The sequence below is a fragment of the Vigna radiata genome, chromosome 5 (assembly GCF_000741045.1).
Source record: "Vigna radiata var. radiata cultivar VC1973A chromosome 5, Vradiata_ver6, whole genome shotgun sequence".
NCBI lineage: Eukaryota > Viridiplantae > Streptophyta > Magnoliopsida > Fabales > Fabaceae > Vigna > Vigna radiata.
In genome coordinates this window covers 10,068,754-10,140,842 of record NC_028355.1, presented here as the reverse complement: position 1 = coordinate 10,140,842, position 72,089 = coordinate 10,068,754, and the positions used below count along the sequence as shown (strand labels likewise).

General features: G+C 33.5%; 3 protein-coding genes across 4 annotated transcripts; 1 reads left to right on the top strand and 2 right to left on the bottom strand.

Annotated features, from left to right (window-relative positions):
- Positions 1–1,263: 1,263 nt before the first annotated feature.
- Positions 1,264–1,761, bottom strand: LOC106760304. Its single transcript, XM_014643757.1, has one exon. The coding sequence runs from the start codon at positions 1,759–1,761 to the stop codon at positions 1,264–1,266; it is 498 nt and encodes a 165-aa protein (XP_014499243.1).
- A 967-nt stretch (positions 1,762–2,728) lies between these two features.
- LOC106760303 lies at positions 2,729–4,930 on the bottom strand. Its single transcript, XM_014643755.2, has 2 exons — positions 4,088–4,930; positions 2,729–2,959 (listed from the first exon to the last, which is right to left on the bottom strand). Exons 1-2 carry the CDS (start codon positions 4,928–4,930, stop codon positions 2,729–2,731), a joined length of 1,074 nt encoding a protein of 357 aa, XP_014499241.2.
- Positions 4,931–40,695: 35,765 nt separating this feature from the next.
- LOC106761162 (heavy metal-associated isoprenylated plant protein 7-like) lies at positions 40,696–42,705 on the top strand. Of its 2 annotated transcripts, none has more exons than XM_014644680.2 (5): positions 40,696–40,845; positions 40,969–41,209; positions 41,292–41,497; positions 41,629–41,713; positions 42,073–42,536. In XM_014644680.2, exons 1-5 carry the CDS (start codon positions 40,837–40,839, stop codon positions 42,534–42,536), a joined length of 1,005 nt encoding a protein of 334 aa, XP_014500166.1. In that variant the 5' UTR covers positions 40,696–40,836. The 2 variants fall into 2 exon arrangements, with proteins under 2 accessions (XP_014500166.1, XP_014500165.1); XM_014644679.2 differs by having other exon boundaries at positions 40,700–40,851; positions 42,073–42,705.
- The last annotated feature ends 29,384 nt before the right edge of the window (positions 42,706–72,089 follow it).

The following is a 72,089-nucleotide window of genomic DNA, read 5'->3' as shown; positions in this document are numbered from 1 at the left end:
AAGCTCTACAATAATCGATTAACACGGAGGTTTTAAAAGTTTTCTAAAAACTCATTTTGCCTCTGGAATAATCGATTACCAACTTAGGATAATCAATTATCCCTAATTGATTATGACTTATCATAATCGATTATCACGCGCAATTATTGGATCTTTCAAGCATGTTTTATATCGTTGTGCATACAATAAATGCATAATCGATTACCTCGTTTAGATAATCGTTTATCATGCGTTAAATAACAACAAACTCAGGGTTTCTTTGTTGGCCAAGCTAGGGACGAAATTCTAAAAACAACCATTGAAATGCCCGAACACCCAAGACGTGTGCTTGGGATAGGAGGGGCGATTGATTTTTGTGAGTACTTTGGCCCCACACAAAGAAGCAGTGAATCTATGAGTCAGGAGGCACTAAGGAAGATGGACCTTTAGTAGGAGGAAAGGCTCAACCAAAGCATGAGATCTATGGAGCATCTACAAGAACAAAAACAAATCCAAATAGTGCTTCAAGAAAAGTTGCATTCGATGACCCAGGGCACCATTGGATTGCCCACTGAAGCTCCAACAACACCTCAGGTAAGCATAAGAGGATCATATTTTGCAGTAAATCCTACTAACTACAGTGGTCAGTATGAGTTGTTGGTTGATGGGGATCCCCCACACATAGTGGTTGTTGTACGAGTACTTGAAGGAGGGCATACTATTCATGGTGCTCTCTTATTACCTTACTACGTGCGTGTGATGATTCATGAAGTTCGTGATGCCCACGCTCAGGTTCCTGTACCGACTTTAGAAACTCATTTTATGGGCGAGGCCATAGGCACATCTGTAGCATGACCTAAAGCATTAATCATACCACACATTGCTACACCACAAGTCTTATATTTCTATTATTAGTATTTCTATGTTAAAGATATGAATATTGATTGATTACTTTCAAATTTTTTATTTCAATTCATACGTCTTGAGAAGCACCTGTCTTACCAATTGGGATTCATCAATTATAGCATATCATGCATCATCTCAACCTCAATCAAACAATAAAATCTCATAAAGCAAAATCCATCACACAAAACAGGCACAGTTGAATCAAAGCAGTTTAGTTCATTCAAGCAGAGCACAAAAAAAATAAAAATAAAATAAAATAAAATAAATGGAATAGAACAAAAATTAAAACCAAAAATAAAAATTAAAAGTAAAAATTCAAAGAACTGGGTTGCCTCCCAGCAAGCGCTTCTTTAACGTCACTAGCTTGACCCAATAGGCTCATGTCACACTAACCAGCTGCATGACTATAGAGAGGCCTTCAACCTCACTACCCAAGTAATGCTTGAGGCATTGTCCACTGACTACCCAGCTTCTTTGTGGGTCTTCAGTGGTTGGGTCTGTCAACTCAATTGCTCCATGGGGGAGGACATTCTTGATCAAGAACGGGCCAGACCACTTGGACTTCAACTTTCCGGGGAAAAGTTTTAGTCGAGAATTGAACAGCAGCACTTGTTGTCCTGGAGTAAAGACCCTTTTTACCAGCTTCCTGTCATGATAGTACGTCACCTTTTCTTTGTAACTTTTAGAAGAATCATAGGCGTGCAACCTCATCTCCTCAAGGTCAATAAGTTGCCTCCTTCTCTTTTCTGTAGTGCCACCAGGATCAAAATTCAAGAATTTTAATGCCCATAGTGCTCTATGTTCCATCTCCACTGGTAGGTGATAGGTCTTTCCATAGATCATTTGGAAAGGAGATAATCCAATGGTTGTCTTCATTGTAGTTCGACACGCCTAAATGGCATCATCTAACTTTTAAGACCAATCCTTCCTTGATGTGGTGACTATCTTTTCCAGGATCTTTTTTTTTTCCTGTTAGAAACTTCGGGCTTGCTCGTTTGTCCGAGGATGATAAGGTGTAGCCACTTTATGTGTCACACCATAATGGTTGAGTACTTTCGCAAGCTGGTGGTTGCAAAAATGAGATCCTCCATCACTAATGAGTACTCTGGGCATTCCAAACTGGCGAAAGATTTGCCTTTTCAGAAATTTAATGACAGTACTAGTGTCATTTTTAGGGCAAGCCAGTGCCTCTACCCATTTGCTTACATAGTCAACTGCCACCAATATATTCATTGTTGAAGGACAGTAGGAAAGGTCCAACAACATCTATGCCCCAACAGTCGAAAACTTCGACTTCCAGAATTCCTTGCAGTGCAATTTCATGATGCCTGAAGATGGTTCCTGTCCTTTGACACTTGTCACAGTTCATGGCATGATTATGAGCATCTTTAAAGAGGGTGGGCCAATAGAATCCTGACTGAAGTACCTTTGCGGTTGTCCTTTCTCCACTAAAATGTCCTCCATAAGGAGAATCATGACAGTGTCATAGAATTCCTTCCAATTCTTCCTTAGTCACACAATGTCTCAGGAGATTATCTGCTCCAATTTTGAAGAGGTAAGGGTCATCCCAGACAAACTGTTTAGCATCATGCAAAAATTTCTTTCTTTGTTGCCAATTGAGATCTTCCGGGATGACACCTGCAGCTTTGATATTGGCCATGTCAACAAACCACGACCTTTGTTGAATGTACATGAGTGTTTCATCTGAGAAAGATTCCCAAATCTTTATTTCCTTGCTTGTGACTTCATTATTCACCAGTCGGGATAAGTGATCATCAATTACATTTTCACTCCCTTTCTTGTCACGGATTTCCACATCAAATTCTTGCATTATGAGTACCCATCAGTTCAATCGTGGTTTGGAGTCTGGCTTGGCTAGCAAATATTTAATAGCCGCATGGTCAGTGTAGATAATTACCTTAGACCCAATGAGATATGGTCTAAATTTCTCCAAAGCATACACAATAGCAAGAAACTCTTTTTCTGTGGTGGCATAATTCAGCTGGGCTTCATTGAGGACTTGCATAATAAATCGTGTGAAAAACCTTTCCTCTTCTCTGGCCAAGAACTGCTCCTATGGCATAATTACTGGCATCACACATCAGCTCAAAGTTTTGATTCCAATCAGGAGCTACAATTACAGAATCATAAATCAATCTTTTCTTTAAAATATCAAAAGCTTTAAGGCACTCTTCATCCATCACAAAAGGAACGTCCTTCACAAGGAGGATGCTTAGTGGTTTTGCAATTTTTGAAAAGTCCTTGATGAATCTTCCATAAAAGCCAGGATGTCCCAAAAAGCTTCTGATTCCTTTCACATTGGTTGGTGGTGGAATTTTTCAATGACTTCTACTTTGGCTCTATCCACTTAAGTTCCTCTGGAAGAAATTTTATGACCCAAAACAATACCTTCTATTACCATAAAGTGACATTTTTCCCAATTGAGAACAAGATTTGATTGGGTGCACCTTTTGAGTACTACATCCAAGTTAGACAAACACTGCTGAAAGGAACTACCAAATACTGAAAAATCATCCATGAAGACCTCAATGCATTTTTCTATCAAATCTGCAAAAATTGCCTGCATGCATCTTTGGAAAGTGGCTAGGGCATTACATAGTCCGAATGACATTTTTCTGTAGGCAAAAGTTCCAAATGGAAAGGTAAAGGCTGTTTTTTCTTGGTCTTTAGGATCCACCACAATTTGATTATACCCTTAATATCCATCCAGAAAACAATAGAAAGCCTGTCCTGCCAATCTTTCTAACATTTGGTCCATGAAAGGAAGAGGAAAGTGATCCTTCCTTGTAGCATTGTTTAGCTTTCTGTAATCAATACACATCCTCCATCCAGTAACAGTTCTTGTGGGTATGAGTTCATTCTTTTCATTGTAAATAATTGTCATCCCACCTTTTTTTTGGTACCACCTGTACTGGGCTTACCCATGCACTGTTAGAGATAGGATAAATAATACTGACTTCAAGTAGCTTCAGTACTTCTTTTCTCACTTCCTCTTTCATTATTGGATTCAATCTCCTTTGTGGTTGAGCAACTGGTTTGTAGTCATCATCCATGAATATTTTGTGCATGCAATAAGTTGGGCTTATGCCTTTGAGATCTGAGATTGACCATCCAATAGCTCCTTTGTTGGCCTTGAGCACTTCTATTAATCTTTCTTCCTCTATGGGAGAGAGAGAATTACCCCTTCTTCTAAAAACGCATATTTCAAGTGTGGTGGTAACATTTTCAGCTCTGGCTTTCTTTCCTTGACTTTTTCCTCAGAGTTCAACAAAGGGGCCTCTTTTAATTCTTCAAAATTATTCATGCCTTCCTCAGTCAATTTTTCATAATTGTCATCAAATGCTTCTTCCAGAGAAGGATCATCGCATACCTCCTTTTCTTGAATCATGCATATTTTTTCAAGAGTATCAAGATGAAAACAACCCTTATCATCTTTTGGGTGAGACATGGCTTGAAAGACATCAAAATTTACTTCTTCATCTTGCACTCTCACCTTCAGTTTGCCATTTTCCACATCAATTAGAACTCTTGCAGTCTTCATAAAAGATCTCCCAAGAATAAGAGGAACATTCACATCTTCTTCCATCTCCATGATAACAAAATCAACAGGAAACAAGAACTTGTCCACTTTTACCAACACGTCTTCAGCTACCCCATAAGGATATTTTAGAGATCTATCTGCTAGTTGGAGAGTCATTCGGGTAGGCTTAAGTTCCAAGCCTTCAATCTTTTCAAACATGGAGAGTGGCATGAGATTGATATTGGCCCCCAAATCAATTAGTGCCTTCCCAACAGAGATATTCCCTATAATGCAAGGGATAGTGAAACTTCCTGGATCTTTCAACTTGGGAGGTAATGACTTTTGTATGATGGCGCTGCAGTTTCCCTGTACCTCAATTGTTTCCTCTTCAATGTACTTTCTTTTTCTAGAGAGGAGTTCCTTCAGAAATTTTGCATATGAAGGTATTTGTTGCAAGGCTTCTGAGAAGGGTAAGTTTATCTCCAGTTTCTTCAAGATCTCCATGAAGCGCTCAAATTGCTTTTCTTTTTCCTTCCTAGAATAATTCCTTGGGTAAGGAAGGGATTTTTCAAAAACTTCTTTCTTTTTTTTTTTCATTCTCCTCCTCACTTATTTTTTCTTTTTCTCTCTCTCTCTTTCTTTTTGTTCATTTTTTTCCTTTTTCTCTCCTCTCACTCTCTTGTTTTTCTCTCTCTTTTTCATATTTTTCTTTTTCTCTCAACCTCTCTCTTTCTTTTCTCTCATTTAAAATTCTGCCACTTCTAGTGACAACTACCTTGCATTCCCTTCTAGGCTTCATGTTATTCTTGATATAATCCAGTTTCTGAATTATGAACTTACAATGTGCCTCCATGTTTTTAGATGATGCCTGAATGCTTTCCTGAATTGAAAGAGATTCCTTCAAAAACTGTTGGAGAGTCTCCTCAAGCTTTGTAGTACTGTTAGCTTGTGGTGGTCTAGTGAATAGCCCACCTACTTGCCCAAATTGATTTTGATTAATGCTTAAGCGAGATCCCTACCAATGGTTGAAATTTCCTAGAACACCCTGCATCTTGCACAAAAATTCTAGAGAGAGATTGTTAGTACAAAAATAAAAATAAAAATTAGGAATTGAAAAATAAAAATAAAAAATAAAAATGGAAAAATAACAAATAAAATAAAAATAAAATAAAGTCAAAATTAATCAAGGATCACACAAATAGAATAGTTAAAACCCTGAGTCCCCGGCAACGGCGCCAAAAACTTGTTGGTGCAAATCAACAAGTGTACCGAGTCACACAAGTAATATAAAATGGTAAGACCAAGTACCATATCCCAGAGGACTCTCGGTGTTGAACAGTTGCGTGAAAACAAGATTAATTAAGACTTAAAATAAAGAGATCATGGGTTTGGGATGCAAAAATAATAAAGAAAATAAAATTGCAATTGATCAATGGCCAAAGAGCACAAATATGAACGGAGGTTGATTTATATGAGATGGATATGTTGTTGGGGTTAAATTTCACCAAGTTTCCTCTCATGTATATAAGAATTATTCTTTATGCATTAATGCCAACGTCCCTCACTGAATCACTTCATGTCCCTAATTACCAGTTCATACAATTCCTAGCATTCCTGGTAAAAAGATGTGAAGATCAAGAGGTTAAGACGACTACGAGTCGTACCCTCATCCTTGAGCAATATAACCCTTAGGAGTAATTCAACAAGAACCTGAATTGAAAGGAACCTCCCGGCACTCATGCAATTCATAAATAATGTTATTGTATAAGCAAGAATAGAAACAAATGAATTACTCTAACAATTAATGAAAAAGCATATGGAATTAAGAACCAGTTAAAATACATGAGAGTTTACAAGGTTACATCATTCCCCAACAACAAATAGAAATTAGTTCCCAATACACATGGGGGAACTCTATGAACAATGGCAGAAAGAACGAGAATGGAAGATTAAGAGTAGGCTAAAAGTGTATTGCTATGTTCTTCTCTGTCAGGGATGCAAAACCTAGAGCCCCAGGATCCTTTAAATAGTTTCAGAAGTGCTCCAAAGTGAGGCCCGGTCCAAAAGAATCAAAACAAAGTAGAAACAGGGCCTGATCCACATGAAATCACGCTCAGGCGTCGTAGGGAGGTCGCCCAGGTGTGAATTGAGAGTCATGTTGGGCTTGGGCATCAGATTTGGACGCCATGGCTACGAACCAGAACCGCCCGAGCGTCGAGATCCACCGCCCGGGCGGCGGACGTCGATTTTTCTCGCTTCAGCTACGCTCCTGGTCGCCCGGGCTGCATGTTTTCCCTCCTTCTGGTGCCTTTTTGACCGATTCTAAGCTTGCTCCTCTTGGTCTTTCGTCTCTTCTTTCAGTATTACGTCAATCTCTGTCAAAATAAGGGGAATTAGTCATAAAATCATTGAAATTAACCTCAACTCTCTTGTTCACACAATTTATTCAAAAAGGACGAGTCCAAGCAAGTTTCTAAGTGAAAAACGATTCTTTTAGTATCAAAATCCTATCACAAATAACGGTGTTTTAAACCGTTATCAATCACCCTAAACAAGAATCATTAGCATATCGATGTGGATCCAAAAGGTACATCAAGGGCATCCAAAATCAATGAGAAAATTTCTAGAAAAAAGGAAAAGAAAAAGGAAAGGCTAAAAAAGGGCTACAGCAAGGGCAACAAAACAAATGACCTAATGGGAAGTAAAGAAAAAAAATGAACAAAAATGAACAAAAAACAAAAAAATAATAAAAGGATGTCTGTAGTTTCAAACTCCTGGAAACCTGTTGACTTGACACCTTGCAGATGATTCTTTTTAAAATAATTTAACTGTTAAACACATATTTGGGCCTTCATTATCCACTTCTTTCATAACCCTTTGCCTTTTAGCCATGATATAAGCCAATTAAAGTCCACGCTGACTGAAGAATGTTTGCCCTGATCTTTCTCACGAACTTAACTTCAGAATGAAATTATGTGGTGAATGACACAATCACTAGCAGAAAAGAAAAAGGCATCGAAAATGAAAAATGAAAAAATATAATGTAAAGTCTACCCATCAATCGTCATGTCAAGAGAGAATCATCAAACTGGGGCAACCCTTCCTACTCAAACCATTCCACCTCTTCAAATGGTATTTACTGTGTGCAACAAAATTGGGGCAGCCTTGTGAGCTCTACATGTTTCTATGTTTAAATATTAATGGCATCTCCCTAGATAAGGCTAACACAAATGTTAATGTTGCCCACAAATAATCATTCAACCATCTACTTTTTATTTTAACACCCATTTCCCACATCTTCCCAGGTTCAAGCCAACATGGATTGTGAGAAGCGTTAAAAGGAGTTCGAACTCATGGTTACATTTTTTTTCCTGCTCATTAGAGGACTCACTACCTCTTCACATTATTTTCAATGAATGCCTTTTGAATGTACATCGAGTTTGACGATGATGTTGACAACGGATTCCAAACATGGGCACATTCCAAATAAGGGGGAGAAACACATTGAAAAAAAAAAAGAAAACAAAGAAAAAGAAAGAGAGCAAAAGAAAAGAACGAAACAAAGGTCTCATGTTTTTATACATTCATGCACCCTCACAACATTACATCATACGTTTCATAAGGAGCGAGGAAAATTGTTTGAAAAATCCTTAAGGAGAAAGAGAAGTTGTGAAAAAGCAGCCTTCTATAAGACAATGGTCGAACCCAAAGATAACGTTCATTTTATTCATCCATAGGGTTAATATACCATTTTCACGAGGTTAGTACACCTCTGTCGCAACCGGAATCGTGACGGGATGGCGAACCGAAAACAAACGGGTTTAAGAAAATATTTTGGGAGTCGCCACCATAATTTATTATGGAAAAACTATGGAAAACCATAAAATAAGATTTGGTCTATGAAAAACAGATTTTCAAGTTCAGAAATCGGTTACATGTAAGGAAGGTGTTAGCACCTTACCGCGCCTACCCAAATGCAGTAACTTTAATTAAATATATAAAATTAACGTGGTTTTCCAAAATATTTAATTTTTCCCAAAAATAAAAGTAAAATAAAATAAAAGAAATTTTTATGAAACAAACATATTTTTTTGTTTGTGAACCCCGACAAGGATTGATCTTATGCCTATGTATATCAATTTATAATGGATAATTAGGGATCGCGTAGTCCTTTATCTAGAAAAAGGTTTATGAGTTCATTTAAAAATTATTATAAATTGTTTGATATTTCTGAAAAGTGAACCCAACAAGGATTGACCTTGCTCCTACATATCTTCATTCATAATGGAAAATCAGGGATCCCGTAGTTCTGGTAAAAAGGTTTGATTTAAAAAAAATGACACTTTTTTGGTCTTAAATATTTTGTATTTTTATATTTTAAGAATGGTGAAAAAAAGAAAGAAATTGGTCATAGGCCGATGCGTACCCTTTAATTTATTATTTAAAAAAACATTATTTGTGTATATTAAAAAAACCATTCAGAAAAAAAAATTCAGAGCACAATAAAAAGAAAAAAAGAATGGTGCAGAGATGACATACCCTTTTAGCTTTCATTACTCCCTTGTTTCTTCTTTGGTGATATTGGTTGACTGAACCCTTATGTGTGAGAACCTATTTTCTCTATACCCTCTTTCTTTCTTTCTCTATTGTTTCTGCAAGTCTCTCTCTTTTTTTTCGTCCCTTTTTCCTTTCACAGAGTGTGTATTTATGTACACTCATTGTAATATTATGACAATCTTGTCTTAATTGAGAATTAATCGACAATGGACAAAATATGGAAAGAAATGGTCTTGATTGCAAGAAAAATAAATCAAATAAAATTCAAGACATTGATTATAATAATTGTCAGAAAATTTTTCCATTTTAAAATATAAATCATATTTTTGTTTTTAGGAAGAAATTGATGCAACAATCAATATATTATTTTTAATTATTGCTTATAATTATTGCTATAATATTGACTCAAATTATTATCATATTAAACTAATATTTCAAAAACATTCTAAAGTGATGTGTCCTGCATTAAGGAAGATCATTTTACTATTTTCTTTTTCATTTTTTGCTTTACCCACCATTAATTATTATTCTCTTATTCTTTAATTTTGATTATTTACTTTTCCAAACGAAATTGGGTGTTAATAGTTACCCCTCTTTATTTAAATTTTGCTAGATAACATGAACTCTAGAGTTTTTGTGTTATCACAATAAAAGCCACATAACGATAAAGACACTAATTTCGTTCATGTCTAAAAAGAATGAAAAAGATTACCTCGACTCACACCTGGTAGAGAATGTAGCAACCTTGTGGATTTTGCAGAAGAGTTGTGACACTTGTGGAGGGTGTGTCATACCATATGAACTTCTGGAGAGGTGTATGAACCTCATAATATTTTGGGAAATCTTCGGTGCTAAGATGAAAACTGGGCTTCAATGCCAGGATGAAAACTAGGCTTTTTTATTCTTTGGAGCCAGGATGAAAACTGGAAATTTTTTTTAATTGGTGCTAGGATGAAAACTGGGCTTTTTCTTCTTTGGGGGTACCACCTTTGATTTCTCTTTAAGAGGTGTACTTCGCTGTGGAGGGCATCACCTTTTATTTCGCTTAAGAGGTGTACTTCGCTGTGGAAGGGTATCACCTTTGATTTCGCTTAAGAGGTGTACTTCGCTGTCGAGGGGTATCACCTATGATTTCGCTTAAGAGGTGTACTTTGCTGTGGAAGGGTATCACCTTTGATTTCGCTTAAGAGGTGTACTTCGCTGTCGAGGGGTATCACCTATGATTTCGCTTAAGAGGTGTACTTCGTTGTGGAGGGGTATCACCTTTGATTTCGCTTAAGAGGTGTACTTCGCTATGAAGGGGTATCACCTTTTATTTCGCTTAAGAGGTGTACTTCGCTATGGAGGGGTATCACCTTTTATTTCGCTTAAGAGGTGTACTTCCCTATGGAGGGGTATCACCTTTGATTTCGCTTAAGAGGTGTACTTCGCTGTGAAGGGGTATCACCTTTGATTTCGCTTAAGAGGTGTGCTTCGTTGTGGAGGGGTATCACTTTTGATTTCACTTTGATTTCACTTAAGAGGTGTACTTCCCTGTGGAGGGGTATCACCTTTGATTTTTCGCTTATGAGGTGTACTTCGCTGTGGAGGGGTATCACCTTTGATTTCGCTTAAGAGGTGTGCTTCGCTATGGAGGGGTATCACCTTTCCCTTTGTTTTTCGAATTGATCTTCTTATAGCTTTGGACTTTCTTCTTTGAACTTAATTTAGAGTCATCTATGCTATGGAAATGCGTGCTTTGCGGAACTCATGTGAGACCCTTATTCATATCTTTTTTTTTTAACTTTCTCACCGATGTATCATTCGAACTCCCTCCAACAAAATCGTGAATCCCTTCTGGACGTCGGCGATGCATGGTGTGCCCTGCTTTTGAGCCTTTACGATGATGCAAGCATGATGATGTATGATGAATATATGAGTGAAAAATTCGTGTGAGACCCATATATTTTATTACCCTTTTTTTGAATAATTCCACGACATCCCTTAAGAACAAACTCGCACCCAATGAATCTGCCTGTGATGCTTAGTATTTTCGGGAGGCATTTTGAAAATTAAGAGCGACCTTATAAAAGAGATGAAAACGATTTATTGAATAAAACAAAATACAATATTATCAATTCCACTTTAAGAGCATTCCATATCATGGAATCATTATGCACATAATTTTTTTGACTGCATCACAATTAACTAGCAAAGGTAACTCCTCTTCATTCGTTCTTATGAGAATAAGTGCCCCACAACCAAATGCCTTTTTTACCACATATGGGCCTTCATAATTTGGAGTCCATTTGCCCCTATGATCCTTCTATATTGGCAAAATCTTTTTTAGGACCAATTCGCCTTCTTGGAATTCTTTAGAGTTTACCTTCTTGTCGAATGCCCTCTTCATTCTTTGTTGGCATGTTGTGGTCAAACTTTTTTCCTCAATGAGATTAGGTTGATCGAACCGGGTTTGAACCCAATCTGCTTCTTCTAACTGGGTTTCCCTTAATACTCGTAGGGATGGGATTTCTACCTCAAAGGGTAGTACTGCTTCCAAAGAAAAAGGTGTTGCCCCAGTCAATCTGTGTATCGTTGTGTAGTAATCGTGTAAAGTGAAGGTACAATCCTCTTGATATTTTTTATTAGCAGCCTTGACTGCCCGACTCATCTTTGGATGATGATGTGAAGTTTGATTATTCAGGTTTGTGGCAATGAGAAATCATGATTGTGAACATGCATATCTCGCATCGAATTGCTTTTGTACTTCATCTTTGATCCAAAGACATTCTGCCTTGAGTGGTAACTTATGTTGAACTTTTTTTTTTCGTGTTGGTGCCGACTTTTACCTCTTCTCTCTTGCTCTCCTATATTAAAGACTTCAACCTTTTCTTGATGGGGTTTCATCTCATTAAATCTGGAGAGGGTTCCGGGTCAATCATAATCATTTTCCATGTTGTTGATAGGGCGCTCAAAATTAGGAAAATCAACATTATTGTTTTCAAAACATTTATTGTCATATAAGTATTATTTGAGTTAAGAAAATTAAGACACGAGATGATTGAAAAAACAAAACAAACATCTTTTAATGTTAAACCAAAAGCAAAAGAAAGTGTCAACCCGTAACGTACGAACCTCAAGGCTCCGGGAAAAGCAGTAAGGGTGATAAAAAAAGCGATTACAAATTTAATAAGCATCACAGGAAAACTCTTTATCTTCCCATTCTTGGGTTTGCAAATACTTCTTCTTTATCCTTGAGGTATATTTGTAGGAAACCTCTATCAATCAGATCTTGTTTGTTGAGGTACTTCCATGCTCGGCAAGGGGATTGACTTCAACACTAGGTTTTTCCTCTTGAAACTTCAACCATCCTACATCAATTAGAGATTGTACTTTGAATTTAAGGGATGTGCACATTTTCGTTGAATGGCCGACAGCTCCCCCGTGAAAATTGCATCTCGCATTTGCATCAAAACCTTTAACGTATGGAGGTTGTAAGGGTTTCATTGGGCGAATAGCGCCAGACCCTTCTTAAGGAGATGAGGTAACAGTTTCGTATATGTCATAGGAATGGGAGTGAAATTTTTCTCTCGGTTCCTCCTAGAATGAGAGCTTTAACCAACGTTCTTATCAGGACCTAAGCCGACTCTAGTGCCCCAGGCATTATTCGAGGCCTCTTGTGGTTGATAATACCCTGGCAGTCGAGGTCTTATTTGGGGACCAGACATTGTATTGTTCACATAAGGATGGTAACTCAGGATTGGTTGATAGCCACGAGTGGGTGCATGACCTCCCCACATGGGTATTGTTGATGTTGCATGAACTCCCCCTTCTTTCTCTCTCCCCGAATTAAAAATATATTTCTTCAGGGTGGTGGCCTAAGACGTAATTTTCCCACTTTTCAGTCCGATCTCAATCCTTTCGCCTATGATGATGATATCAGCAATATTGGAAGACACATTTCCAATCATATGCTCATAAAATGGTGGTTGTAGCATGCTCACAAACATTGCAACCATCTCCTTGTCATATAAAGGTGGCTCAACCTGCGCTGCCAACTCTCTCCATCGTTGCCCATATTCTTTAAAAGACTTTTCTTCTTTCTTTGCCATGTGGTGTAATTGTAACCTGTCTAGCGCATGCATGTTGTATTTGTATTGCCTTACAAAGGCATCTTCCAGATCTAACCAGGAACGGATATGAGAGGAATTCAAATGCGTGTACCAACTTAACGCCGCATCAGCCAAACTATCTTCGAAGAGATGAATATGTAATTTGTCGTCATGAACGTAGGCAGCCATTTTTCGACAGTACATGGTTAAATGATTCTTCGGGCATGTGTTACCCTTGTACTTCTCGAATTCTGACACCTTGAACTTGTGTGGAATTGTCACTCCTGGAGCCAGACTCAACCTTGACACGTCACCTTGAACTGTTTGATGAAATGCCACAATGAGCTGCAAAATTTGTATTTTCAGATTTTGGAGTTGTAAAACTGGATTGTAGGGGTTTTAATTGCTTTTTTTGGATTGGTTTACACCTGTATATGGATTTAAATGTGTTTGGAACAAGATCCCCAACTTTTGTCAATCCAATTTATAATTTGAAACAGAAATGGTGGATAACAGCGTATGATACCAGCTGCAGCGTGAAAAAGTGGCTGAAAGAGTGAAACAACAATGGTGATTTTGAATAGCAGTGAGTTAAATGGTTCAATGACACTTCAAGCAACTTTGTATTATCATAAAACATCCATCTTCATAATAAATGAAAAGTGGCGTGAGATAATCGGATGACGGTGCCCCTCTCATGGGATGCCCAAACTGTCTTTGAACCAAAGTAGAATTGTAATTGATACAGTACCGAGCTCCAATGAGTGGAATGTTGGGGAAATTACCATAATAATGGATGAAGCACCTGCCCCTAAGCCAAGAAGGACGCCACTTTATCTTCCCTCCATTTAGACTTGCGAAGAAGTGAGCCCATTCCTCTACCCCCATGGTCTTGTCAACCATCCCCTTGAACACACGAGAAGTCAACCACTGATATAAAGCCGACAAACAACAGATGATCTTTTGTCCTTTCCTTTAATGACAGAAACTCATTGTCCCATAAACATTACCAAAAATTGCAGTGACAGGATTCTTCGCTCTCGTCTTCTTTGCCACAAAGACATTCATCGCTCCGTAATCGATAAAATCCTCAATCTTAGGAAACAACACGATGTCGTATAAAGTAAGGGCCAACACTTCCATGAAGGTTTTGCATTCTTCGCTGTCAGCCAAATGATGAAGGTATTGCTCCAAATACTCTAGAGTGAGTCCTCTCACATGGTTTCTGGCTACCAACCTGTCTTCTAACTCTCTCGGGTGCAATTTCATAATAGCAACAATAGTAGTAATGGAAGCATGGTGCTTTAGGTGCTGGTACGGAGTTGTACCTTCCTATGCTAAACCCAAGATGTACTTGAATTCTTCTACAGTTGGTGCCAACTAGAAGTCTTGAAACGTAAAGCACCTCAGTGGAGAATCATGATATTGAGACAAGGTAGTGATAGCGAGTGATGGTACCTCCACCTCCATCAGACTGAGTAGATTTCCATACTTCTTTCTGAACGCTTCTCTCTTCATAATCTTCAATTGCTTTCCTAATCTTATCAATCCCGTCAGAATAGTCTCCTTCTTAATATGGCGGAATTAGTTTGTTGCATAGTTTCAGATTCTATGTTAAGTTTCAACCTTTACGATATCAAAAAACTATGTGATTTCCGCTGGTATTGGTAGAAGAAAAAAATGTTGGTAATGCATGGGATGTATAAAAGACGGCATGCTTTATGCCTCTAAAGTAGGTCCAATGTATTAAGGTTTAAGCAATGTATATGCAATCTCACAGGAAAGACTTCTTAAACCTAAGATCAAGGCCACCAGAGTTGTGGTCCTTTTCACAACTTTTCCACAACAATTGAACGCAACTAGGTGTGAAATTGCATGTAAAGAGAACAACCACTGGTTGGGGTTTTCACGATAGCCAAACTGGAAATAGTTTAGACGTGACACCGCTACACAACCCCTCTAATTATATGTTACACTCAGACCCGGGTATAGGGTCTCACTCATGATATGTACAATAATAATAATGAGAATAAAAGCATATAAATAGAATTACCAAAATAAATTAAGGGGAAATAAAATAAAATAAAATAAAATAAAACAAAATAAAAAAATAAAAAGAAAAGAAAAATCACATCAATTTTGAACATTTAATTAACAATGCCTGATTCTCTATGCGTCCCCAGTGGAGTCACCATTTGTCGCAACCAGGATCGCGATGGGATGGCGAACCGAAAATCAACGGATTTAAGAAAAGATTTTGTGGGTCGCCACCATAATTTATTATGGAAAAACTATGGAAAACCATAAAATAAGATTAGGTCTACAAAAAAAAGATTTTCAGGTTCGGGAATCGATTACATGTAAGGAAGGTGTTAGCACCTTACCGCGCCTGCCCAAAGGCAGCGTTTAATTAAATGTATAAAATTAATGTGGTTTTCCAAAATATTTAATTTTTCCCAAATATAAAGTTAAAATAAAATAAAAGAAATTATTATGAAACAAAAATATTTTTTTGTCTTTAGGAAGAAACTGATGCAGCAATCAATATATTATTTTTAAGGGTTAAATATGTTTTTAGTCCCTATACTTTGGAGTGATTTTGTTTTTAGTCCCTCTTTCAAACTAAGGTACAATTTAGTCCTTAAACTTTATAAAACTCTGGTTTTAGTCTTTTTTACCAAATTTTTTTAACTTTATTTGCTGTTTCAAGCACGTTTCATTATAGCATTTGGATTGTTTACACTGTTTGACACATTTTTGCTTCAATGTTAACTGAGAAACGCGTTTGAAACAACAAACAAAGTTTAAAAAATTTGGTAAAAAAGACTAAAAGCAGAATTTTCTAAAGTTGAAGGACTAAATTGTACCTTAGTTTGAAAGATGGACTAAAACCAAAATCGCCCCAAAGTATAGGAACTAAAAACATATTTAACCCTATTTTTAATTATTGCTTATAATTATTGTCATAATATTGATTCAAATTATTATCATATTAAACTAATATTTCAAAAACATTTTAAAGTGATGTGTCCTACATTAAGGAAGATCATTTTACTATTTTCTTTTTCCTTTTTTTCTTTACCCACCATTAATTATTATTCTCTTATTCTTTAATTTTGATTATTTACCTTCCCAGACGAAATTGGCTGTTGACAACCTCACATCATCCATTCATAGGGTTGGTACACCCTTTTCACAAGGTTAGTACACCTCACTTCATTCATTCATAGGATGGGTACACATTTTTCACATCGTTGGTAAACCTCACATCATCTATTCATAGGGTTGGTACACCTTTTTTCACGAGGTTGGTACACCTCACATCATCCATTCATAGGGTTGGTACACCCTTTTCATGAGGTTGGTACGCCTCACATCATCCATCCATAGGGTTGATACACCTTTTTCACGAGGTTGGTACACCTCACATCATCCATTCATAGGGTTTGTACACCCTTTTCACGAGGTTGGTACACCTCACTACATCCACTTATAAGGTTGGTGCACCTTTTTCACGAGGTTGGTACACCTCACATCATCCATTCATAGGGTTGGTACACCTTTTTTTACTAGGTTGGTACACCTCATATCATGTATTCATAAGGTTGGTACACCTTTTTCACGAGGTTGATACACCTCACATCATCCATTCACAAGGTTAGTACACCTTTTTCACAAGGTTGGTACACCTCATATCATTCATTTATAGGATTGGTACACCTTTTTCACGAAGTTAGTACACCTCACTTCACTCATTCATAGGGTTATTACACTCTCTACGAGGTTGTGACACCTCATTTCATTCATCCATAAGGTTATTACACCCTCCGCGAGGTTGTGACACCTCATTTCATTCATCCATAAGGTTAGGACACCCTCTAGGAGATTTGCATGCCTTAATTCTCTCAAGCCCAGCTTTGCTGGCAACTTTAAGCCCAATTTTATCTAACATCTTTAGTTTTTTAGTTTTTCTGCGATATTGACCCTTTGCTAGAAAATGGTCAAATCCATGTTGTTTCAGGATTTCGATACTCTGCTAGGCATGGTCGAATTCTTTTATTGCAATCTCACCTTTTTCATGGATTTGGTTAATCTTATGATTTGTATTCATCTTCCTTCATTTTACCTCCTTTAAAATCCAGACGAAATTAGTATTTATATCTTTATTTATCTTTTAATTTGATAATATAAAGATATCATTTTATCATATTATCTAACTAAATCCAAGTATAAGGGACAATTGTGAATATCCAATTTTGATCGGATTGGTAAATAAGGATTTATCAAGAGTTAAAAAAGAAATAATAAAAACGTAAAATAAACTCTATATAAGATTGCTACCCTTAAGAAAAAGTTTGTTCTTGTTTTTTTGGTTTTATTGTATTTTATTATTTTTATTTACTTATTTTGATTTTTATTTTTTATGTTTTACTTTTAATTTTGAACTTCCTCTGTAATTTTATTTTTACCTTTTAATTTTCATTTTTACTTTTGTTTTAATATAATTAAAAAATAAATGATAAAAAAGAAATCGTAACAAAATAGAGAAGGGAGAAAACGTGAAAGAAAAGGAGAGAAGTTTGTTGACAAGGGGGGCGCATTTGGGGATTGTGGGCGCGAAGAAAACGGTTAGAGAATTTTAGTTGAGGGGGCATCATAAAAATCAAAAAAACGGAGAGGATATTTTTTGGGGGAGAAACTACTACCACGGCCTAAGAAAAAATCTAGACGCTTCTCACCCAATCTTGGATCATCATCCATCCCTTGTTAAAACATCCATCATTCACCTGCAAAGAAAAAAATAAAGCCAGCCAAAAGAGGGGAAGAAGACATCAGATACACGAAACTGACAATAGCAAACAAAGCTTCAAGAGATCAGCATTACCTTGCTCACTAGTGTCGTCATGCTCTAATAGAGTAGGCTTGCTGCATTGTATACTTCGTTTTATGCTTGTTGTTGCTCTGCTTATGTATGACATTGTGGTGTGAATATTCCCCTTTCTCCGTCATCATCCAACGCATAAGCACACTTCATCTTCAACATGAAACCTGCGTAATCCACTCTTTGATTCCTCTTCGTCATCAAAGTCATTTGATCCCCTGCATTTAGAAAAAAAAAAAAAAAACAACAGAAGAAGCCAAATCAACATCCCAAAATCCAAACGAACTAACCCCAACAATTGAACCCCCAAGCCCGAAGCGGAATCCCAATCAAATGTCTTCAACAGTCACTCCACCACCACCTCTAGGATAGCGGCGTGACAACTACAGAAAAGGAGCAAAATTCAATAGCAAATTCCTAAATCTCTAATGTTCGAGAGTCGCGGCGGGGAAAATCAGGCTGAGGAAGAATCCGACGCCACGGCTGGCGCTGCATCAGGTAGTGAACGGCGGCCAGTTTGGCAGAGGCGGCGGCGGCCAGTTTCGTTGGTGGCGGAGGAGAGGAAAAGGGTCTCTCTGTTTGCGAGCAAAGAAGAGAAAAGAGACGAATCTAACGCCGCGGCCGGCAGTAGCTTTAGCTTGGTGTCCCCGACGACGCTGTGGACTGAGTAGAGAGTCCGTCGCGGTGGCTAGTCTGATGGGGCGGTGGCGCATGTGCGCAGGGGAGGCAAGCCCTTTCCTAGGCTATTTCGTCCGGAGAAAGAGACCCTGAGTCTCTTGGGTTTGAGCACAAATGAGAGAAAGGTGCAGAATCCCTATTGTTTCTGCTGGGAAGAAAGGCCTTGGCCAGCATTTCTGAGCTAGTTTTTTTCAAAAAAAAGTATCTCTTCTGATCCGCACACCCCATTTCTCATCTTGGCACTCCCATATCTTTTTGTTTTTTTCTTGTGTTTTGGGCTCAAATTCTTCCTTTGAGCCTGATTTTTTTTTTATTCTTGGACATTTTTTTCATTTTTCAATATCTACCTATTTAAAAATATATATAATAATAATACATGGAAAATAAATAAGATTTATAAATTAAAAAATAACAAAATAATATTTTAAAAGGTATATACTCGTGTGATTGTTTGTGTCACCCTAATGTTTAATATTTTTTTTCTTTCTCTTTTAAATATAATTAAAAAATAATAAAATAATATTTTAAAAAGTTAAGCACTCGTGTGACTGTTCACGTCATCCTAATGTTTAATACATTTATCTTTCTTTGTTAAAAATAATTAAAAAATAACAAAATAAAATTTTTAAAAGGTTAAACATTCGCGTCGTCCTAATGCTTAATATTTTTTTTTCTCTTTTAAAAATAATTAAAAAATAACAAAATAGCATTTTAAAAGGTTAAGCATTCGTGTGACTGCTCGTGTCTTCTTAGTGCTTAATACCTTTTTCTTTCTGTTTTAAAAATAATTAAAAACTAACAAAATAATATTTTAAAAGGTTAAGCACTCATATGATCGCTCGCATCGTCCTAGTGCTTAATACCTTTTTCTCTCTCTTTTAAAAATAATTAAAATATAACAAAAATAATATTGTAAAAGGTTAAACACTCGTGTGACCGCTTGCATTGTCCTAGTGCTTAATAATTTTCTTTCTCTTTAAAATAACATAATTAGATGGCAATTTAAAAGTATAAGCACTTATGTGATCGTCTGCATCGTCCTAGTGCCTAATGCTTTTCTTTATCTTTAAAAACAATTAAAAATATTTGAATATCATTCCAAAGGTATGAGTACTCGTGTGATCGTCCACGTCGGTCTAATACTTATTAGCTTCCTTTTTCTTAAAATACCAAAAAATGCAAAATCTTCAAAAACCAAGAATATCTACATTTTCTAACTAGCAATCAATCTTTAAAAAGAACTACATAACCGTGATTTCTCATTTTGAATGAGAATACGTAGGAGCAAGGTCAATCCTTGTCGGGCTCAAAAGACTAAAAAAAATATTTTGTTTCTTTATAGTGTCTTTTTGGGATAGTTAAACATTTTGAAAACGACTTTGTCTTCGCATAATTAGTTAAGGGTACTGCCTTTGGGCAGGTATTGTAGGGTGTTAATACATTCTCTACGCATAACTGACTCCCGAACCCAGAATCTGGTTTTCATAAACCACGCCTTATCATTTTATGGTTTTTTTTTATAGTTTTCCAAAATAAACTATAGTGGTGACTACAAATCTCTTTTTTTCAAACCCATCGTTTTTTTTTATCGTCGTTCTATCGCGATTTCAGTTGCGATAGTGGCAAGTTAAGTGAAAATGGTGTGGCAATGATAAGTTAAAGTTGTTTTTGTAAAATTGTTGTTCAATCCTCATCCTCCACCACGAGCCTTCACACAATCATTAATGCAACCTACAAGCAGTAACAGAACCAGAGACCTATATTGCAAAACGCAAAAACCCAATCATGATCTTCACCATCGTGAAAACCCCGATTGCAAACTTTAAAACTCACTATTAGCATAACCTCATCTTCCTTCATCAACCATCTTCGTGTCGCCACAAAAAAAAAAAAAAAAAAACTGAGTCACAAATCTGCGAATTCAAACCACTCTTATGAATCACTATTTTGTAATATTCACTTAGTTTTTCGCAACAAATTATATTAGCGAAATGTGTTTAATCTCCATTATTGTCTCATTTTGACTGTTTGGGCTTAATTGGACTAATAATAATTATTTTAATTAATTTGAATTATTTGAGCCTAATTATTCCAATTATTATTTCCAGGACAATTTTGGAATCATATTTTGCGACAAGAGTATTGCCACGTCATTTTCCATTTTCCACGTCACCAATTGGGTTTATTTCGTTTTCTTTATGGCTTTAGGCCCATTTTTGGGCAAATTTTTGTAGAAGCCCATATGAAGGGCAAAATTGTAATTTGGGGTCTATGAATCCCAAAATCAGATTTTAAGCTCTCTCTTCCTTCTCATTTTCATTTTCTTCTTCTTAGGTTTAGAGCTCTTGGACGTTTTCCACCCCCTCCCCCTTGTGGGGGTTTTAGGTTCTTTCTTTCATTCTCCTTTTATGTATTGAATCCTGTCTTTAATTCAAATTTTGTCAGAGTGTTGCAATAGAATGGTTAACGCGTGTACAACAAACCAAAAAGGGGTGAATTGGTTTCTTACCGCAAATCGTTCTTTTAATAAATTTTCTCTTAAATTCCTTAATACGAAATTAAACAAATAAAAATGTAAGGGAGAGAGAAAATTGCTCAGGTAATTTTTATACTGGTTCGAATCACAAAGATCCTACGTCTAGTTGTTAATCTCAACTCATAATTAATGTTCCACTAGCACAAACCAACAAATTGTTACAATCACAAAGAAAATAAAACAGTTTAAGGTTAAAACACATCTCTTGTTACCCCTAAGAGATGAAACTCACTTCCCTTATAACCCACAAGGGATGAATACCTCCTTTGAATCTTCACAAATGATATACACTTCCTTCGAATACTTCATGAAGGATGAAAGGCTTTCAACTCGGTAACAACAACAACACTCAATCACACTCCCTTTGAAAGTTCTCGCTCTATGCCAACAACAACAACACTCAATCATACCCCGTGTGGAAGTTCTCACTTTATGCCAACACGTCAAGTTCTCAAAGCCACAATACAAGGGTTCAGCAAACCCTAGAACACTTATCACCATACACTGCAGATAAGAATTTTGAAAATACACTTTACTTATATGTTTCGTATTTTAGAATAAGAGTCCCAATTTAATTTATAGAGATCTCACTCAAGGATACCTCTAAAAATCTGTTGATTGCTAATTAACTTGTGATAATCAATTTTTCACTTATGGTAATTGATTATATCTTTAATTAATGCACAACGGTCAAAAAATTGCTTAAAAATTCTCATAATTGCTTATGATAATCAATTATGGCAAGTCATAATTTATTCTTGATAATCGATTAGTTATAAGTTGATAATTGATTATCTCGAGTATAAAAGGAGGTCTTCTGATTCAAAAAAAAATAATTAACGCAACCTAAGGCAAATAATACATAGAATCAAAGATAAACCACATCATATACATCAATCTACTAAATTGAAAAAACTTTAATATAAAAACAAGTCTTAATGAAGATCTTCCTCCAATAAGAGCACTTGAGACTTGACTTTGAGATATCATCAAAAATTTTGTTCTTTAGCTTTATGCAAACAATCTCCCCCTTTTTATATTGCATTTATTTGATGTATGACCCTTATTCATGCAATAGAAACAAGTACCAACATTAGGTTTTCTATAATTAGTTCCTTGCTCTACCCAAATTTTTCGGGTTCTTTTATTTTTTTTTTTTTAATTTTATAATTATGATCATAATAATGATTCTGATTATAATTAGAAAGATACTTGATTTTATTTTTGTAATTATAGTTATGATAATTATAATTATATTTTGGAATATTTTTAATTTTATTACTATGATTATAATTATTATAATTATTTTTAGGAGCATGTTTAACAACCTTTTTAATTTTTGAATTTTTACTACTTTTAGTGTTGTTGCTTTATCAAGAGGCTTATTTTTGTTCAAACAAGAAATACATTCTTCAATCTTAGTATATTTGCCTTTTTCATAATATAAAATCTTGTTTTTCAAATCACTATTTTCTTCAAGAAGTTTTTCATAATTTGGTTTTAATTCCTTAAAATCCTTCTTTAATTTTTTTATGAGCAATATCTAATTTCTCTTATTCAAATAATAATTCTTTATACGTGTCAAGTAATTCACTTTAACTACAATGAGTTTTCAGAATCGCTAGAGTTACTTACTTGACTTCCAGAGATGTCATCATCAGACATCAAACATATGTTGGTTTACTCATCAGAGTCGCTTGAGCTTGTTGTAGAATCATTGTCTTCCTCCCAAGTTATATACGCCTTTTTTTTCTTGAAGAATTACTTTTGACCTCTTTCTTCACCCTCTTTGTGTTTAGACAATCTGTCTTCTTATGCCATTTTTCCCCACAATCATAACAACGATAATTTGGTGAAGATTCCTTATTTTCCTTCTTTTTACCTTTAAATCTTCTTTTCCCTTTGGACTTCATGAACTTGTTAAACTTCTTAACAAAGAGACCCAGATCTTCTTCATCTTCGTTAGAGTCTTCTTCTTCACTAAGATCTTTGCTTTTATTAATCTCATATTTGAACACTACAATCTTTTTCTTCCCTTTCTCTTCCTCCTCGTTCAATCTTCCGAGATCTAGATCATGTTCTCTCAATTTCCAAACAATGTAGTCATTGACATGGTATTTAGATTTTGTGACTCACTGATTGTAGTCACCTTGGTTGCTAAGTCTTGTCCAAAGATTTAAGAATTTTTATATTTAATTCATCATTATCGAAGAACTTACCTAACCCAATGAGATTATTCACTTTGTGAGTGAAGCGTTTCTAGACATCTATAATTGTTTCTCCCTGCTTCATTCGGAACATCTCATACTCTTTGTGAGTATTGCCTATATTTTGGTTAGAGAGTTAAAGAGGTGTTTTATATTTTTGACGTGGAGGTCTCTATAAAAGCCTTGTTGTAAAAACCTTGACCATTATAGTGCATTTTCTTCTAGATTGTGGAAGGACATTGGATGTAGGCATTAAGGCCAAACCAGTATAAAAATTTGCGTTTGATTTCTCTATCCTTACACTTATACATTCAATCGACTTACCTGTTTACGTAGTCAACTTTGTATTTTCATTACACTTAGAATTTTCATTCCTTTTGATTCAAGAAACTTTGTAAAGGTTTTTACTTTGTGAAAAAGATTTAAAAAAGACTCTGATTTTGAAACCTCACCAATTCACCCCCCCACTTGGTGTTGAAACGAAGCTAACCTTTTTCCAACAATTGGCACCAGAGCTGGTTTTCATAAAATATTTGAAAAACTAGTCGACTTCATTTTTTTCTTGAATCAACTATATACCTGGGAATGACTTCCAGTTTTCAAACTTTTGGTGAAGGTGCATCTACAAACAGACCACCTCTGTTTGCTGGTGAGAATTATCCTTTTTGGAAAATTAGAATGCAAATTTTTCTTGAATCCGTGGATAGAGGAATTTAGGATGCAACTTTGAATGGTCCTTTTGATCCTACTCATACTATTGATGGAAAAGCTGTTTTGAAAAATTTTTCTGAGTGGTCTCAAGAAGAGAACATGAAAGCACAATATGATGTCAAAGCTAGAAATATCATTGCCTCTACACTAACTATTGATGAATTTTTCAGGATATCTCAATGCAAATCTACCAAGGAGATGTGGGATGTCTTGGAAGTCACTCATGAAGGCACTGATGAAGTCAAGAGAGTAAGGAAAAATTCTTTGATTCAAGAATATGAGCTTTTCAGGATGACGGCTAGTGAAACAATCTATGAAGTCTAGAAAAGATTCACTCATATAGTAAAATCACCTTATGGCTCTTAGCAAAGTCTTTGAAAAGGAAGAGATCAATATCAAGATTTTGAAAAGTCTTAACAGAAGTTGGCAACCCAAAGTCACAACAATCTCTGAGTCCAAAGATCTTACAAGCATGAATATGGCTACCTTGTTCGACAAGTTAAGAGAACATGAGTTAGAACTTGGAAGGTTGAAGGACGAAGAAGAGATTGAAGAGAAAAAGTCCATTGCACTGAAAGCAACAAGCAAGAAAGCCTCAAAGTCAAAGGAAGAATTAGATGCAGAGATGGACAACAATGAATTGATGACCATGGTGGTAAGAAAATTTAGTCGACTTATGAAAAATAACAGTCAACTTACTAACCATTCAGGTCACAACAAAGCCAGGAAAGCTCACAGGTCAAGTGTTGTACAATGCTACGAATGTGGAAAAGAAGGACATATCAAACCAGATTGTCCAGACCTGAAGCCAAAGCAGAAAGTTAACAGAAGGTTTCCTCAAGAAACTTTGCGAAAGGTTTTTACTTTGCGAAAAAGATTTCAAAAAGACTATGATTTTGAAACCTCACCAATTCACCCCCTCCCCTCTTGGTGTTGAAACGAAGCCAACCTTTTTCCAAAAATTAGCACCAGAGCTGATTTTCATAAAATATTTGAAAAACTAGTCGACTTCATTTTTCCTTGAATCGACTATATACCTGCGAATGGCTTCCTGATGGACAAAGGCTCCAAGGAGAGGCCGGTTGAAGCAGTGCGACGATGAATTTGGACCTCCTCGAAGCTTCTCCGACGAGAAGATGCAGTGGATTGATGAAGAAAGCTCTAGACCGAGAGAAAAGCTCGACACAGAAGATGAACTCGTTAGAAACCCTAAATAGAGTAAAAACCCTAATCTAAACCGATTAAACGAAGGAGAAGAAGTTTTAATTGGTGGAAAGTGGTTTAAAAGGTAGAAAACGGAAACACAATCAGTAGAAATGGATTTAAACGGCGAGAAACAGATTTTGTTCAGTGTAAATCCAAGGAAGTGGTGGAAGAGTAAGGATTTGTGAAGGAAAGTAGGCTTACCGGTGGAAACGGAGGAGATATGGTCGATCTATGGTTGGAAATGATGAAGACGTGCTTGAGAGGAAGGAAACCTAGCATAGGTTTCTTCGAAACGAAAAGTGTGAGAAATGTGGTTTGTGGTGCGAGAATGAAAGTGAGAGATGTGCGTGTCAGCGTGGAAGGGAAGCCAAATGAAAAGATGCGTGGAATGCTGATGCAATGACGCGTCGATGCGTGTAAGAACGTGGCAGTGAATAGGTGAGGCAGCGTGGACGGAGGAGAGAGAAGCACAATGGTGTAATGGAGAATGGAAAAATGAGGCTGTGTGCTAGAATGTGGCTAGAGAAGGTTTCTTGGACTCTCTAGCCTGACTTTCAAGAGAGAATTATTTTTTGATTTAGAAATTTTAATTCTCATTCATCTCAAAAGTAAGGAATACAAGAGAAGCTCTTGGGTATTTATAGTGACCCAAGCTTCTTGCAAGTTAAGCTACAAATACAATGAAATGTAAAAATACGATAAAAGAGGACTATATGAGGCAGGATTCTATCACTTCCAATTTTCAAACTTTTGGTGAAGGTGCATCTACAATGATACAACTATCAACAATCTCATAATATGATCTCATTGCAAAATAGTCATATAAGAATAGAGATATATTGAAGAAAAATTATATAAAAAGACCAAGAAACTTGATAACCAAATTCCAAAAATTGGAATTTATAACCCTCTGTATTTGTAATTCGATTGATCCAATAATACAATTGTTAACACTTCGGTAAGTGCGCCGAATCGTATCAAGTAATAATAAACGGTAAGTCCGAGTATTGTTTCCCTGGAGACTCTTATGCAAGACAGAAAATTAAATATGCATGCAAAGATTGATCAATTGATAGTTGAACTTTATGGAAGAACGGTGTTGTTGGGGTTTATGATTTCATCCTAATCCACTCTCATATATTTACAAATTCTACTTAATTCTACTTCTTTATCAATGTTAATTCCACTTTCTAAATTCCCTAATCCCAATATCTTGGTGAAGAGAGCCTACTCCTAATTACTAGTTTACTATGTCTAGTCTCCCTAGCAATTAATCATGCATTACATAATTCGCGCAGAAGCTTAAGGCAATCGATCCTCATATCCCTATGTCTAGGTAATATTCCTCCTGAGAGAATTCCATCATGTCTAGTCCTACCCACACGTGCCCATATAGACAGAATCAAAGATTATGCTACTGAATAATGTCTTAAACAAAGCATGCAAATATAATGGAGGAAAAACTCTAACAATCGATAAAAGAAAACATATGAATAAAGCAAGAATTTCAATATATGATAGTTTTAATAGGATTACATCATTTCCCCAACAACAAAGGAATTTAGTTCACCATAATCATGGTGAAACTAGCTGAAAATAATGGAATGAATGAAAAGATAACCCTCAATTTGATAAGTTGGGGCCTTCACTTCCAAAATCCACCTTCAAGGAGTGAAGAAAGTGTTTCTACGTCCTTTTTGCCAAAAGATAGACCATCTAGGTTATCCAAACCTATTTATAATTCCTTAAATCGAAGCAGAAACTGGACCAGTCCCAATAGTACACTACCCAGCGGTGGCTTCACCGCCCGGCGGTAATGTTCGTCACTTGATATCACCCCTCAGCATTACCGCTTAAGCGTTGGCCAGAGAATTCCGTGAAGCATCCATCGCCTAGTAGTGGCTTTACCGCCCAGCGCTGAGGTCGAAACTCCAATTCATCCCTTAGCTGTGGCGCTTGAGCATCTAGCAGAGACTTCTCTGGAGAGTACACCGCCCAGCGGTGGTTGCACAGCCCAATGGTGGCTACGACTCTTCTTTTCTTCACTTTTCCACCTTCTCCTGGGTCTAACTCTTCTTTTTCTTAACTTCCTTCATTCAATTCCTGATAAATCCTGCCACATCAAGGGAAAACCAAGCATAAAACCCAGAAAACCCACTTTGACTCTCTTATTCTCTAACTTAAGCAAATTGCATGATTTCAAGCTAATTTTAAGTCATAAAAGGTGTGTTTAATGTCAAATTTAAGTATGAAAATAACAGTTTTTGGACCATTATCAACAATCGATTTCATTGCTTTTTAGACAGATATGATCAAGCACTGAGTTCCAAGCAATGTTTCCTGCAAAACCTTTTAGAGTCTTTTGAAGACTAAGCAATTTAGTATAACAGTAATGCAAGAAAATTAATCAAATAAGAAGTGAATATGCAAAACAGTTTAATGTAACAGTGAAAACATGCACAATCAACTTCAATCATCACAAAGTTGATTAATGTTCATTTTGTACTACTATCTTTTAGAATGCCCAATTCATTTCGAATAGTAAAGAATCTTTCCCTATTTAGAGGTTTTATAAAAATGTTTGCCCATTGATGTAAGGTGTCTACATATTCGATCTTAATTTTACCTTTGAGGATGTGATCTCGTATGAAGTGATGTCTTATCTCAATGTACTTAGTTTTCGAATGTAAAACAGGATTTTTTGTCAAGTGAATAGCACTTGTACTATCGCAGTTCAGAGGAATATTGTTTAGTTTAATACCATAATCTTCTAACTGACTCTTAATCCAAAGAGATTGTGCACAACAGCTTCCTACTGCTATGCACTCGGATTTTGTGATGGATAATGCCACACAAGCTTGTTTCTTTGAATGCCAAGAGATTAAAGAAGATCCAAGTAGGTGACATGTGCCACTAATGCTTTTTTTGTCTAGCTTACAGCCTCCAAAATCAGAATCACTATATCCTTCTAAAAAGATGTTTGTACCATTAGGATACCATAGTCCTAGACTTTTGGTTCCTTTAAGGTATTTTAAAATTCTTTTATTAGCAATTAAATGTGATTCTTTATATGAGGACTGAAATCTAGCACAAAGACACACATTGTGCATTATGTCAGGTCTACTAATAGTTAGATAAAGTAAGGATCCAATCATACCTCTATACATTTTTTGATCACACATTCCAGCTTCATCAAGATCCAAGTAGCAGTTGGTTGTCATAGGAGTTGCAGCCTCCTTGCAGTCCAACATTTTGAATTTCTTCAGCAAGCCAGTGCAGTACTTAGATTGATGAATAAATATTCCATCTCTAGCTTGTTTTACTTGAAGACCAAGGAAGTATGCTCATTCACCCATCATGGACATCTCAAACTCATCCTGCATAGTCTTAGAGAATTCTTTGCATAATGCAGAATTAGTTGAACCAAAAATAATGTCATCAACATAAATCTAAACATAGAGTTTATCTTTCTTTAAGCTCTCGATAAATAGAGTTGAATCGACTTTTCCCCTTGAGAATCCTTTCTTTATGAAAAATTCACTTAAGCGTTCATACCATGATCTAGTCGCTTGCTTCAATCCATATAGAGCTTTTCTTAGTTTGAAAACATGGTCAGGATGTTCAAAATCTTCAAACCCAAGTGGTTGTTCTACATACACTTCTTCCTTGATGTATCTGTTTAAGAAGGCACTTTTGATATCCATCTGATACAGCTTGAATTTCATTACTGAGGAAATGGCAAGGAGAATTCTTATAGCCTCTAATCTGGCCACAGGTGGATAGGTTTCATCATAGTCGATTCCCTCTTCCTGGCAGTAGCCTTTTGCAACCTGTCGGGAATATTAGGAACGAGGAAAGGCTCCGAGTTTGAACTCACACTCTCAAAAACGACATGTCTGAAGTTCTCCTGGACGCAGATAGCGAAGCACCCGATGCCGTTGAAGAGGATTATGGGGATTCCGAGCTCGTAAACGACGTCGTCGGCCCAGCGATGGAACATGTTGACGACGATGCAATGCGGGCAGCGTTGGAGGAGGAGCTGGCGCAGTGGTTTGAGGAGGGCAGAGGTGTCCAGGAAGGGACCGACAAAGATGTCTGATTGTGGTACATCGGCGGAGAGAGTGTGAATGGAGATGGGAAGACCTAATTTCTGGTCACGCGTGATGGATTTTTGAAAGAGAGGCTTGGTCGACGATGTGGCTAGAATGGTTGATGAGGCTCCGTGAGGAGGAGCAGGTGGTGGTGTTGGAGGAGGGTTTGGTGGAGGTGATTTTTGAGTGAGGAGAGAGAAAAATATATATTTAAACATAAAAAGGAGAAATAGAGAAATTCAGAGAGAGAAAGAAAAACATGTCAATGTTAAGAGAATTTCAGAAGAGCAGAAGAGAGAGAAAGAAAAAGTTAACTCCGTTAGTGGATATTTAACAGCAGAAACTGATTTGAAACATTTTTTATAACTTAGGGATTAAAGGTTGACATTTTTAAAACCGAAGACTAAACTGAACACCAGCTTATAACTTAGGGACCAAAAAGATGTTTAACTTCTAATTAATAATTTGCATTGATAGTTAATAATTTCAATAACCAAGCTATTAATAAATGTAATGACATTGTCCTCGGCTTTGGTCTAACTTTCTAACGTATTTGTTATGTGGCATTAACTTTAGAAGATAGATGACAATTAATAAGATAACTGGTAGCATAATTAATAATGACTTAATTTATAAGAATGAACGGTAGCATAATTAATAATGACTTAATTTATAAGAATGAACGGTCCCTTGACATGATGCTAATGTTTATATTTTTTTAATGTATATGCAGTTCAAATTTTTTTACTTTTTTCTAAAGGAAATAATTCGATTGATAAATAAATTAGCTAATTTAGCTTTATTTATAAAAAATAATATATAAATAGTTTAATGTTTTATTTTCATATATTTATTTAGATTTTTTTATAATAGGTATTTTTATTTATATTTTATAAAGTATAATTTTATTATGAGTTTGATATAATTCTTCGTGTGTGCATTGTATTCTTTTATTTTATTTTTATTTAATAAATTTTTATCATATTAATAAATTTTCATGACAAATGATTGGTGAGCTTATGAATTATTTGAGTTGATAATTAAATTATCCGAATTAAAGTGTTTGATAAAATTATCCATAAATTAGTTAGTAAATATAAAATGATAAAAAATAATATATTTCAACAAACTTTATTTTAAAAATGAAAAATTTCAAGATAAAAATATATTATTACGTCATTTTAGATTTTACACATCTTTTTATTTATATCTTTAAAGATTTTATATGGTTTTTTATTTAAAAAAACCATTCTAGTTTATACATTTAGTATTATTTAAATTTAATTTTTATTTTATTTTAAAAAGTTAACATTTTAAGTTTTGAATTTAAATTACAGTTACATTGAATATTTTTATAATTTTTATTGTCATCATGTCATCATAAAATAATACTTTCGATTTGAAGAAGATAAAATAAATTAAAGAATATTCCAAAAATCATAAAAATAATATAAGAATGAATTACCTTTATAAATATGATAATTTTATCAAAATTTTACAATATAGCACACGCCAATTGTCAATTGTAGAGGATGTATATTCAATTGTATTTAATTTTAGGAATTATTATAATACAAATTAATTTAGGGACTTAGGCTTTCATATAAACCCTAAACGGTAGAGAATGGCAACCTATATTGTTTTTTTCCTTAAAGCCTTTACAAAGTCTTTTGAAATGTCATTGTCTAAATATATTAGTATTTACTTATGTTAAAAACAACGTTTAAATTAATGCTGTCAAAATAGGTCACAATTTGCGGGTCAACCTGACCTACCACGAGTTTGGATAGGGTTGTGTTTGAAAAAATTTTAATTTTTTTTATGTGGGTTAGATTTCAACCTGACTCATTCAAACCCAGTTCATTTGGGTTGAATCCGTGATTGGCCGGGTTGGCCCACCAACCCACCTACCTAATTTTATTTTATTAAAATTTAAATTAAATTTTATAAAAAAATATTTATTATTTTTTTTTGCTTGAAAAAATTATTTAACTCCCTATTTTTAAAACTAATTAAACACCCCATGTTGGGAGTTAATTTGTTTAGATTTGAATTATAGAAAGTTTGTAATTTTTTTATTTAAAATAATTGTAATTAAGTACACTTTTATACACTCTTGTTACACGTTATTAGAAGTTATTTATGAGTGCATATTTATGTTCTCATTTAGCCTTTAGCATATTTATGAGTGCATATTTATGTCCTCATTTAGCATGAGATACCAAAACATGTTAAAAATAGTTTTTTATTTGCATAAATGTTCTTTGGATATTTTGATGTGTTAGTGCAACTGTAGTTAAGTTGAGCTCATTGAGGTGTAAAAGAAAATTGATTAAAGTTTCATGAAACCTTAAAGATAAATCCAAGAATGAAAAATAATCAAAACCATAAGAAGTCAATCCAATATAGCATGAAAAAAATGAAGAAATTTAGCTAGGTCAAAAAGAGGGAACAAGCAACAAAATTTGGATCTTGCGGTTTTCTCTATTTTTTCTACTAAAAGGACTTTGACAATTGATAATTTGGAGAAAATATGTCTTAAGATTTTTTATTTGATATTGTTAAATAATTATCTTATTTAACTATATCAATAAATATTGAAAGATAATATTTATCAAATCTTTTTTAATCTAGCATATATCTTCTCAAATATTTTTAGTTCTCCACAACGATCAAATATATTTTGAAGATATTGAATTATTTAGAAGATAAATAGAGGAGATTACATTATCATAAAGAAGACTACAACAACAGAAACAAAGCTCAATCCAATTTCTATATAAAGAAACTGCTTAGGAACCCTTTGGGGGTTTCAAATTTCGTCCACCCTCTCTTTTCTTATGCTCTACACCATTTCTTCTTCTATTTTCATGTTATTTCAACATTCCATGGAGTGTTAAGCCTCTCAGGTTGATTTTGCTGTAATTTCTGAATTGGATTTTGAGGTTAGATGAACAAATTTGTTTGTTCTTTTTTATTTTTTTTGTGATTTATTTTTATCTATATCTTTTGCTTCTTAATCAAGTAAAAGTCATGATATTTACATTATATCAATTTAGCATGATGTTAAATCTACATAACATATCAATCATATAAGTCCAAAGGTTTTTATTTTTAATTGAGAATTTACTTTGATTAAAGTTAGAAACATTCATGTGATTGAATGGGTTTTTTTGCCAATAATTAAGAATGTACTTTGAATAAAGGTGAAAACTTGAACAAGAACTAATCATGAATGTACTTTGGTTAATTAGCTTTTTACTTAATATAAGAGGTAAAAGAATAGACATGATTAGGCATAATAATATTTAATTGTGTTGATAGGGGGAACACTGTGTTAGCTGAACCCAATCCCTGTATGTTGTTTTTTATGATGACAACACATTAATAGTAACAACACATGAATGTTGTTATGTCACAACAAAATTGTTTATGTATTGTGTTATACATGCTTACTGTGTAATATGCACATACTATGATTGTCACATTTGTTGGACATACTAAGTTGATTGATGCATACTTATGTGATTATGATGAGACTATATTTGTGTATGCACAATGTATGTTTCCGTGATATGAAAACCATATGCACAAAAGCATATCTGCATGACTTAATCGATTGCAGTGTTTTGATGATCAATTAAGGTCATCAGACAACTTAGTTTTTGAATTGTGGCAAAATAACTAGTTCTGAATCGATTACATTAGTTAGTGAATCGATTAAAACTCATGTGTTTGCATATATCTTTCAAATGTGTTATGATGAGTTTTTAAGAAGAAAATTTTTCAAAATTTGCTTAAGTGATAAACTTAATCGATTACCTTTTTGTGCATTCAATTAAGTTTGCTATGTTTGAAAACTGATTGGATGTTAGTCATAACTCCTTTAATAGACATAATTTTAAATGTGTTTGACTAACATTTAATGCTAATCGATTATATTAATTGATCATTCAATTAATGAGTTGAGTTAGTTGTAATACTATTACAATAGTTTTATGTAACCGATTACACTACTAACCTAATCGATTATTTTGCGTATATTATGACAGTAACTATAAATTGACGCGCAATTTGTAATTCTGTAACTTTTGATCATTCTAATATTGTATAACAAATTGAGAATGTATTTTGGTTAAATTTACTATGATTAATCTATAATTTTCTTACTTTTAATTAAGAATGTACTTTGGTTAATAGTGAAAATGTCAAGAAATGAATTGAGAATTTATATTGATTAATTTTAAAATCTAAGACAATAATTACCTGAACAATGATCTTTAGATAGCCAATGATAAATCATATTTTGAAAAAGTAGTGAAATCAACCTATTTTCTTTATATTTGTTTTTATCTTTTTAAATCTTTTTATAAATTTATTTCTTACTATCTTTTGTTATTTTGTCTTTTAATATTTTATTGATCTTTATCTTTTTTATTGTTTTTGTTTTACTAAACCTTTTGTATAGTTTTTATAAGAACTAATTTGTTAATAATCAATTTTGTATTTGTTGGAAGACGACTTAGGGTTAAATTTAACATTTCTATTTTGTTGGCTACTATCTTAGCAATACTGAAATTGCTATAGTTTAGTAATATTAATTTGATCGCATCAACAATAACGTTTTCAAATTTGGCGCCATTGTCATTTTTGTTTTTATTTTATAGTTTTTTTAGTTTTATTTTTGTTTATGACTAACATATCCTTTTTCTCTATTTTTTTATTGTTTATTTTATTTTATTTCCTTTAGTAATTTTAATTTAGTAATTTTTTTTCATAATTTTTGTTTGAGGAATTTTTGTTGGGAAATTTGTAAACTAGTTGGCGAATACTTTTACTAAGGAACGAGAATGTACTTAAGTTGTTCATTGAGACACACCTCTCTTTCCTAAAAGTCTACTCAAGAAACTCTCAACATATTTCTTTTCAAATTGTTGAGATTGTTGATAAGGGAAGCATTGGTTTAGCTAACCTTAATCTCACAGTGCTTTAATCACTTTGTTTTTTATGATGACAACACATTATTAATAACACTTGTATTGTAATGTGTTACATGTTCTGTTCGTATTGAATGGTATATTCTATTGAACATGTTTTGTGTTGATTTTGATATGTGAATGCACATTATCTGAGCTTATATCTGTTACATCATTTATGGTTGCATTACATATGTTTTTGAAGAAGAAAACCACATGCACTTTTATGAACTTACATTGTGTGACATGATTGCAAGTTTTAAGTCGACTTCATTATTAAGCAAGTTGATTAAAACTCGTGACTATGCACAGACTTTCAAAAATGGTGCTATGAGTGATTTTGCATTGAAAAGTTTTTCAAACTAAGCTGACATGCCTAAGTCGACTACATGCACAGTGGATCCGACTTAGTTAGTTGATTTGTTTGAAATTATGTTATGACTGTGAACTGTAACGACTATATTTCAAAAGTTAGTTATTGCATTGATGATAGTCAACTGTCTTAAATGCAAAATCAATTTGTCTGTTGTTGACTGCTACTGTTTGACTTATCTGTTATAACTGTCTAAGGACAACGACTGTATTAGTAGCTTAGTTGACTAAAAGAGCATCTGATTTATAGAAAACTATAAATAGACGTGCCTTAGTTGATCACAGAGACTTTGGAAAATCTAACACTTTCATTTGTGATTTACAAATCGTGATCTTTGAGAATTTGCTCCAAGAACTCATCAAGAAGACCGTGATGATCTATCTTTGAAGAGGTTCTTTGAAGGAGAAAGATTTTTGTGCTTCATGACTGATCATACTCTGCACATTGCGGTGCTCATCTACTGATCAAGATTTCTATCAATTTCTGTAAAGATTGTTGTTGTTTTTCTTGTTGTGATTACAGGGGGTTGACTTGTGGAGTCTGGACACTTTGAGGATTGTTCAAAGTGGGTTGAAGATTGCATAAGCGGGGATATCTTGTTGCAGATCTTTGTGTCAGAGCGGCTGCAACAGAATGGTTAGCGTGAAATAACAAACCAAGAGGGGTTTTAATACAAACGTGTACCTTTTAATTTCTACTCAATTAAACTTACTACGCAAATAATAATAATAATAATAATAATAAATAACAAGAGTAAGGTTGAGAGAAATTTGCACAGATGAATTTTATACTGGTTCGGATCTTACCAATCCTACGTCTAGTCGATTATCCCAAACCAAGATAAACTTTCCACTAAGCACAAAACAATTACAAACTACATTCACAAAGAAACAATTTGTAAAAGTTTAGAAACCACCTCTCTTAATACCACAAGAGATGAACCTACACCTCCTCTGAGTCTTCACAAAGGATGAAACACCTCATCCGAATACTCCACGAAGGATGATCCTTTTCCACACACCTCCTCAGACGCACCAAGGATGAACCAGCTATTCCTCCGTCACCGTAGTAGCAATACACCAGCACCACAGACAAGAGTTTCCTTAGTTGAGCAAGAGCACACAATTCTCAATGACTTTTGAGTATTTGAGCACAAGGGAAGAGTTGTTGTTGATTGATAAAGAGAGCCTATTTATAAACTCAACCAAATACTCTTCCATTCTTCGAAACTGGCCATTTAACGCTTTTAATCGATTAATACAAGTGTTAATCGATTAAAATGAGTACAACGGACTAGTTTTCAAAAGTAGAAAACTCCAACAGTCACTTTTAATCGATTAAAATGAATTTTAATCGATTAACTAATAGATTAAAATGAATTTTAATCGATTAGCTAATAAATTAAAATGAATTTTAATCTATCAAAACAACAAAAGTTGAGTTTTCAGCTTTTACTCGTTTTAATCGATTAATACTAGTTTTAATCGATTAAAACAATGCGATTTTTACTCTTAACTAATTACAATGTATGAAAGTATATGGAATCAAAACCAATGAAAATCTAAGTCCTAAACAATAAGCTACAATTATTACAAAAGCTTTCCATTGCAAAACAAGTCTTCAAAGGATCTTCTTGAATCTTCATTTCTCTTGACTTGATTTGGACATAATCAAAACTTCATCTTCATCATTTTGCTAACACTTTGTTGTGTGTATTGCCTATATTTTGGTTAGAGGGTTAGAGAGGTGTTTTATATTTTTGACGTAGAGGTCTCTATAAAAGTCTTGATTCAAAACCTTGACCATTGTAGTTCATTTGCTTCCGGATTGTGGAAGGACACTAGATGTAGACATTGAGGCTGAACCAGTATAAAATTCTGTGTTTGAATTTTTTATCCCTACTCTTTTACATTCAGTCGACTTTATTGTTTTTGTAGTCAATTAGTGTTTTCCGTTGCAACTGAAATTTTCATTCCTTGTGATTCAAGAAACTTTGTAAAGGTTTATACTTTGTGAAATTTTTTTTAAAAAGACTCTTATTTTGAAACCTCACCAATTCATTCCCCTATTGGTGTTGAAACAAAGTCTACCTGTTTTCCAACACAAATTACCTCTTTAAAAAAATGAAAATAATCAACAGTGTGATTTTCAAATGAATTATGATTAGTATCCACAACAATCACATGATTCATATGGTTATCAGTTGTTCTGCACAAATATTTTGAAAACATTATTCACTCCCCCTCTAGTGTTTTCTTGTGTATTTCACTTAGGAGTCGAGATCAAAAGCATTTTACATACTCCTTCCTCCTTTCTCCTTCCATCCTTTGATACGTCTTTTAAGGACAATACTATGATGGAGTTTTACGTTCCAAAGTGAACAATACTTCATATACATGATGATTCACCTTAACAATGTCACTCAACAAATTTCAAACCAAAACAATACTACTTTTTATTAATTAATCAGATAAATTATTTTATATTCGTAATTTATAATCATTAAACATGAAAACGTCTTATAAAGAAGAAAGTTTACTTAAAACTGACCATGTAGCAAACTTACAGTTATAAATACAAAAAATACTTTTTAAATAGCTGAGGTCTAATTTTTCTCTCAATTTAAATAGAGTTTAAAAGGTTTTTATATTTTAGTTATTTATGCATATTCTACATCGAAAATAAATATATATTTTTTTGTTGAAAGCATTATTATACGTTAAATTGAAGGCCATTTAATGAGAAATTGAATCTTGATTTATGATATTATGAAAAATTGTGTTTACTTTTCAACAACTTTGAGTGTGATTGAAACAGAACATTGGAAATGATTTTGATTAGAAAAATAAACGTTATGTGTGTAGATCTAACTCTTGTTAACTAAAAGTTTTAATATTAGTTTTTATCAATACTTTCAATTAGTTTCTTTAACTAAATCCAATCTAACGTAAATCTAACACTAATCAAGTGATTATAACGTGCTACTCCGTAATTCTATTTTATTTTGATAATTTCTTAATTGTATTATATACACTATTAAACTTGCATACACTATCTATTCAAACTATAATATATAATTATACTAATTTAATCAAAAGATTGCATCGGTTTAACCAAATGTTGTAGTTACTATAAAAAAAATTGTGTTTTATTTATAAATTAAACTATAAAATATTTAGTCATTTATATTTTATGAAAGTAGTGTAAAAGCATCTTTTTTAACAAACATAAAGTAAAGTGTTTTTCATTAACAAATGTAACAAAAGAAGTCCCAACTATAGTGTAACCTCAATACGTCATTTATTGGAATGATGTTTTAGATATCGATCATAAAATATATAAACAAAGTGTCTTATAATTTAGTTTAAGAAGGAAATATAATTTTTTATTATAGGTTGGAATCGAGATACATTTTTTAACTCAAAGAACTTTAGAATGCCGTGTGTCTCATAGTAAAGAAAAATGAATTCTTTAACAAATAATTTCAACTATATTTATCCACATACAAATATATTAATTAATTTTCATACTATCTCAGGATTGGTGTTGATTAAGAAAGTTTAAAAACCTTTTTAATAATTATGTAATGTTAATGTTACAATTAACATATTAATTCATATTAATTCGGACATAAATTTAACTAACAATTATTCTAATTTAATAAAAATATTAAATTTCTACATTCGTTTAATTTACATGTGAAAATGTAAATTGATATACCCCACATAGAACTATATGTTTATCACTTTCTCTGTAATGTAAAGTAAGATTCCCTCCTTTCAAAGAAATCAAATCCCATTTAAATAATACGTACCTTACGTGTACATGCGGAGATATGGTTGTGGATGTGGTTTCGTTTTTTCGTTTTGGTTTGGGTTTGATTTTGGTACCCGAATTCAAAATAATCCTCCAATTATCTCCCTCGTATTCTTGTTAGAAAAATATTCTTTGACAAATAATATTTTTATATTTATTTGATAATTTTTTTTTTATTTTTTACTTTTTTATTTTTTAAAAAATTATAAAAATTTATTTTCTTAACATTATTTTAATTTTATTAGACAAAAAGAGTTATTCGGCTTAATGTAGTTCGTTCCATCACGGATTGATCATTTATTGAACCAATTCAATCCGACTCATTTGGGTGTTGTTCCTTCCACCTTCCCAAGTGGTCCTGCATCTCCCCACTATTTTAATTTATTTCAAAAATGTTTTACATCTTTCCACTATTTTCTTTTATTCAAAAAATACTCACACCTCCGCACTATCCTTAACTTAACATCTTTCTCTCTTTTTACATTAATGGAACATTTACATGGCTCATTAATGGAGCATTTACATGACTCAAATTTGAACTTGTGGTATATTTTCTTAAATAAGTTTGATTGAATCTTATTTTTTATGTTGAATATATTTTTTTCTGTTCAAATTACTTAATAAATGGTAAAATTTTGTTCTAAATTTCTAGAAAATTTTTTATATGTGTGTGTTTTTTTTACATGTAATATCTATAATTTTTAACATTATATTATGTTTTAACTTCCCGACATGTTTTGCTCAAATAACTTGAATAAAATATTTAATTTATTAGATAAATAATATAAAAATATTATTAAATACTTAAAATATAAAAAAAGGTTATTTGTTAAAGATTTAGAATTTATTTAGTTCTTTTATCATTATAAAGTTAGTATATAATAATAATAATATATCATTATTTACTATTAATATTATTATGTTTATTATTTTGTATTTGCATCTAACTTTCAATTTTATAAAATGGAAATGGTAGAAGTACTAATATTGAAGTTTTCTTTGAATTTTATATGTTGTAATATATCACAAATTCAAATTTGAGCCATGTGAATACTCTTCATTGATGTAAAGAGAGAAAGGGAAAGATTGTTGATGATAGTGGGGAGGTGTAGAATATTTTTGGAATAAAAGAAAATAGTGGAGAGATGTAGAATATTTTTGAAATAAATGAAAATAGTGCGGAGGTGGAGGTGGAGGAGCACTTGGGGAGCTCAAGGGAGCAACACCCGACTCATTTATACGAATAAGAAGAATTCGAATACAGTTCGATCCACTATGGATTGATGGATAAAGGAGTTGACTCACTAACTCACTTAATTACAATTTTTTTAAATGAAAAATATTATAAACGTTTTATAATTCAAATCTAAACAAATTTCATTCCTAAACTTCACTCTAGAATATTTAATTAGTTTTAAAAATAAAAAAATTAAATAATTTTTTCAAACAAAAAAAAATAATAAACACTTTTTTTATAAAATTATAATTAAATTTTAATAAAATAATAGTCAAACCGATCAGCTACAAATTTAACCATTTCTTATTATAGTTTATAGTTTGAAATGCAAAATTTGTATCATAGTACCATTCTCTTCTTATTATATACCATTATGTTCTTATTATTGTTTGACATGCAAAATTTGTACTTATACCTACTGTACATATCCATTACAACCGATCCGGCATTTTAAGTTTTTTTTTTTTTTTTACAAATAATGATTCTCTAATTAACATTTTAATTATTAGCAATAATTACTTTTAATAGATTTGTACAGCCATCTCATCTATTTGTTTCATCATTTTCTAGTAATTATAAAAATTTATTTCGGTAATTACTGTTATTTTTGAAAATAAAATTGAAGCGAATTCTTAATTAAGAGGTTATTTTCCTTTAATTATTAATTAAAACAATATTAAATTAAATGCAATAAATATTTTTAATACTCTAATTAATTGTTTTTGGTCATATATTAAAGTTATAATTAAAACATTATAAAATACAGTTGTAATGAGTAATGTGAAAACTTTCAATCTTAATAAATGATTGTCATAAATAATTAAAATGGGCGTTTAAGAAATTAAATAATAAAATATATATATATAGAGAGAGAGAAAATACAGTATAATGTATGTTATATATAAGAAGTATAGATGTGGTAGTACAGAAAAGAAAGGGGGAAATAACAGGCTTAGCAGCAAAAAGTAGCACCTCCCCTAAGCTTATCCCAGCGGCAGACACCACCCTCTTCCAGTAGTTTCAGCCCACTGACTGTGACAGTAACACCAATGGGGGAGGTCTTAGTAATCCTTCTCTACCTTTCTTTTTCTATTCACTCTGTTGTGTTTTACACACATGGAAACTAACCTCTATTATTATTTTTCTTGCTGTTCTGATTTTCTGCTTCTTTTGTGTTTTAGGAGGAAAAGAAACCAGAGGAACCCAAGGCGGAGGAAAAAAAGCCAGAAGAACCAGAAAAAAAACAAGAGGAGAAGAAGAAGGAAGAAACAGCGGGAGAGAAAAAACCAGAAGTGGTGGAGAAGGAACAAGTGACTCCTCCACCGCCACCGCCACCGCCACCGGCCGAGATTGTGCTCAAAGTGTTCATGCATTGCGAGGGTTGCGCTCGCAAGGTTCGTCGCTCCCTCAAAGGATTCCCAGGTGGGTCCCACTTTTTTCACACAACATCCCCTTTTGATTCGTGGCATCATATCTGAACCCACTCGTGTGTGTTTGAGTTTAGGTGTCGAAGAAGTGCTCACCGACTGCAAATCTCACAACGTGGTTATCAAGGGAGAGAAAGCGGATCCTCTAAAGGTTTTGGAGAGAATACAGAGGAAGAGTCACAGAAAGGTGGAGCTTCTCTCTCCGATCCCGAAACCTCCAGAGGAGAAGAAGGTCCCGGAAGAAGAAAAACCAAAGCCCAAGGTCCAAGAGAAAGTACAAGAGGTTTGCTTCTTTCTGCACTGTCTACCAGTTTTACCCTATAATTCTTCCGGATAAACGATCGTTTATACATTATGCTTGCGATATGGGATTCTAACAAATTATACCACTGTTTATCTTTTCCTTCGGCGCAGCCACCGATTGTGACGCTTCTGAAAATTCACATGCATTGCGAGGCTTGCTCACTGGAAATCAAGAAACGCATACAGAGAATGAAGGGTATGTCTGATTTAATTTTTCCTAAGCTTAAACCCATCATCACCCATCAGCACGAGGTCTATTGGATTTAGCAGAAAACTACTTTGACTGTTTGAATCTGAATCACCCATGTGAAAGGGATCATTGCTATTATTGTTTCATTATTCCGTTTCATTAATTCCACTATCCCGGAACTTTAAATCGAATTAATTAAAATATTAAAGTCGTCAGATTTAGGTTGAAGTGATGCAGTTGTGGTAAAATTCTGTGCCTTTATAATCCGATTTAATGTTTATTGCAATTAGCGAATACCGAGCCCATCATTTAATTTGAGTAGCTTTGGTGTAACTTTGTTTGCTGTTACTATTAAAATTGTGCAGGAGTGGAATCAGCTGATCCCGATCTGAAGAACTCAGTGGTGAGTGTGAAGGGCGTGTACGATCCAGAGAAGTTGGTTGAGTACGTGTACAAGAGAACTGGGAAGCACGCAGTGATCGTGAAGCTGGAGGCAGAAAAGAAAGAGGAGAAGAAAGAGGAGAAGGTGGAGGAGGTGGAGAAAAAGGTGGAGGAGGTTGAAAAAGAGAAGACTGGTGAAGGAGAAGAAAACAAGGAAAAGAAAGAGGAAGAAGAAGAAGAAGCAAAGGGTGAGACCAAGGCAGAGGAAGCAGACAACGTTGTTCCAGAGGTGAAGATTAATGAATACTTCCATAACCCACCAAGCTATGGCATGGAGGTGTATGCATATCCTGCACACCCTGTATACCCTGCATACCCTGCGTATTTCCATGCCTACCCTCCCCAGATATTCAGCGATGAGAACCCAAATGCCTGCACTGTCATGTAAAAACCCAATGGGTCAAGGGTGAAATCGGAAAATTGTCAAGTATGGGTGGGTGATAATATAGATTATACCCTTTCCTGTCTTACTTATGCGCTGTTGTACTATTCCTGCTGAAAGTACACTGTATGCATAAACTATAGAATTTTCAATTTTGTAAGACTTTTTTGCTTTATGTTTTAAGTAGAATATACTATATTACTTAAAAAATCAGAAAAATAAAAATAAGTATTTTGAGTAACTGCAAGTTTAAGCTTCTAAATAAAATGAAATTATTTAAAAAAAAACTTTATTTTTATCACATTTTATTTGTTTAAGTTTTATTCGTCTTTAAACAGTGTATTATTAAATGTATTTCTTCATAATCGGTATATATAATATTCACAAATAACTTTTCAACATCTAAATCTCATCTTTGATTAAGGGAGATACATTCAGAAGATAATCATTATATAATCTTTACTAAATTTAAGGGATTAGTCTAATATATATCTTCATACTCAGAGATCTTGTTTTTTCTTTTCTAAAATGTTATAAATGTTTTGTAAAAGAATGTCAAAATATAGGTAATATCTTGAATATTTGAGAACGGAAAATCTATTTATACATACGAAATATTTATACTCTTGTTTTATTCTTTGTAAAATTTATTTCGAAATAGAGTAAATTATGATTTTAGTTCTTAAATCTAGATTCGTATTATACACATTTTATAAGATGAAATAACACATTTTTTTTAATGAAATAACACATTTTTAAATGAAATTTGAGTTTAAGATGAAATTTGAGTTGTTTATAGCACGTTATAACTTAATTATTAACTTGAATTACTGTTTAATCTTAACAAAACTAATGTCATTAGCTTAAATATATTTACTTTTAAAATTTAATGATAAAAATGTATCAAAATTTATAATATATGAATCAATTTTAATTTTATATTCAAGAACTAAATATATTTAACTTTTATTATAAGAATTATTTTTTTATAAAATATTTCTAAAACATTTATACTAAATATAATTTTTACCTTATAACTTCGATTTCTTTAAAATTAAAAGAAAAAAAGAATCTACTACAACACCTATATATATAATGAGTAATGAATAAAAGAGTATAGATAACCTGCTGTATTTGATTACATATTGACACATTTAATTTAATTTAATTTATCTGTAACTATTAAATGAACACGAATACATAAAAGTTGAATTTATTGAAATAAAATATATGATTTGTTCAATTTCCTGGTAATAATGATTCTAAATTATTAAGTGGGTGAATGTATAGTAAAACAATTATAGAGAATCTTGATCCGTATAAGACATAGCAACAATAGGGCGGAGGATGGCCAGCCAACATTTGACCTTCTTTTCTTTATAATTTTGCTTTCCGTCAAAGTAGAAAAAGAAAATACGTACAAAGAAAAATGAAAGTTAAAAACAAAGAAAACAAGTATATAAAAATATGAATAATAATGAAACATGATTTTATTACTTACTTATAAAGAAGAACAATGAAGATCTAACTAATAAACTGATCAAAATAAGTATTTGATTATATATTAAATGAAATTTTCACTATTCAGTTTTAACTAAATTTAAAAGAAAAAGATTCTAGTAAAAATAAATAAATAGTAAGAATAATGAAGCAAAAGGAACATTACAACAGACACAAAAAGAAAAACATAATGATATATATTATTTTATCATAATTTTGAGGGAAGAAGACCTAAATGGATTTCTATTGTAAAAGAAGGAAACAAAGAAAAGTGGTTGAGAAGGAGATATAATGATAGAATAATCATAATAGTATATTTAGCTCACTGCAACATACCTTCCGTCTTAGAATTTGGCCATTCCAATTTCAACAAAGCTCCCAAATTTTTAGGAAGTTTTCACTAAACTCAGTGGATACATTGGTAGCATTACACACACTCTTATACTCTCATAGTTAACGCCAGGAACAAGATACATCATCACGCATACATTACATTGCAAAAGGACAAAAGCTTCAGTCATGATGTGTAGCCTCCCTTCTTAATAGTATTATCTTTTTTGTTGTCCTTTCAAACCAAACCAATCGAATTTACAGGGATCCAGATTGCACTCTTTTTTAATATCACTTTCAAGCCGTACCCATTCATTCCGAAAAAAGCACTTGAAAGCAAAGGTGAGCCCTCTGCCAAGTCAGTTTGAAAGACACCCTCCAATACCCTGCCCCACTCATCCTCATCTACAATATGCTACTTGCTAAGGGAAATCCATCTCCTTAGCTAACTTAATGGATAAAGATATTAAAAGTTATCTCTCGATTACAGATAAGATTAATTTATAATATATATTTGAATATAAATTTTAGGTTTAAATTTTTTTTTGTTTCTAAGTTATAAGAAAATGTTCAGTTTAGTCTTTGTTTTTAAAAATGTAAAGCTTTGATCCCTAAGTTATAAAAAATGTATCAAATGAGTCCTTTTTTGACTTGAAATACTATTTTTGGTTGTTTTCTTAACAACTGTTACATCTTTAGATTGCTCTGATTTGTTTTTTAATAATAACAACACTTTAGATTGTTCTTTGTACTTTGACCATGAACATAAAAAAAAGACTCATTTGATACATTTTTTATAACTTAGGAACCAAAGGTTTACATTTTTAAAAGCGGGGACTAAACTGAACATCCGCTCATAACTTAGAGACCAAAAATAAGTTTAAACCTAAATTTTATTTTACAAGTTGATTTTATAAGATTGAATTAGACTTAAAGTATATCAGAATCATATTAGAACCTATCCAGCATAAGAAGAGTGTGTTAGAAGTCCTATGTGAACTAGAGATAATATCAATTTATAATATATATGTATGTACAAATTTCATCTTAAAAATCGATTTTATAGGATTGACTAGGACTTAAAGTCTATTTCTTAACAATATATTTTCATGATCCTAATTATAGTCATTTTTGGTTCGTATTTATCGAGGGAAAATAATCCCAACCAATATATCAAAGTTATCTATTATAATATTTTTCTGTATTCTAGACTTAAGTTACACTATTTTAGATCTTCTATAAGTAAATATTTATAGAAAAGAAAAAACTTGGTCTATATATAAATTCAGGATTGATTTCAAGTACCATTTCTTAACTTAGGTGATCATGGTCATACAGCAAGGATCTCCTCCCACTGGAGTTAACTAAGAAAACCACATGCCTCCCATGGAAGTTAACCCATTTCGAAGCATGTAATAAGGAATTACATACACTGTTCCTTTACAAGATGATCTTAGAGATTATATCATTTGCCATCAAACCTTGGTTAGGCTTAAAATTGTGGGTTAGACAATTGAAAAGAAAAACATTATCTGGGAACCATAAGGAAGTGACAACGGTACATCAACAATGGAAACACAGACCAAGTAAAGGTTCAACCAATCTCTCCAAGAAACTACTATTATAAAGAAAATTGAACATTAGGTTGGAACAATTGAAGAATAAATATCCAAACTACGTAAACTGGGAAAATCAATATGCAACTTGATGTTGGTAAAACAGAAAAGTTAAATGTTGATATTTCCTATGCATGTTAATTTCTATCTTTGATAAATGTTAATTTTGGTTGACATCAAATATACTTATTAGACTAAAAATAAAACAAATTTACACAACATATGAATAGTGTGGTAAGTTTCATTTTATAAATAAGATTAATAGTTTTTAATTAATTTAAAGTCTATTTTTTAAAATAATATAATAATTATCTAATGTTTATTATAGTAAGATTTATTTTTTATTTGATCCTGTAATATTATCCGTTAATAGATTATTGTTGGATTATCTACTAATGTCTAATCAATATATATTTATATGAAGCACTTGTGTTAGAGATCTTAAATTAATTAAAAATAAGATGAATTATAAATAGAAAATAAAATTAATAAATCTTTGCTTTTTCATATTAAATCAAGACATAACTAATCTTAAAAAAATTAATAAATCATCGCTTCTTTCTTATTAAAGGAAGAGAGATTTAATTTTTTATTTTGAAAATAATGTATTAAAATAAATAACTTTTCTAACCTTAGTAAACTTGCCAACCAAATTTCATTGTATAATGAAACATATATAGTTTTCTTTTTAGTGTTTTTATCATTTATTATAGTTTTCATATCACAATAAATGATAAATATTTTAGGTGTACGAGATGATAAATACATAATAATTAAAGAAAAGCATAATAAACAGATCAGGTAATAGTATGAGAAACCATTATAAAAATTTAAAATACTTGCCATATACAATTCACCATTTATATATTAATTACATGCACAATCAACTTGATGGGGCTAACTAATAGAAAACTATTTTCACTTAATCAATACAAAATTTATATATATCAATATTTACACATATATATGCATTATGATAACCGAAGTATTAAACAGGCCCAATATATGATACATTATAATTATGGGAGAAGTGGTGAATCTGAATGAAGCAAACGGTCATTTTCAAATTATAAATTAGGATTCGGATGGTTCGAAATCTACTGTTTGAATGAATTAAAAACATATAGCACTACAAATAGATTACAAAACTATTTATGGAAAAAAAAAGTGTACTTCAAATGAATCTATGTGTGTTTGAATGATGTTCCTCAAATTAAAAATACACCACATCTATGGTATCCTATGGCACTATATATAAATAAAATGTTAACCAACTTAAAAAAAAAAACCATAAAAAAATCATAACAAGACAAATCAAATGATAAGAACACTTTCATGTCACAACACCCATGTATTTTTGTTTTACTTCTTTGAAGTGCTTACCTTTCTCCATTACCTAGTATGAACTCATAAAACCCAGGTATGTCAATTATAAGTTAAATGAAAATACATCTCACAAAGTAAAATTGTATAATGAACACTTATCCAAACCAATTTTTCAAATTTTGTCACTTGACTCAAATGAGAGTAAAAAGGTGCGATAAGATAATGTTCTACAAAACCTATCCATCATTTTTCACTTGTGCTTGTGTAATTAAGTAATTAGTCAAAAGTAATATAATATAATATTAATTTCAAAAGATAATATTAATTATTCATTGTGGTGCATAGCAAGATCACATTCCTTCTTTTACGAGGTTGAAAGGTCATGCCAAAAAGTGTAAAGAGAGAATCAAAACTAGCACGAATTGGAAAAACTAGGAAATTTGCGGGCAAACGAATTAATTGCTTGATTAAGAAAAAAAAAACATGTGTTTTATTTGTTGTTGTTGTTGGCTTTTTAAGAGATTTGTAGTTACTAATGAGTTTTTTTTTTCTTTTTTTTATTATTGTTCAACATAAATATAAATATGAGGTATTAAATTTGTTTATTTTAAATAGGGCTTACTTTTGTTTTATATTATGACTTATGACATTTTTAACTTAAAGTTTAATTTTTAATTTTATAAATTTATGTCTCTCATTTTTTTTATTATTGTTTCATATATTTTATTACAATATTTATAAGAAATTAAAATAATAGTATTTTATTCAAATTGATTCAATTTTAGTTGTAATTTTGTTTACCTTGAACTCATTTTTTTAGAGATTTAGTACAACTGAGTTAAATGAAAATAATACATTTGAAAAGTCTCATATAATTTAGAACAAGTAATGGCGTGGGTGATAATGGATATATAATGAATTCTAAGTTCATGCTTTCAGACGTTCCAACTCAAAAGTTTTGACTTTTCTTATATTCTTGTAATAGATGTTGTAAGGTTTGGGTTAACTTCTTATTTTGATAAGTGTGAGTGTATTTGGGATCAAATGGCAATGGAGAGTTGTCTATATGTTGTAAAACTGTTCACATAGTGGTATTCTCTGATTGTCATTAGATAACAATCGTGGTATTTTTTCGGTTTTGAAGTTTTCACACTATATTTTTGTGTTGATTGTTTTATCTTATTTTTGTATTGATAAAGTAATTCTCGAGGGTAAAAGATGAAGATGCCTCTTATGTGCTTTATTCTCCTATTAATTAGAGTGGTATCAATAGCTTATGGTTTGGTAGGATACTCTTAATAAGCTCTGTGATTGCAGCTTAGTATAATCTTCCGCACTAGAAAAGATGAATTCTTTGTTGTTGGAGAATCTTCCATTATTGTTGAAGTTGCAATGACATTTTCAAGTGCTATCAAATATGACATAGAGAAATTTGATGGAAGGATCATGGCCAGTGGAGATTTTGTTGAATCAACATGTTGAATTTGCAATTAGGTTTGTGAAGGTCAGATGAGGTGCAAAGATGGTGAGTCGCATTGGATCTTCAAAGGAGGTCACAAATCTGAGCTCGTGTTTTCAAGTGGGAACTCGCGATGGATCGAATTGTGTTGGCACATTTTTAGATATGCGATTTTTATTTTTTCGACGAGATGCAAGAAGTCTCTATGCACGATTATGTTGATCTGGTTCTTGCGTGGTGAGCCACAAAGCTTATGCGACAAAGAGTGTTAGTGTTGTGCATTTTCCTATATGCAGTAGATCTTTAATTGCTCGCACTGCGATCGTGAGAGCTAATGGTGGTAGTGAAATCTTCAACTATTATGTTGAAGAGCTACCCTAGTGATAATTAAATGTTGATCTGCGTGGTGGAGTGTAATCTCTCTAGGTTTTCAGCGAAGTGTGTGTGGATTTGTGTAACGAGGAGCGTGTGATCTTGATCCACGACGATTGACGACGTCCGATAATGCTCAGATGATGCAAGTGGTAAACAATGTGGAGTCCAACAAAGGCTAACAGTGAAGGGAGGTTTGTGCAGCTAGCTTGATGAAGCTATTGTGCTGATTTTAATGTGCGATATCCAATGGTGTTGCAAAGTGGGTTGCTATTAGGGTAATTCTTGGAGATAAAAGATGATGATGTTCTTCATAACACGTTTTTCCCATCAAGTATTCAATTTAGTTATAACAACATTGATAAAAGTTGTCCTCAATTCCAAACTTTGTTTGTTTACCTTCAATATTTATGTTAATATTTCTTATTTTTTACTTTACCATATCTAATTTGATATATATTAGGCTTATCATTAGTTAAGAGTTTATTATTGATATAAATCTTAGAAACCAATGCATATTATTGGTCATGTGAAGTACACAAGAAAAAAATAAAGGGGAGAGATGGGGGATGATTAATATTTTCAAAATATTTTTGCAAAGTAAAGTCTAATGGCTTGTAATGAGAGTATACAAAAGTGAACTATGTTTAGATGCTGAATTTATACGATAAGTAAGTAAAGTTCTTCATGACGATGACATAGGAAACTTAACAATAGTTTTTAAAGGAAGAAGGTAATAAGAAAAAGTTTTTGTTGAGATTATTGATAAGGGAAGTACTGGTTTAGCTGAACCTTAATCTCACAGTGCTCTAGTTACTCTGGTTTTTTATGACGACAACACACTATTAATAACACATGTATTGTTATGAGTTACATGTTCTACTCTTTATTGTGAATGATATCTAAATGAACATGCTTGTGTTGATACTGATATATGAATGCATATTCATTGATCTTATGAATGTTACATCACTTGTGATTGCATTACATATGTTTATGAAAAGAAAACCACATGCACTTTGATGAACTTATATTGTGTGGCATAAATGCAAGTTTTAAGTCGACTTCATTATGAAGTAAGTCGATTAAAACTCGTGACTATGCACAAATTTTCCAAAGTAGTGCTGTGTGTGATTTTGCATTGAAAAGATTCTCAAACTGAGCTGAAGTGTCTAAGTCGACTACATGTGTAGTGGATCTGACTTAGTTATTTGATATGAAATTTTGTTAATCCTTGTGTACAATAACGACTATATTTCAAATGTCTGTTAAAGCATTAATGATAGTCAACTGTATTAAATAAAAAATATATTTGGTTGTTATGACTGCTGCTAATTTGCTTAATTATTATAATTGTCTGATGACAGTCGACTTCATTAGTAGCATAGTCGACTACAGGAGCGTCTGATTTATAGAAAACTATAAATAGACGTGACTTAGTTAATCACAAGAGACTTTGGATATTCTAACATTTTCATTTTGATTTACAGATTGTGATATCTGAGAAAAGGCTCCAAGAACTCATCAAGAAGACGATGCAGATCTTTCTTGCAAGAGTGTCTTAAGGAGGAACTATATTGCGCTTATTGTTTGATCAAATTCTACGCAACTGGTGTATTTATATTAATCAAGACTGCTTTCAGTCAGTTGGAGATTGGTTATCCTGTTGGGATTACAGGAGGTTCGTGGAGTCTGGACACTTTGAGGATTGTTCAAAGTGGGTTAAAGATTGCAGAAAAAGGGATATCTTGTTGCAGATCTTTATGTTGCTGCCTATATTTTGGTTAGAGGGTTAGAGAGGTGTTTTATATTTTTGACATGGAGGTCTCTATAAAAGCCTTGTTGTAAAAACCTTGACCATTATAGTGCATTTGCTTCAGAATTGTGGAAGGACATTCGATGTAGGCATTGAGGCCGAACCAGTATAAAACTTTGCGTTTGATTTCTCTATCCTTACACTTTTACATTAAGTCGACTTAACTGTTTACGTATTCAACTTTACATTTCCGCTGCACTTAGAATTTTCATTCTTGCGATTCAAGAAACTTTGTAACAGTTTTTACTTTGCAAAAAAGATTTTGAAAAGACTCTGATTTTTAAACCTCACCAATTCACCCCCCTCTTGGTGTTGAAACTGAGCCATTCTGTTTCCAACAGTTTTTATACCGATTCACTCAATCTTGATTTCTCCCTTTAAAACTCTTAAGGGGTTCCATTAATCTTTGAAGATTACAACGAGTTTAACCCATTCCTAGTTACAAGTATTATTATACTACTCATGGTCCCCTAGTCAACATGACTAGTCTGAGTATTATAAGCAAGTTTTGGTTCCCATAGTCAACATGACTAGTCCGAGTATTATAAACCACTCCTGGTTCCCCTAGTCAGCATGACTAGTTTGAGTATTCTTAGACCAATCCTGGTTTTCTAAACAACGTGTCTAGTCTAAGTTTAGCCTCTCAAGGATCTCTCCCTAGATAATTATCTAGAATGAGTTTACCCACTCCTAGTTGAGCATCATTCGCCACTCCTAGCATCCAAGTATTCTAATCACTCCTAGTTTGCAAATGTTTGTTTATAAGATGGAAATAACTCTCTTAGAGAGGATGTTTAGTCAATACAAAATATTCTCAACTTCTCGTAATTTCTCTCTCTTTTTCTTTCTGGTTGAAGACATCGGCTGATATGTGCTAAGAGCAAAACACTTGATTTCGTTTTACTCTCTTATCTTCTATCTTCTCTTCTTTGAGCATTTGCGTTAGACGCTCAGAGCATATCTTCAACAAGGCTTTCTTTTCTTCTATTCTCTCTTCTTTCTATCTGAAAGCTTTTGGTGTTGTGTGCTTGAGATGAAGTGGAAAGATGTGATGATGATTCTTTTCTTTATTCTTGCTAATCACTTTTCTCAATATCTTCTCGCAGAGTTTGCTTTCATGTACTCTTTATCATATTTCTTGAGTTGATAAGCATTAGACAATATAAGCTTTAAGATGAGATGGAGATGTTAGATGATGATATTTCATAAGCATACTGTCGCTCTCTTTCTTTTTCTTCTCTTCTTTTCTTCCTTTATTTTTCACCTTTTTTATAGTTTTCCATCAACCACCCATCTACATCTTTTTCAATAGCAGCAACTTTTGTTTTCTTTAGTTGACCTTCTTTATATAGGCCTTCTTGCAAGATGACCGTTGGATGCTGAATTGATTTTCAAGAGAGCAGGCAACCTTTAGGTGGGAGGTCAGACTTTAGTTTTTTCATCAGATGTACGGTTCTTTATTAGAGTTTACATTGAAGAATAACTTGTACGACTTTTTTAAAATAGAATTCTTCAAGAAATTAATTCTAGAATGTTCTTTTCTTATCTCAATGTCTATAAATGTGTGCAGTTGTTCTAATAAATCCTTTTTGTATTCCTGTTCTACACAGATAACAAGGACAAGGTATACAAGCAAAATAAAACTTTACAGTACATGTATTAAATGTTTTAAACATTTATAGATGTTAACTTGTATTGCTTGTTCAAAACATCCTGTCATACGTCTTGTCAATAATTAATGCATCGTTCTAGTATATTGTTCAGGGAAGGTTGGACGATGTTTACCACATTTGACAGTAGATGACATAAAGCATTTGACTCTTATGAAAAGCTATTTTATATGTATATTTTGGCGCACTTTTCATTAGACGATATTCTTTATAGCATACTTTAGCTTAGAACACTATTTCATGTAAGACATTAAGCTTCAATGTTTGTACGATTCTTAAGAAAAGATATTTCAATTTAAGAGCTTGAGAACATATCTCTACGCTATACCATCTAGCTCTTGTAAGCCTAGTCTCAATGCTATGAAGATCCGCTAGTGTAGTTATATCTTCTAGAGAGAGAGTTTCGTCTTCAGATGCACAGTTTTTATAGCAATTTCTAGGACTTCAGCCAAAGAAACCTTGGTTGTGGGGTTTGTTGCCATGGTTTCGACGATGTTTTAAGAGAAGTTTTACAAACTAATGAGAGTATTGGGTAGACAAAGGATGTGTGAATTTCCTTTGATGAGACTGGGAATTTAAAGTATTTCTTGCTAGGCAAGAAAGACCTTTGAGATTTCTCAGAAATTGAGATTTCGACGATTTACTCGAATTTCAACCGTCAGAGTTTAAGATGAGATCATTTTGCATTGAATGCGTAGTATATTTAAGGGTGACGTGGGGGAACGCATAACCCTTTTAACCTAAATGACTGTTTTGGGTGCTAACATGGCCAAATTTTGGGAGACACGTTTTAAACTTAAACGTCGGATTGATTACTCTAGCAAGGATATTTCTATCTTTTCTACCCTAAAGCGTAATTTAGCATTATGTGCTATTATCTAGGTCAGATATCTTGGGGTGAGTGGATTAACTAAAATAAATTCCTAGCAGGTTTTTCTTAAGGATTTCCTGATCCTAATTGATTTCTAGAAATTTTTATCTAGAAGATTAAATATCTTGCGCATGTTTTTCTTTAACTTGATGGTTTACCTAGATCGTGATAACAACACGATCTTCCTACATGAATCAATTCTAATGTACACTTTATCTAATGAAACTTTTTGACAACTAACATGTCATGCTTACATTTTATCACATTTAATGGGCAATTATATTGTCATCCAAGACAGTCCAATACTAAGAGAAGGGTTAAAGTTTGTACCTATTTCTCCTTAGGTCCAATCCTCTTGTTCAACTAGTTGAGATGACTTCCCGATTTGATTCTTTTGCGAGGAGTTCTGGTGGATTGGCACTTACTTTCGTTGATCTTATCATGAAGTCTCCTTCCTTACAATTTTCCATCTTCCCTGGAATAGTGTTGGAAACTTCTGCTATGTGTTTCATGCTCTTCCTTTAATATTCTACATAGAATTGCCCAAGTTCCTTCATATACTTGTGAGCATTTACTCCTAAGAAGCTTCTTAGGTCTATTGAACTTCTTAGTTGAACAAATGACCTGTTTGAGCATCTGGTTGTAGTCAACCTTAATCATGCCTTCAACCTTTCCAAGGATGACTGATTCTTTTTCTGAATCCTTTCTTGGTTGAGATAGGTAGAGACAAGAGTTTTTTTGTCAAAGATGTCGAGCTTGCTTCTTTGACGTCCTTAACTTAAACATCAAAACTTGGAGGTGAGAGGGTTACACTATTTACTACCTTGTCTTGTCTCCTATACATCATGCTCTCTAGAGAGTCTTCGACTTTGATCCACAAGCCTTTGAACCGTTGCCTCGAGTTCTGCTAAGAACTGGCTCATCGAGGTAGGCTTTCATACCAATTGTAGGTGCATGAAAACACTAAAAGGGGAGGGGGGGGTTGAATAGTGTTTTCTAGGTATTTTTGTAACTGGAGATCTAAGCATGATATACTTAACATTTGTGAGTTAATCATACTTTTTCTATAAACATGATTCCGTAAAGATGGTTTACAGAACGAACTCAACTTTCTCTAATGATATAAAAGTAGTAAGTTGTTGAAGATGTAAATAGTAGTTAATAGCTTAAGGCTAACTAGAGAGCTTAAGGAGATTGCATTTATCAACAACTAGTAGTTTACCTAGAGGACTACTACACACAAACAATGTTATACTAGTTAACCTGTTAAGGGTACATCTAGGTCTCCTCTAAGTTAACATAGAGGGTTTCATTAAATATTCAATAAAGTACAGTTAAGTGTTTTAAACCACTCTTGGTGTTCGTAGTCCTATTAAGTAACTATCGTTACTTCTAACTAGTTGAGTTTGACTCACTCCTGATTGCGTAGTATTGTTCACCACTCTTGTTATCCCTAGATGATTACAATACCGTTGAGATACATAATGTAGTTGAGCTTTTACCCACTCCTAGTTTTTGTAGACGGTTCCAATATCATTGTGATACATTTTCTAGATGAGTTTTACCTTCTCTTGGTTGCAAAGTATTCTTCACCATTCTTGGTATCCCTGATCAACGAATAACCTTCAGTTATCCTATGCTAGTTGAGTATTCGCACAACTCCTGTTTTCCCAGTCAACAAGTAGTTGTTAATTAACTTTGACTGGTTGAGTATTTGTACCACTCCTGGTCTTCAATTAGCGAATAACCTCTCGTTACCCTACACTGGTTGAGTATTCTCATCACTCCTGGTCTCCACAGTCAGCGAATAACCACCTGTTACCCTAGATTGGCTGAGTATTCTCAACATTTCTTGTCTCCACAGTTAGCGACTAACCATCTGTTACCCTAGACTTGGAGGAGCATTCGCAATACTCCTGGTACTAAGAAACCTTGCTAGATTTCTATAGAAAAAGATAGGCCAATACTTTCAACCAAGAGGGGGGGGGGGAATTGCTTTGAATTTAAAAATATGTTCTTTCAATATATTTTTGAAATCTTTGATGTTTCTTGTAAAGCAATATGACAAATATAATGAATCAACAAATAAAAGAGACAAGGAAGAGAAAGATTAACACCAAGATTTATACTGGTTCGACCAAGCCTACATCCCGTCTTCTTCAACAACCTTAGTTCAAGGATACCACGATAATGGTTGTGTTTACAAGCAAGAATACAAATAATACCTTACAATGCACTCTCCTTCCCCACTCAAAATCACTTATAGCAAACAAGAGGTGAACAATCCTCACACTCTTACAACGTAGAAAGTAATCCCAACTTTCTGTGACCTTAGAGATACCTCACTCTAAGAATACTTTGAGAACAATCCCAACTTTCAATGAGAACAATCACAATTCTCTTCCCTTGGCGCAAAAGCACAGGAACTCAATCTAAAGATTGAAAAGAATAAACTTGATCTTCACAACATGCACTCCAATAATGTAGATATGCTCAGCAACCTTTAAGCACACTTCTTGATAGAATCTTGATGTATAAACCCAAAGTTGATTCTTGATTCTTCAAAAGGGTTCTTGTACGCTTTCTGTAACAAAACTTAATCACAATCTCAGTTATAAAATTATATATTCAAAGATTAGTTTGAAAGAACATGTAAGACAAATATTTATAGCATTTTCAAAATCATGACGAATTTTAATCGATTACGCTATTAATGTAATCGACTACGTTTTTCGTGCTAGTTTAGCAATTTTTGACAGCATTTCAAAATTTGACTTTTAACCGATTCTATGGAGCACGCACTCGATTAAACACTTGTTAACAACCAAAAATAAAGGAAATATGACCGTTATAACAATATATACTTGAAGGAAATTGAATTCATCATATGAAAATGACTTAACCAATTATACAACTCATGTAATCGGTTACGTCCAATACTTAAGCAGAATTTCAATTTCAAACTTCTTTTAAATCAAATTTTCACTCTTTTAAAAACATGTAATCAAATTTTCACTCTTTTAAAAACATCTATTGGCTAACCTTCTTACTTAATCAGTTATACATGTTATACTATATTATGTTAGAACAATTTTCCTCCAATAAAGCTGATGGGTGTTGCATCCCATACAAATTTGATGTGCCTTAAGAATGCATTATAGACTAGGAAGTGACTCCTAGGTCGTCTCTCAAGGACTAAATGTGGTTCGAGACTTAGGTCAAATACGCAGTAGGGGGTTGGTTTTGAAGAGTTTTTGTGATAAGAATTAGACTAAATTAAAGTATGAAGTTAAACATAACCAAACAGAATTGAAAGTGTTGAAATAAATGTCAAAACAGTAAGGTCGAACGGTAAAAGACAACAAAATCAGAAAATGCAAAACTCATCAGGATTTGAAAACAAAATGGTGGAACAATAAACGCGCAGAAAACATAACCAAAACCTAATTGAAATGTATCAAATGAACTTAAACATTAAAGGCAATAATGGAAGCATTAGTAAAAGAAAATCGAGATTTAAACAACACTCTAAAACATAATGAACAGTAAAACACAGTGAAAGAATGCAACAATGAAAAGGATGATGAACAGTAAAATGCAACAGATAATAAAAATAAAAACACTTGGCTGAAAATGAAATACACATTGCGTGAACCACTTGGAAAACAATTGAAAATTAAGAAAATGCATCTTGCGGCTGGAATAAAACGAAATACAAAAGTGTGTGAATCCAATTCAATGCAACGAGTAAGCTGAACTAAAATGAAATTCATCATGGAATCAACACTTTAAATAAAACGCGTAACAGTTAAATAAAATAAAATGAGGGAGCTTTGTGCTTCACCAAATTAAATCAGCGTTTACAACTATCTAAAAGCAAATGGGATTTGATAATAAAATTCCACCACGCAGAAATGAACATCTCCAAATAATACATGTCCACTTCCTAGTTTCTAAAGGCAAGTGAAATGATAAATGAAAAATCTTCCCTGCATCGTGTGCAGCTTGCAATTGAAAATCAAGTTACGTCTTCTTCCATAAGCAAAATGTAAAATGCAGTTGTCTGCTTTCTCTCCGTGGCGGCTGCTGCGTGCAAAGTAACACCATGTGCCCCACTTAAATTCAAGAAATGAATGACTTGCTGATTCACGTGCTGGTCTCCTTTTTCATTTGGGTTGTGACACACCCTCAAGCTGCTGGACGTTACATTCTTCTCCCTTTAGCTGTGGATGCTACCATTATATCTTGGACAATTTGAATCCAGCGTGTTGCTTTTTGAAGCTCCTTCAAGTGGATGTGGCGCCTTCATCTTCTCTCTTAGCGTGCTGCTGCCCAAGGTCGTGCACCACTTTGCTAGACATAAAAGGTACGATACAAACTCAACACACAGAAAACAAAGAGAACTATAGTCCTCAAGGAATCTGGACAAAGAAAAGAAGTAGACAATATCCAACACAGAATCAAGGAAAATAGATACCCATAAAAATCATCCAAGCAATTCCAAGCATGGCAAAATGATCAGTCAGCTCAAGAGGTGAATCAAAAGAAACAGAACCTCACATATGCACTATCAGTGTTTCTCTCAAATGTCTAGGGTAGACAGTTTCGACTCAATGTACTCAAGAAAGCAGGCAACAACAGACTTGACAACTCTCTAACATCAACACTCAAAACATATGCATGTTCGAATCAAAAGGTCTTTTATGGATGTAATGGGACCAAGGACAAGGGAGGATATAATATGGATGAGAAGCTATAAACCAAAATAAATAGAAGAGAAATGGGAAAATTAAACACAGTCAAATCACACCAAAACCCTCTAATTCAATCCTTTTTTGACTCCATTATTCACAATTTTTTTTTCTCATTTTTCTCTATTTTTTTTTCTTTATTTTCTCATCTTGTCTCTTTTTCTTTTCTCTCTATTTAGGACACAATTGTAAGTGACAAGATACACATCATATTTACAAAAACAAAACATGAAGAGGAACCAACTACCCAATTCATCAGATCCCTTAGAAGACCACACTTTTTCCCAAAACACTTCCAAAGCTCCAAAATTCCCTAAGGTTCAAGTGAACTTGGTTTTTCACATAGGGCTAGTGTATGAGATTCAAAACAAGGAAAGGGGAAAACATAGGCTTAAAGGGGTTATCAAAGCATCAAAACAAGGTAGGTTTATTTCGTTAGAGAGGTTCAAGATCAAAACTTACTTTATCACTTCCAAACATGCATATCTATCAAGAATTATAAAAAATAATCAAGCCAAGGCATATGTGAAACCAATCAAGAGACATATCACACAAGAAAGAACATAAAGTGGTTCAAATCTCACACAGGGCATTTGTCATAATCAAATCAACCTCTGAAACATCATAATCATCTTTCCAAACAAAGAAAAGTAAGGATTTCAAACCAATCAGAGTATCAATGAAGTGCAGGAAAAGCATACAACCTAAACAAAGTCTAGAAAGTAAGGGAAACAAGAAAAATTGTACACAAGACACAACAAAAACTACCTAGAAAAGAAAAAAGTTAACAAAGAAAACAAAAACTAACAAAGAAAAATCAGAATCTCCCTAAATAGACTACACTTAAACTACACAATGTCCTTAGTGTGTCACAAACAATAAGTTGAGAAATCAGTGCAGTGAATAGATCATGGACAAGTGCAATACAAGTAGGGAAAGAGGGAGAAGGGAAAAGAAAACTCCCCTGAGTCAGGGTGCAAGTTGCCCATTTTGGACTATCAGGGAGATGTCTTCCACCACAGGATCTAGCAAGGAAGTTTTGAGGAAGAACTACTTCATCCTACAGATTTGATCGAGCAGGGAGATGTCTTCCATAACTGGATCTAAGAAAGAAGTGATTGTTTATGAGTGGTTTCAGTTGGTGCCTGTTGATGTTGAAGCTTTTGTGTACACTTGCACTTTTGTCTTCCACTGTGGGTGTTCGTTGGTCAAATTCACATGTACCTCCTACAACATGGTTAGTGCAATATGGCTCCAAGGAAATGACATGCAGAGGTATAACACCCAATCCCAATTTTTGAGACTGAACCTCAAATCTACTCTCAGAACATGAATCAATTTCAAATTTAGAAGCAATATCATCAATAGACTGATATTCATGTTTAGTGCATTGATAAGAAGTATTCAAATAGGATGGAAATTTTTTTTTTCTTATCATGCAAAGAGTGGAAATGAAAATCATGCTCATCAACATCATAATCATCAACAACATACCCATCAATAGTATAATCTTTAAAAGCATAATCAAGCTCAGGTATGTTTGCCTCCTCTTCCTTGTAGGTGGCTAAAGTGGTGGAAGATGAAACTGGTCTACCTGGATCAAAATTGCTGCTTATACCTGCCTGGTCCTTAAAATCTTCATCAGTCTCCTCAGGTGCAAGAGTGGGGTCATAGGAAGGTGGGAAAATAGGTGGCATAGTAGTAAGCACATGACTCTACTTCCCATCTCCTAGGTAAATGGCACTGACATCATTTGGAATCTGAACAGTCTGAAATGGTAATTTGAATCTTGAGACTGTTCCTCAGTGAGCTGAGTAGCCATTTACCCCATCAAATGAGTCAAACTCTGAATGGCAACTCTTGTTTCCTGTTGAAACTCCATGTTCTCTTGCTGGAACTAAAGATTCTGCATGGTCATTTACTCCAATAACTCCTTCAATGTAAGCTCAAAAGTAGAAGGCTAAGGAGCTATTTGGGCAGCCTCGTAAAGTTGCAGTTGCTGTTGTTGCTGGACTGGTGGAGGCATACAAGTATTATGGAATGGTGGTTCTTGATATTGATTATGAGGAATACCATACCATCCCAGGTTAGGATTATTCCATCCAGGATCGTTTCTATATGAATCAAAGTGATGCTGAGTAAGGAAGAATTTATCCAAAAATAGATGCTAAAGATATTCCAAACTAGCCTTGGATCTTGGAGGAAGATAATAAAGCCAATCCCACACTGCTCCTTGTACTGAGTGCGGAAATGCCCTTAAGAAAATGTAATCATCTAAGACACGTGGAGGTTTCATTGCAGAGCAAATGAAATGGAACTCCTCCAAATTTTTATGTGGGCATTCACCCGCAAAACCATTAAACTTAGGCAGCAAATGTATTGGTCCAGTGGTGAAAACGCAATGATCATCATCCTCATTATGTGTAACTAGCTCCCAAAGAGCTCTCTCATTAGTTGAAAATGAGTCATATTGTTCTCAACATAAAAATCAGTAGAATAAACATGAGAACCATAATCAAAGTCACATGTAGAAGGAGAATCATTATTATAGGCATAGGCAGAAGAAGCAGTATATTCATAATCAAAATAGGTAGACGTGGAAAAAGAAAGGGGAAAGGTAGAAAGGAAACGCTCAAAATTATAAAACAAAAAAAACACAATACAATTAAATACGTAACATGCACACACAATAACGCACACACTAAACAGAACATCACACTTGCAAAATAAGACGAAACACAACACACACTAACACAACAAAGGACCTAAAACCGAACCATTGGTCCCCGACAACTACGCCAAAATTTGATGGGTCTTGCATCCCATACAAATTTGATGTGCATTAAAAATGCAGTATAGACTAGGAAGTGACTCCTATGTCGTCTCTCAAGGACCAAATGTGGTTCGAGACTTAGGTCAAACACGCAGTAGGGGGCTGGTTTTGTAGAGTTTTTGTAATAAGAATTAGACTAAATTATAGCATGAAATTAATCATAACCAAACAAAATTGAAAGCGTTGAAGTAAATGTCAAAACAATAAGTCCGAACGGTAAAACCAGAAAATGCAAAACTCATTAGGATTTGAAAACAAAACGCTGGAACAGTAATGCACAGAAAACGTAACCGCAGCCTAATTAGAATGCATCAACTGAACTTAAACATTAAACGCAACAGCAGAAGCATCAGTAAAAGAAAACCGAGATTGAAATATCACTCTAAAATAGAATGAACAGTAAAATGCAGTGACAAAATGTAGCAATGAAGAGGATGATGAATGACAAAATGCAACTGATAATAAAAATAAAAACACATGGCTAAAATTGAAATGCACATTGCGTGAACCACTTGGAAAACAATTGATAATAAGAAAACGCATCTTGCGGCTGGAATACAATGAAATACAAAAGTGCGTGAATCCAATTCAATGCAACGTGTAAGCTGAACTAAAAATGAAATTCATCATGGAATCAACATTTAAAATAAAACACGTAAAAGTTAAATAAAATAAAATGAGTGAGTTGTGTGCTTCACCAAATTAAATCAGCGTTTACAGCTATCTAAAAGCAAATGGGATTTGACACTAAATCTCCACCAGGCAGAAATGAACATCTCCAAATAATACATGTCCACTTCTTAATTTCTAAAGCCAAGTGAAATGATAAATGAAAAATCTTCCCTAGACCATCTGCAACTTGCAATTGAAAATCAAATTACGTATTCTTCCATTAGCAAAATGTAAAATGCAGTTGTCAGCTTTCTCTCGGTGGCGGCGGCTACGTGCAAAGTAACACCATGTGCCCTACTTAAATTCAAGAAATGAATGACTTGCTCATTCATGTGTTGGTCTCCCTTTTCATTTGGGTCGTGACACACCCTCAACCTGTTGGACATTACACCCTTCTCCCTCCAGCTTTGGACGCTACATTATCTCTTGGACAATTCGATCCAGCGTGTTGGTTTTTGAAGCTCCTTCACGTGGACGTGGATCCTTCAGCTTCTCTCTTAGCGTGCTGCTGCCCTAGGTCGTGCACCACTTTGCTGGACATAATAAGCTCCTAATTTGAATTTCCCATGGGCCCCTTGCTGGACCGACCTCATTTCTGGCCGTGACCCCTTGTGCTCTCACTAAGAAAAATTCACGTGTTGCAGCCTTTCTCCAATTTGCAATCAAATTGTCATGTGCGTGTGGTAGCTCCACCAACGTCCTCTTTTTTATTTAGTCCATCTGCACTTTTCTTTTTTTCTTTCTTTCTTTTAAGCCAAGCGAAACAACACATATTCCAGCTCATCTCCATTTGCACCCTCAAAAATGAACTTCGCACCTCTTCTCTCATTTTAGCTTAAAATATAATTGATGTGGCATTTCTCTTAAAGTCCCAAAATATTATCCAACAATTTCCCTACAATTGATAATGCAAATAATTAGGCTCAGATAATTCAAATTAATTAAAATAAGAATTTCTGATCAAATTAAGCACAATTAGCAGAAATGGGAAAATACTGGACATGCAAGCACAATTCCCTAATTAAATCTAGCACAATAAGCTAAGTGAAATCAAGAAAATATTGACTCATCAAAAGCATACAAGTAATCTGAAACAATTGAACAGATTACATGGATTGCTTAATAGGTTAAATATACCTCAAATACATTTTCAATCTGTTTAAATATACCATATAGTCATGGAAATCTTCCATGCAATTAAAAACATGGCTGTTATGGCTCAATTTCTCACACCAAGGGGGGGGGGGGATGAATTGGTGAAATATAAAAACAATGTTCTTTTAAAATCTTTTTCGCAAAAGGTGATGCCTTTAAAAATTTCTTGAAACACAAGGAAAAAGATTTTCTAATGTAGTGAAAATAAAGTCAATTGACTACAAAACAGAGTTGACTAAAAGTAAAAGCGTAGGTATCAAAGATATCAAACACTACTTTTTATACTGGTTCGGCCAACCTGCCTACATCTAGTCTCCTTCCAACCACAGAAAGCAAATAGACTATAATGATCAAGGTTTCTACAACAAGGTGTTGAGATTGTTGACAACACAATTTCTATGTCAATCTAGTTTTTGATGATGACAACACATTGCTTAATAACAAGCACATGTTGTTTTTGCATTACATGTTCTTATATTGATTAAACTGTAATATCTGTTGAACATGTGTATGTGTATGTACTATGTTATATGTTCTTGTGTTGATATATTGATATATTTCCGGAATATGTGTGTATGCTATAATGTGTTGTGTGTTATACATCATTTCATATGTTTTACTGCACATATTTTAAAGCAAGAAATCACAAGCACTTTTACGAACTTATTCTTGTGCTGCAAAGTTCAAGTACAGTCGATTACATCACTAATATATTCGACTATGCTAAAACCTTTGTACAGATTTTGAGAATCAGTGCTATGTGCTATTTTGAGAAGAAAATAATTTCAAAGTGTTTGACATTGTGATAGTCGACATTGTGTTTTCCATATTCGACTGTATCTGTTGTTTGATTTGGAATTTTGTTATGCTCTTGCACTGTAACGACTATATTTTTAAAAGTAAGTTGAGCATTGATGACTTGGTCAATTGTATTGAATGTGTTCTATTATTTGTTGACCATAGGCTACTAAGTTGACTAAATTGTTATAACTGTATAATACAGTCGACTGAATTAGTAGCACATTCAACTAAGAATCTGACTGTCTAACATAAATCTATAAATAGACTGAACACTAGTTTGTTCGTAGACTTTTGATGATCTGACATTTTCATTTTTGTTTCAGATTTCTTGTTACTCCAAGAATTCTCCAAGAAGACGGTGGTGATCTTTCTTGAAAGAGATTCAAAGAGGAGATTCAATTACGCATTCATTGGCCGATCAACATCTGCACAAAAAGGTGCTTCTGTTATTGATCGTGTAGGCTTGACATCTTGTGAAGACTGCTGGAATTTTATGAGAGGCTTGGCATCTTGTGAAGATTGTTGGAATTGGACCTGTCGTGATATAGGGGGATAATTCACTTTGACAATTGTTCAAAGTGGTGTTGCAGATTACAGAAGAGGGGATTCTTGTCGCAAGTTTGTTTATGTTGTGCAACTATATTTTGGTTTTGGGTTAGAGAGGAGATTTATATTTTTGACGTGGAGGTCTTCTATAAATTCCTTGTTGTAAAAACCGCAACCATTATAGTGCATTTGCTTCTTGGGTGGGAAGGACACTGGATGTAGGCATTGTTGGCCGAACCAGTATAAAAATCTGTGTTTGCATTTCTCTATCCCTTATCTTTTACATTCCAGTCGACTTTATTCTTTACACAGTCAACTACGTAATTTACGCTGCATACATATTCTGATTGCTTGCAATTCAAGAAATTTCAAAAAGCTTTATAATTTGATTGCAAGATTGTGCAAAGAAAGTGTTTTTGAAACAACACTAATTCAGCCCCCCTTTTGGTGAAATAAAGAAACCAACCTGTTTTCCAACACAAGGCTTTTATAGATACCTCACGTCAAAAATATAAAACACCTCTCTAACCCTCTAATAAAAATATAGGCAATACAATAACAAGACCAACAACAAGAATACCCTCTTCTGCTATCTAAACCCTTTGAGAAACCCCTCAAAGTCAAGAACACAACATGCTCTTCTTCCTATAGTTACAACAGGGAAATAACCCAATCTTCAGAAGATTGTAGAACCTGAACTTGCAATAGACACCTAAATGTGTAGATAGATCAGACTTTGAATGCACAATAATCTTGCTCTTTAAGAAATCACAAGGAGATGATCACCCTGGTCACTTCTTGATACTTGGAACTTTTTCCTCTCTCTGTAAGACAACACTTATCTGAAAAATATCTCAAAACTATTAGATTCACAAAAGTTCTTACAGAAATCAAATTCGCGTCAATTTATAGAATATCACAACTCTGACACATTTTAATCGACTTTGTTGGCCAATTGAATCTCCTCTCCAACTCCAAATCTAATATAGAAAACAACAACACAGAAAGAACAATCCTCTTTTTTAAAGAAACCCTTTGAGACACCCCTCAAGGATACCAAAACCTCTCGTTCTCTTCCTGGCCACCAAAAACAGGGAAACCATAATCCATAGATTTCAAAATCAACATTAATCTTGGTTTAGAACACCTAAGAGTGCATATGATGATCAACCAATGAAAGGACACATAAATTCCTTCAAGAATCCTTTGAATCTTCCAAATTACACATTTTTTGATTCTTAGAGAAAGAACACCCCTGCAATTTCCTATCTAAACAAAATTTTATCAGATTATAATGATGAAAGATCAAAAGTATTTTTCTTTTTGCAAAGACTTATGTGTCAATATATAGTTTTCTCAAGTCTGACGCACTTTAATCAATTACAATATTAATGTAATCAGTTAAGAAATTTTCACTACTATACTAGAATTACATCAAAACACGTTTAACAAATTATGCAATTAACATAATCGATTGTACAATTAATGTAAGTCAAAATAATTAAAAATATGTTTGTTATGGTAGTTAATACTAAAGAAGAAAACAATTTTCAATGTGCACAGGATTTAACTGATTAAGAAAACAGTGTAATCGGTTAAGTATTATACTTAAGGATATTTGAAAACTTTTACAGCTGAAAACACATCACTGCACTCAACAATCAGGTATTATCAAAGGCAAGAGTTTTAATTGATTATCCATATAATGTAATCGGTTAAAACTTGCATTTTACTATAGTTAAGCATTTGCTGATATCACTGTAATCGATTACTTCATACAGATATGCATTGTGCAAAGTATTTTATCATTCAAAACTATGATTATGCATACCACAAATATAAACCCATGTACGATCATAGTATGTATGCAAACCAAGCAGTTCAAGCACAAACATGCATATAAACACAGCTAAACATTTAAGTTGTTGTGCAAGAAACTATTAAAACATTTTTGTTTTTGTCATAATAAAAAACACACAAGGGTTTAACTTGGGTCTAGGTTTCATATAGCTCCCCCTATCAACAATCTCTCCCTTTTTTGATGATGCACAACCAGAAAGTGTTTTTCCAGTTACTTCTCCCTCTTTGGGCATTAGCAAAAAAGATTCTAAGTAACAGGAAAATAAATGCATAAAGAGATAAACCCATGTAAATTCTAACAGAAGATTTGCAGAAATTGATGCCCCCCTATCATGGTACAATAGCTCTTTTGAAACAATTCAAACAATTGATTTAGTCCAGTATGAGAGCTAACAGAAAAAAAAAAACTTAATGTATTGATTTAGTCCAGTATCAGAAAAAAAACTTAATGCAGTATATTATAATCACCGTATCAGATCATGAATGTCAAAATGTATACTGAGATGAAGTTTGAGAAACAAAAGCCAACAGGATCAAAATAATCGATTACACAAAAAATATAATTGATTAGTTTTCGAGTAACTTTCAAAAAACTTGCTCTGATGCCAATTTTAGAAATGGAAAGGCCTTATTTCCGAACCAAGAGGGGGGGGGGAGGGGATGAATTAGTTTGTATTCAATAATTTGTTCTTTTTGAAACCTTTGGGATAGAATATAATGCAATAAAAGAGATAAGTGATATAAAGACAAACACCAATTTTTATATTGGTTCAACCTCAATGCTTACATCTAGTTTCCTTTCAATCAACCTGAGAATGAAAGACACTTCACTATATAGATTGAGTTATACAACAAGAATTACAAAAACCCTCTCTCAATGTAATCTCCTGTTGGAAATAGAATGGCTAAGTTTCAACACCAAGAGGGGCGGTGTTGAAAGGCTTTTAGTCGCATTAAAGCTCAACAAACCTAAATTCCCCACTAATGTAGTATAGGGGCAACCTAGGGTCTAATCCGTGGACTTGGTACTTATTAAGTTTGAAATTATAGAATTAAACCTAATTACTATTTACTAAAAACTAAAATTGGTGGGGGGGAAATTGTAAAACTAAAATCTATAAAAATGAAACTGAAAGAATTAACATAGAAGTAACACCAATGGAAAAAGAGAAAGAAAGCAATGCATGATATCTACGGTAACTAATGCAATATGTATTAACAAGACCAAGCTAAGTCAATTAAAAGAATCTTAAAAACTAAAACAGAATTCACAATCTAAAATTCAATTAATATGAATCAAATCCTAAACTGGTAATAAACTAAGTGAATGAATGATAAGAACTAATATGGCAATGGATGCTAAGAAAGAAATTAAAACAGTAACTGTGAATGGAAATTTATAAAATCTGAAAACACCCGAAAACAGATTTGAAATCTAACCTAATCACGTATCAATTAACTCAGTAAACAAATCATCTATTACTATCAAAACAGATCAAAATATAGGAAATGAAAACTTCTACTGGAAATGGATATGCAAAGAAAATCATAAAAGAAAGAAACTAACCCACAAGCAACTCAGAATATAAAACTGGAATGTAAAATCATTGAATGGTACAGCAAGGAAAATAAAATCAAGTGCAGAAATTAACCGAACAAATTTAAATGTAAAGAGAATTGAAACTGGAACTTAACAGTACTTTATTGAAAACTAAATTAGAAATTACAAAATACCAGAGTCCACGAATACTCCAATGCCTGTCACCCAATGGAATTATCCTAGAACCCCAGCGAAGCAAAGAACATTTATTCTAAGAAAGCTTTAAACCTAAACTAAGCATGGAATCGAGAATCGAGAGTCTAGAGTATATAGTGGTGTCTGTCACCCATCACCTATACTTTGTATATTACAAGACTCCCTTTATATAGGGAAAGTCTGAAACAAAAAAAGAAAGAAAAGGGGGAAAAGGGAAAGAACCAAAAACTGGAATATTCGCGAGCATCTTCAACTAACTCAGCAACCCGCTTTGCTCTTCAACCGTTCTGCTACAATTGATCAATCCAGCTCAACACGGCCTTGCTTCCAATCTGCTTCCCTGGACCGATCAACTTGGGTTGGCTTCCGTTGGGCCTTGGAACTCGCATTCTTTAATCGCTGCAACACTTCTCTCCACTGGACCACGAACCCTAAGCTCTGGTTTGAGAGAATTTGGGAGAAAATCCCATTTTGATTTTTACTTCTCTTGCATGAATGAAGCACGAAGTATAGAGACCCCCTTCAGCTTTGGCCAAAAGCACGAAAACAACGTTTCATTTAATTGCAATCAGCCTAGAGGCCTAATTCACTTAGTGGCAGCAGCGGCCCAAATTTGTTTGCAATTGGCGTCCATGTGCGTCACCTTTACTCATTGGGAACGTGGTGTGCTTCTTCTGGTGATGTGTAGCCCGCAGTTTTTCCCATTTTAGCTGACCCAATTCCAATGTATTATCTTCAGCCCTTATCTGCATAAAAGAAAAAAAACTTTAGGAATTTAATCAGTAAAAAATATAGAATCCTAAAACAAATTTTTATATTTAAAGAAAAGACCAAAACACTTATTTATTTAGAAAAATACTATTTATCATCTAAAAATAGAAAATTAATGCTACTTTTACAAATCTCTAAAATTAAAGAAAAAATACTAAACTAACCTAATTATAGAAAATAAAAAGCTAAAATGTACTAAAATAAACTTCTAAGACTAGAAAAATAGGGAAAATTTGGGACTTATCAGGGGGTAAATTGGTGAAAATAAAAAATCAGAGTCTTTTCAAAATACTTTTAGTAAAGTATAGAACTTTCAAAAGTTTCTTGAATCTCAATGAAAAAGATAAATCAAGTGCAGTGGAAAATAGTTGACTATGCAAAATATAAAGTCGACCTGAAAGTAAAGAGTTATTGATAGAAAATTCAAACACAATTTTTATACTGGTTCGGCCAAACTGCCTACATCCAGTTTCCTTTCTTTGCCCGGAAGCAAATGCACTATAATGGTCAAGGTTTTTACTACAAGGTTTTTATAGAGACCTCCACGTCAAAATATAAGACACCTCTTTAACCCTCTAACCAAAATATAGGCATACAACATACAAAGAACAACAACAAGAAATCCCCTCTTCTGCATTTTTTGTCAAGTTTGAATAATCCTCAAAGTTCCCAGAAAGCAGCACATCCTCTTCCTGTAATCACAATAGGGCAGTCACAATCTTCAAAAGATTGAGAGAAGCATCTGATCACGTAAGAACACCTTTAATGCAGAATGATCAAGCAGACTTAAGCAAACACTCATGCTTACTCGTCAAGCAACTCTTCAAAGAATGATCACCACAGTCTTCTTGATAAGTTCCTGGAGCTTTTCACTTTCTATCAGAGATCAAGATCTGAAACAATAGAATGAAAAAGATAGAATTACCCAAAGTCTATGTAGAATACAAAATCACGTCTATATATAGTTTTCTGTAAAACAGACGCTCCCAAAGTTCACTGCGCTACTAATACAGTTGACCGTATTCAGACAGTTATGAGAGTTATAACAATTAGTAGCTTTTAGACCAACTAAATTGATTGCACATTTAATTTAGTTGAGTAACAATTAATGTTTGGTCAGAGAAAAAAAATATAGTCGTTATAGTTCACAAGCATAAACAGAAATTCAAAACATAACTAACTAAGTCGAGTAGCTTGCGCATACAGTCGACTATGTCACTTCAATGCCGTTTTGAAAATCTGTGCAAAGTCACGAGTTTTAACCGACTTGCTTCATAATGAAGTCAACTTAAAACTTGCAGTTTTACCACACAATATAAGTTGAACCAAAGTGCATGTGGTTTTCTTTTCTAAAACATATGTTTTGCAATCACAGATGATATCTCATGTAGAAAGCGGTGAATATGCATACATAGACATAATCAACACAAACATGTTCTTTAAGAATTCATACACATGAAAGTAATGAACATGTAACACATATAAGTACATGTGTTATTATTAATGTGTTGTCATCATCAAAAACCAAAAGCACTATGAGATTGTAAGGTTTAGCTAAACCAATGCTCCCCTTATCAACAATCTCAATAATCTCCCCCTCTTTTGATGATGCACAACCATGACTAATAAACAACCATGTTTGTACACAATAACTCATATAATCATTCATAAAATCAAACTGTATAAGAGCAAATGATTTAACAATATATCAGAGCAAACAAATGAAGTCTTTCTCGATTTAAAACGAATATATCAGACAACATATATACTCTATATCAACTAGTATCACGCAATCAATATCAAGAAATAAGCAATCAAAAACATCAAACTTTCGCCCCCTTTCAGCATTAGCAAAAAAGAAGGTATCCTTTATGATAATAATATGCTGATAAAATGATTTGCTAGAGATGCATCAATTTAAACATATTAATCAATCAATGATGCTCCCCCTGTTACAGATAATCACATGATAAAAAAATAATCTCCCCCTTAAGTGTAGGCATGTTAAATATCTAAACTATCATGCAATGCTCCCCCTGTCATTATGAATGTTTGACAATCAAAACCCAAATGCACAATGCAGATATCACAGATTTCAGAGCATATAAATGCACAATGCTCCTCTTTAATAGACATCTATTGATGGATGTTACTAACAGCATTTACTTATGGATGCTATGATGACGAAGATTGGGTCAAGCTAGGGACGTTAAAGAAGCGCTTATTGGGACGCAACCCAGTTTTCTGAACTTTTACTTTTTAAATTTTAATTTTTGTTTTTGATTTATTTTAATTTTTGTTTGATTTTTATTGTTCTCTGCTTGAATGAATTGAACTGCTTTGATTTAACTGTGATTATTTTGTGATGAGTATTCCTTTATGAGATTCTGGTGTTTGATTGATTTTGAGATGATGGATGATGTGATATAAGTGATTACACACAATGTGTGAAACAGGTGCTTGAGATAAAGTTTGATTGAGATTCTAAGCATGATGTTTTTCTGAATTTTAGGACTTGTGAGTTTACCTGTGTGAGTTTTGAGCTTCAGAGTTGCTTTTAAATAATTTTTTTACTTTGGAAGCATGAATAATTTTGCCCAAATTTTCTGTGATTGAACTACTTGCTTACAGGTTCCATATGAACAAGGCCATCTTTTGTTATCCCTTATTCTTTTAGCCTTCACATAATTTTTGCCCATTGAAAAGAGAACAATTTGTTTTAACCTTTGAACCTTGAGCCTTATGCATGCCCTGAAAAACCTTTTTGAAAAAAAAGTCTTTGCCTAGAGTTAAGTTGAGAACATTTAATGAGGTACTGATAAAGGTTCAAGTTTGGGATTGTCAGGTAACAACCCACTTCTCTAGGTAGTGAGCAATCAAAAGCAAAAAAGTAAAAAGCAAAGGCAAAAGAAAAAGTGAGAAAAGAAAATTCAAAAGAAAAGAAAGAACTCAATACAAGGGAAAGCTGGGAAAAAGAAAGAGAGTTGATCTTGAATGACAAATTCATAAATGTATCTCTTAACTCAAGGAACTTTACTGACCACAAAAACCAATTTCCTTCTTAGCCTAGCCAAGTTACAAGCCCTGAAAAGCCCTTGTGATGATAATCTGCTTGTGAGAATGTTTGATTATGGTTAAATAAAAGGCAAAATTAATTTGTGTGACAATGTTATAGCAGAGCGAAACACCACACTATACACCTTTGAGCTGAGTTAGACACTTTTGAATGCTTGAGTGATATGTTTTTGAGTGCTTGAGTGAAACACTTTCCCTGGTGAGGAATAGTTCTCTGAATTTTTTATTGCATCTTTGCTTGGTTGATTGATCATTCTTAAGGATAACACCTGCTGGAAGTATTTGAGCATCACATTGACTTTGATTGACTTCTGCACATCTTGACTGAGATCTTCATGCTGAATTGATAAAAGTAATTCCTTGTCTTGAAAGAAAAGTT

What these genes read in the sequence shown, in the direction of transcription:
- LOC106760304 (XM_014643757.1), bottom strand. Translation starts at nt 1,761, where the DNA reads ATGAAGACAACCATTGGATTATCTCCTTTCCAAATGATCTATGGAAAG.
- LOC106760303 (XM_014643755.2), bottom strand. Translation starts at nt 4,930, where the DNA reads ATGGAGATCTTGAAGAAACTGGAGATAAACTTACCCTTCTCAGAAGCC. An exon ending in ATGCGTTTTTAGAAGAAGGG is followed by an intron (nt 2,960 to 4,087) that starts GTAATTCTCTCT and finishes ATTATGCCATAG; the next exon opens with GAGCAGTTCTTGGCCAGAGA.
- LOC106761162 (XM_014644679.2), top strand. An exon ending in CTCCCTCAAAGGATTCCCAG is followed by an intron (nt 41,210 to 41,291) that starts GTGGGTCCCACT and finishes GTTTGAGTTTAG; the next exon opens with GTGTCGAAGAAGTGCTCACC. An exon ending in ACGCATACAGAGAATGAAGG is followed by an intron (nt 41,714 to 42,072) that starts GTATGTCTGATT and finishes AAAATTGTGCAG; the next exon opens with GAGTGGAATCAGCTGATCCC.